The 72,089-nt window shown below is 32.4% G+C and overlaps 3 protein-coding genes and 1 pseudogene across 3 annotated transcripts; 3 read left to right on the top strand and 1 right to left on the bottom strand.

Moving 5' to 3' along the window:
* The first annotated feature begins 16,475 nt into the window (after positions 1–16,475).
* LOC139867099 (large ribosomal subunit protein eL34-like) lies at positions 16,476–19,351 on the top strand. The gene is made up of 4 exons (XM_071855432.1): positions 16,476–16,620; positions 16,735–16,814; positions 18,784–18,893; positions 19,027–19,351. Exons 1-4 carry the CDS (start codon positions 16,542–16,544, stop codon positions 19,118–19,120), a joined length of 363 nt encoding a protein of 120 aa, XP_071711533.1. The 5' UTR covers positions 16,476–16,541; the 3' UTR covers positions 19,121–19,351.
* A 14,264-nt stretch (positions 19,352–33,615) lies between these two features.
* Positions 33,616–37,197, top strand: LOC139869437 (probable methyltransferase PMT2). The gene is made up of 6 exons (XM_071857752.1): positions 33,616–34,508; positions 34,861–35,071; positions 35,456–35,744; positions 35,840–36,229; positions 36,582–36,659; positions 36,764–37,197. The coding sequence occupies exons 1-6, from the start codon at positions 33,885–33,887 to the stop codon at positions 36,996–36,998; spliced, it is 1,827 nt and encodes a 608-aa protein (XP_071713853.1). The 5' UTR covers positions 33,616–33,884; the 3' UTR covers positions 36,999–37,197.
* Positions 37,198–45,312: 8,115 nt separating this feature from the next.
* Positions 45,313–46,895, top strand: LOC139868086 (1-aminocyclopropane-1-carboxylate oxidase homolog; annotated as a pseudogene).
* A 480-nt stretch (positions 46,896–47,375) lies between these two features.
* On the bottom strand, positions 47,376–49,673 carry LOC139866944 (HVA22-like protein a). The gene is made up of 5 exons (XM_071855247.1): positions 49,578–49,673; positions 49,428–49,454; positions 49,210–49,332; positions 48,059–48,302; positions 47,376–47,614 (listed from the first exon to the last, which is right to left on the bottom strand). Exons 1-5 carry the CDS (start codon positions 49,649–49,651, stop codon positions 47,546–47,548), a joined length of 537 nt encoding a protein of 178 aa, XP_071711348.1. The 5' UTR covers positions 49,652–49,673; the 3' UTR covers positions 47,376–47,545.
* Positions 49,674–72,089: the final 22,416 nt, after the last annotated feature.

Raw genomic sequence — 72,089 nt, 5'->3', positions numbered from 1 at the left:
TGTAATATTTAATAATTATGTAATATGTATTGTAACATATACTGAATATTATATATTTATGCATTTTAATATAAATATATTATAATATTTATTTACATACTAATTATATTATACTTATGTATGTAATTATGAAAAATATAAATGTTTTATATATGTAAGTATTATATATATTTATTAAAATAGTACATTATTTCATCATAGATATATTATAAATTTCTACATATACATAATATAATAATTATGTATAAAATCATATATATATATATATATATATATATATATATATATATATATATATATAGTTATATTTATGTATATATGTATACTACCATATATATAAAATCATGTTTTAAATGTTGAGTAGATGATTAATTATGTATATTAAACAATTAACTACAAAGTATAACATTGTACATTTAATATTTTGATAACGTTGGTAAAATATGTTTGAATCATTTATATACAATATACTATATATATTCAAAATGAAAATCTTTAGTTATTAAATGTTATCTTTTATAATAACAAAATTACTTAATAGTTCATTAATACTAATATAATTAGTTTTATATATAATTATTTATATTTACATTCTTAGTTACAATTAAAGGTTCGTGAATCGTCGGAAATAGTTAAAGGTCAAATGTTATCATGAAATAGTTCAAACATAATGAGACTCGGTTTAATAGACTTTGCTTATCGAGTCGAATCATATAAGATTATGTTTAAATTTGGTCGGAAATTCCCGGGTCATCACATTCATGTTCCTTCATACTCTTCGAATAGATAAGTATGTCGTCAATGAACACAATCACCGACTTGTCCAACTTAGGTTGGCACACTTGGTTCATAAGATCCATGAATGCCGTCGGTGCATTCGTAAGACCAAAAGGCATAACTACAAACTCAAAATGCTCATAACGCATTCGAAAAGCCGTTTTCTTGATATCTTCCTCACGGAACCGCATTTGGTGATAGCCGAACCGTAGGTCAATCTTAGAAAAATAAGTTGCACCTTAGAGTTGGTCAAACAAATCGTCAATCCGAGGCAATGGATAACGATTCTTTATCATCACTTTATTCAACTCCCGATAATCGATGCACATCCGCATACTACCATCCTTCTCCTTCACGAATAAAACCGGAGCGCCCCATGGCGAAGCACTCGGTCGGATAAAACCCTTTTCAAGTAATTCTTGGGTTTGATTTAACAACTCTTGCATTTCCTTTGGTGCTAAACGATAAGGAGTTTTAGCAATGGGAGTAGCTCCCGGAACCAACTCAATGCGAAATTCAACTTGTCTTTCCACCGGAACACCCGGTAATTCATCCGAAAAAACGTCTTCGAATTCACTAACCACCAGAATTTCACGAATGGATGGTGGCTCTTCACGAGTATCAACCACATGGGCAAGAAAAGCCATGCCACCACTAACCAGAAAACGACGTGCCCGTGCATAAGTGCATAATGGCACAAGTCTTCTCCGTCTCTCGCCGTGAATAATTAACTCTCCCCCATTTGGGGTCTTCACACGAATAGATTTTTCATGGCATGCAACATCGACTCTATGACGATCGAGCCAATCCATGCCAACGACAATATCGAATTCACCCAAAGACATCGGGATAAGTTCAATTTTAAACGTTTCGGAACCAAACACAATATCATAATCATTACAAACATCAACCCCTAGCACCGTCTTACCATCCGCTATTTCAACTTCTACCGGATGACTTAACTTAGCTAGCGGTTTATTAAGCTTAGACACAAAACGCAGTGACACAAACGATAGGTTAGCACCGCTATCAAATAGTATCCTTGCAGGATTAGAATTAACCATGAAAGTACCTGAGACAACTTCATTGGATTGCTTGGGTTCGTCATTAGTCATCAAATAATTGCGACCCCTAGCCGTACCCGTCGCCTTCTCTAACTTCTTAACATGATCGGTGTTCAAATCGGGACACTCCGGCCTTCGGTGCCCTTCCTTACCACAATTATAACAAGTAAGCTTGCTCGACACCTTGGTACAATCACGGGCCATGTGCCCTCTTTGATTACAATTAAAACACGTGGGTACATAACTCAAAGAAACACCTTTCTTTACACTATTGACACTTTCGGAACCCTTCTTGCTCTTCTTGTTTGAAAAGTTTGAATGACTCGAACCTTTAAATTTTCTCTTAGAGAAAGAGAAATCGCTTTGCTTTGGAACCTCCGGTTCGAAGACCCGGGCTAACTCAAACAATTCTTTAAAAGACTTAGCCATTCCCCAACTAATCTTACGCTTTAACTCATCGCTTAAGGTACGATAAAAATCTAACATCAACTTGTCATCATCACCAACATATTCTGGACAAAAATGAGTCTTTGCCAAGAAAGCCGACTTGAGAGTAACCAAGTCCATCGAACCTTTTCGCAAATTGTGCAACTCGTCCCGGATTTTATCAAGGTCGGAAGGAGTTCGGTATTCTTTGAAAAATTCCTTTTTAAACTCTTCCCACGTTAAGCTCATGCATTGTGTCAGGACCCGTCCTAATCCACCTGGACGAAGTCATCAACATTTGGTCCCATTGTGAGGTACTGACCTAAATATGCCATGTACGACTCCAAGTAATATCTTTAGAATGAGTAAATGCATAGCGGAAGATTTCTTTCATACCTGAGAATAAACATGCTTAAAAGTGTCAACCAAAAGGTTGGTGAGTTCATAGGTTTATCATAACAATCATTTCAATATGTTAATAGACCACAAGATTTCCGTTTATAAATATATGTACACTCGCAAGTGTATAAAAGTATTCTATAAGTTGTTGAGCGCTTTGGTAACCATACTTAACTATTAATGTGGCATATTCCCTTTATTATGAAATCTACCTACACTGTACCAAGTGTAGTAAAAATGAAGTACTATGCAATCGTTTACGATACTAGAGCGACTAGCCCGGTTGAGGTGGTCAACCCCGATAGATCTATCAATAGGATTCGCGCTTACATGTTCTTCCAACATGTAAATATTAGTTACCAAGCTATTAGGGAAGATATGCAAGGTGGTACAACTCAACGTAGAATATATTTTAAGTACCTATGTCTATTTCGTCAAACATAAAAGCAGCGCATGTATTCTCAGCCCAAAAATATATATATTGCAAAAGCAATTAAAAAGGGAGCAAATGAAACTCACCATACTGTATTATGTAGTAAAAATACATATGACGATATTGAACAAGTGTATGGTTGGCCTCGAATTCACGAACCTGTATCAGTTATATATATTAAAACATATAATTAACATGTAATAATAATCAAACCAATTTATATATATTATTTATTTAATTTAGTAATATATTTGTTATTTTAAAGGTTATATATATATATAAATGAAAATGCTTTTAATATTAATAATAATGATAATACTACTAAAAATAAATAAAAATGTTATATGTTAATAATATTACTAATATTTGTGATAATAATAATGTTAATGATATTAATAATAATAATAATAGTAATAATAATATTATTAATAGTCATAAAAATATTCGTGTTTAGTTCCCAAAACTTATAATTATAAATTTCAAAAAATCCTAACTCATAATCACATACATAATCGTACATGTATTAATATAATTGTAATCTTTTTACGTAATCTTTACTATATCATCTTTTATTAATTTCTTAATATAAATGTTTTTATAGTATTAACATGTTCAAAAATAATAATAATAACAATAATAATAATAATAATAATAATAATAATAATAATAATAATAATAATAATAATAAATTTAATAATAATAATAATATTGATAATAATAAAAATATTAAGAATACTACCTTTAAAAGCGTTTCCAAAAACAAAATGCCTTAAACAGGATTCGAACCCGAGACCTCTCGATTAAACCCATCACCCTTAACCATCTCTCTATCTAATTCTTTCTTGAATTAATACTCCATTAAATTAATATAATTCGTTTTCGGTTTTAATATTATAATCACCATTATATTCATAACCGTAATATCCATCATTCGTCATTTAACAGGAAAGTGAAGCTGGATCTCAGCCCAACAGAAACAGAATTTACGGCCCAGCAGAAGAAGGATTGTGGCCAAATCTTGGAATCACATTATATTCGGCCCAACTAGTAATAAAAACTTCGGCCCAATCAACAAGATTAAATGGGATCTGTGACTTTATAACCGTAAACAAAAACCCACGTTTCATAAAAAAATTCGGTATATAACTTTTCAAAGGAGCTGTGGCCAACAGAAACAAGGATTATACAGCTGGTTTCAATTTACAGTTCATCAAGGAAGGTTTGCTTTTTCATAAAAAAAATTTATACGATCTTAATTATTATCAATTTTCATCATCATCAATCTAATCATCATCGATTTAATATCGTCGGTTCATCACCATCTTAATCTTCATGGTTTCAATCACTTCTAAATTATCATTATCCTTTCCATTTAACAACATAAATGGAAACGTGCAATAGCAGCTACCAGACTGTAGCGGTAGGCAGGAAGAAATTGAAACATTGATGTTTGGTTTTGGCTATATGAGCTCGATTATGGCAGCAGTTTAGGGTTTGAAAGGTGTTCGTATAGTTGCAGCAGGAGTAGTTAGCATAATATTGGCGATGGTGATTTGATCACGATGGGTGGGTGGCGTTCCACTGGAAAATAGAAAAATAAGAGAGGTAGAAGAGAGGGAGGTTGAGATTGGTGACGGTTTTATATGGGGATGAGTTCTCGGTTTGTAGGGTTTTGAATCCAGGATCCTTTGTACAGTAGTACTAGAAGAACGAGGTGCAAGTTGATATTAATAGGGTAATGGTGATGTTAATGATGGTTGTGACGGCTGGGGTGATTGGTGTTTGAAATCAAACGAAAACAGTATCGTGGTGGCGTTAAGGTGTAGGAGGTGATGTGATGATTTATCGAAAGCAGAAACAGTTTTAGTTGTAGTAACAAGAAAGTAGTGGGTTTGTTCTTGCTTGAATGAATAGAAACCGAAATAATTATTCGACTGTAGTAGCATTCTTGGTCTCGGACAACGTCAATTTAGCAACGTAGTAATAAGTTATAGATGGTGGAAATGACCAGTGGTGAGTCGTTGAAGAAGAAGGAGTCAATGGAGATGGTGAGTGATCGTTTGGAAAAGAAAGTGATTGATAGTGGTTCTCGTATGGTGGTTACCGGTTGTAGATGGTAGTGGCCAAGTGATGTTGGAGGATGATAACAGAGAAGAGTGGTGATTCAAAGGTGGTCATGAAGTGGAAGATGTTGATTCGGTTGTCCTTGTTCCTATGAACCGGCCAAAACATAAACATATAAATCGTAGCAGTGGTAAAGTAATATTAAGGTCGTGATGGTACTTAAATGGGTTTTGGTTTGTGGTGACGAATAAAGAGAATGGTGTTTTAGTGATTGTTATTATCTATCATATATGTATATGCTTACAAAGATATATGTATGTGAGTCACAAAAAGATAAAGAAATATAAACAGTAAGTTTGGTTGATAAATTCAAAAGTTGATTTATAAAATCAACTTTACGGATATGTTTTTAATTTGTGAAGTGAGCTGTCTAACATATAAGTCTTGTAGGGTAGTGAGAGTACGTAAATTAGAAATTTGATTGAGAAGTTTGTTAAAGTGGGGAATCAAAAATGTGACGTACAATCCAACTAGTGGTTAGTTAAATAATAGTGTTCCTATAACAATAATGTAGTAATAATTTTAATAGATAGATAGAATACATATAATATAAAAATAAAAGAAAACTAACGTGTCAATTAAATATATATTAGTCATCTTCTAGTCTTCACTCTACCGACAGGTTCACACGGAGTGATATTTCATGCCCCGTTGAAAATCAGTGGTGGATAAAAGTATTCATAAAATTCCCAAATTTTTAATTTAATTTCCTTTATTTATTTCAGTCATTATGGTATAAAATTCGATCATTAATTTATTAAATAAAAATTACATTAACTGTCCCGCTCGATTTTGAGTAAAATATAAAAAGTTCTAAAATTTAACAAACAGCTCCTAAATACATTTTTAATAATTCTATAATTTATAGAACACATTTTCGGATCATCGTTTATTTTAAAATCATATAAGTTCGTTTTTAACTTGTTTAATATCGATCGAAACATCAAACGAATTACAGTCATTTAATATTTATTTTTAATATACTTTATTTATATATAGATATATTTTAAATAGTAATTATTGTAATACCCTATTTTTATTTTATTTCACATAATTACTTATAACAACAACATATAATATTTCAAATTACATTTCCAATTATTATTTATATACATATATACACACGTACCCATTTACAAATAATTGTTCGTGAATCGTCGGGAACAGTCAAAGGTAAAATGATTTCATAACATAGTTCAAAAATCTTGAAATTCAATTTAAAAGACTTTGCTTATCGTGTCAAAACCATATAAAGTTTAGGTTTAAATTTGGTCGAAAATTTCCGGGTCGTCACACATTGCTCTTCACCATAAAACTTAATTTTATCGTCCCACCACAACTTGGCTTCTTCACGTAACATGCTAGAACCATACCTCGTCTTCTTCTCGAGAGGACACTCCGCGGTACGGAAAGCCCCCTCAATGTCAAAAATCCAACATGTGCTCTTCAATGGATCCCTCACCCCATTAAACATAGGAGGTTGAGCATCCTTGAAGTTTTTGTAGTGGAAGTCTCACCTTCCATAACCACCATTACCATCACCCCCTTCACCACGAGGATGAATGTTTCTAGCTTCTAATGCCTCCTCGATCACGGCATTCATTCGCTCATTGATCATTTCGGTTATTTGCCCATCAACCGATTCTTGGAAAACCTTTCGGACATCGTCAAGAAATTCCGTTTTTAGCTTTTTAAAGATGACCTCAACCTTGGCCGTAAGTTCAATGTCCTCGCTCGTGCCTCCTTCATTGGTATCATGTCCATTTCTCATCTTCATTCTATAAAACGAAGTAAATTAAATAACGAACGAAAAGACATGACACAATATACATGAACACCTCACCGCCCCATCTTGCTCAACAATCATCGTACATCGCTTGTTTGACACGATTTGAACCCGTAACAATGGTAGCTAATCATTGTTACGCAAGCACGTCGCATTAACTCGCTAGTACAACGTCTATTTCGCTCGATGATTGCAAAAACATAACACAAAACAATTAGCGCATAGTTAGTTCACCTAAAACTAGGCACTAACCAATCCTCAGCCCGACCCGTCTCCTACAAGTCCCGCATAACGTGCATACACAATAAAGTCTAAGCCTATGCACCTATCTCAAGTCGCCTAAATCCCTTAGACCATGCTCTGATACCACTTGTAACAACCCAACCCAATATCCAATTGAATACGCGAATTTTTTTTTATACAGTATAGTGCGCGGCACGCAGCACCATAGGGTGCGCGGCGCGCACAGGCTCTTTCAGCTTCTGTCCGAATCGGTCAATTTTCAAATAAAGATCACCCACTTCCCGACATATTTAGACAAAACGCTTTTCACAACATGTTCTTATATGTAAAACTAACACGATTCAATCATTAAACGAGTTTTACAAAACGGGGCCCACATCGGCCATTTTACGAGTTTAATACAAAACATGAGTTTCAACCACATTAGTTTCAATTCCAAACGACAACATAAGCATGGTGTTTAGGGGTTAAACTACCCAATTATCGGTCAAACTCCAAAAGCTATCACCCCAAAAGCGTCCCCTATCAAACAAAGCGGGATCTCTAGTCCAAACGAACGCCCTTACCCTTGTCTCCGCCGGAGCCTATAAAAAGATAAACAACGAGAGGGTAAGTAAGGCTTAGTGAGTGCAACAATTATATATACACATATATTACCCATCTATTTGCATTCGCACCCACCAAATACCTCATACGAAAATATAACTCAAATAGCATGTCGTCTTACTCATAATGCTAACAACTCGTACATTATCACAACATCACATTAGCATATACACAACACAATATATATATATCATGCTAAACAATATCCATCAACATAATATGGTTAACCATAACGCCATGGTGCTACTGGCTCGTGGTTCACACCATACGCATTTGAGTCTCACTCGTTTATAGTGCTACCGGCTCGTGGTTCACACTTGTTTATAGTGCTACCGGCTCGTGGTTCACACTTGTTTATAGTGCTACCGGCTCGTGGTCCACACTTGTTTATAGTGCTACCGGCTCGTGGTTCACACTTGTTTATAGTGCTACCGGCTCGTGGTTCACACTTGATGCTACCGGCTCGTGGTTCACATCATGATACATCACATACATGCTATGGTACTACCGGCTCGTGGTTCATACCATAACATTCACAAATAAGTACGCCATATACATATACATATAATTATTCCACTCACCTTAATGATTCGGTGACGATTTTAACTTCCGCAAGCCTCAAAGCAAAGTACCTAATACAATAAGTACTCGATTAACACACAAACTAGTTGGGCTAAAAGCCAACAACTTACGCATGTGCATTTAATGACTTAAATGCATTAAATGCCCCATTCACATCAAAACCGACCATTTAAGGTCAAGACCATCATAAATCACTAAAAGCTAGTGATTAAGGTCCAACCACACTAACTAATACACATTTAGGGTATTTCATACCCTTCTTTCCCCACTAGGTCAATCGTTACTCTTTTGACCATTTTAAAGCCAACACAACCACTTCGGGTCATCCACTAATCCACATAATACCCATTCATTTTATTAACTAGGTGTGCTAGTAATTAACTAACCAATTATGACTCATAAATTCATTTATCATTTCAAAACCCTAGGTTAGAAATTCTTGAGTCCTCATGACTCGATCTTACCCAAGAACACTCAAAATCACCAAATATGGGTTTTATGTTCTTCATTTACCCAAACCCTAACCCATACATAAATCAAAGTAAGGAAATCCAAGTTAGAACATACCACTACAACCAAAACATAGCTAGAGAGGAGATGAACAACTTTATAACTCGAGCTAAGACCCAAAATTAGCTCCTTCTTCCTTTGCTTGAGCTTTCTCACACAAGAATCTCACTCTCTCTCTCTAAAATTGAAGTGGATAGGATAAGGTTGGTGATAATGGAGTTATGACACTCCACAAACAGATCTGGTGGCCTTTAACTCTTTCCCAAGTGAATTTACCAAATAGCCCTTCCAAAATATCCCATTAAAAGAAACATAATCAGGCTACAGTAAGGGTGCGCGGCGCGCTCCCTTAAGTGTGCGTGGCGCGCACAACGTGCTGGACAGTTTCTAACTTCTGTTTAATTACACAATGTCACCCACACTTCATGTACCCTATTTACATCTCTGTACAATAAATATTAGGGTCTTACAATCATGGGGGTGAATTCGACAATAAATTAATTCATCAACTATTTCAATCAAATGGTATTCACGTACGCTTCTCCTGCCCTCAAACTACCCAACAAAATGGGAAATCCGAACGCATGATACCTTCGGATACCTTCAAATTTTGCATCGCGAATGTCGACAACGGGTTTATTTCTTCGTGAGTACTTTTTATATTTTGCTTCTTTAATTTCTTTTCCAAGTTGTTTGTTGTCGTTTTTGTTCTGATTTTTCTTTTTGTTGTCCGTGATTTAAATGGGACTGTTTATTGTTGTGTATATCTTGAATTTGTTGTTTGCGTTTGAAAAGGGGTTGATAATTCCGCCTAAAAAGAGATATTATATATCAGTCGAAGCCACTATGCCATATGTTTTTGATGGTTTAAGTGGTGTTGAACAATCTAATTATCTTAGAAAAAAGATAGTTAATCTATTCTCTTTTTTAAAAAATGTATGTTTATTTGCTTTTGCCTTTGACTTGCCCTACTGTTCTTATTGGAAATTCTGATCATCTGTTTTGATTGAGAAATCCTGCCAATATGATAGACTTGGTCATCACGATTTAGCTAATTTTTAGTTAAGATGTTCTGTTATTCTGCAGAAAGGAAAGAACTCATCAAGATTTTGATGATTAGATGCAAATCACCTTCTTCTTTTGCAATGATAAACCAAAATTATTTACGTTGCTCATAATGTTATATTTTCATACCCTTCATAGACTTATGATCTTGATTAGTTCACCTTAACTTCTACCTATGTCAACCAGTCATCAATTATCATTTACAAAGCATGATCAAATATAGTCGAAAGAGATGACAACTTTAAAAAAAAGGAGTAATACCACCTTATTAAATAATTTTGTTTTAGAGTAGTAGTAAATAACCAAAATTTCTTTTACTGGGATTTTATGTTTATGGTATGTCTCTTTTTTAGTGTTTATTACTTTATGGGTGTTTGTTAAATGTGGGGTTTGTTGATGGGGATTGTGGTTTTAAAGAATTGAGTGACATTTGTAAATATTGGGTATGACTTTGATTTTTGCATACGGTTAGTAACAAAAATATGATGGCAGGTACAAATAGGCTAAACAGTTTGAGTAACAAGCATTGTCTTTCTGGTATAAAAGATTATTGCGTATTATGCTTTAACGTAAACTTGCAGGCATATACTTGGATCATCCTGTATGTTTGCAGGTAAAGTTGCATTTTAGTTTCACGTAAGATATATTTTAATTCCCTATATTTAATGTGTTTCTTTTTTGTATGCCCGACTACTCATTTTTGGTAAAACCTCTATGGGTTATGGGTTTTCGAATGAAGTCCTCCTCAATTATGTCTTTTAAGTTCTTATTTAGCCTATAGGAAGTCTCTTTACTAAAGAGGCAATTTTGTTCTTCTCATGGCGTATGTGTAGAGGACGAAAACTGCTGATCAAGGAAAAAAATGATGGCAGTGACAGATGATACATAATAAGTCACCTTCAACGTCTTTACTATATGTTTTTAGTCCGTAGCATACTACTCTGTAGTAAGTAAGTAGCAAGTGTAGTAGAGGGAAAATCCGTGTAATGGTGTCAAAATGGGCTAGGTTGTCCAAAAATACCATTCGTCCAGTTATTACTCCATAAGCAATCAGTGTGCTAAGTATGTTTGAAAAAAATATGCGAGTAAGTATCATCATGCATTTCTTTATAAATAGGTTTAGTGATTAGAATGTTTCAAAAACCAAACTATGCTACTTTCGACTCACTTCCTTTCCATATAATTTTTTGTTTGGCAAAAGCCACCCGAATTGACCCATTCACATGTACATTGGTGGAAACTACTATTTGTTTATGTTTGAGCTAATAAGAACTTACCATAAAGATAAGATTTATGCTCTGCTAATGATCATAGTAGTAACATTGGTGCTGTTTTTATTGTGACGACCCGGAAATTTCCGACCAAATTTAAACTTAACCTTTATATGTTTCCGACACGATAAGCAGAATTTGTAATGTTGAATCTTAAAAAGTTTGGAACTACATTCATGTAATCAATTACCCTTTGACCGTGTTCGACGATTCACGAACAATTATGTGTATATAGATATGTATATATAATATATAATATTAACTGAAAACATTAACAAAGTATTAGATATATGATACTTTACATGAACATATTTGTTTCGATATATTTATCGACAGAATTAAGAGATAATATCAAATGATTGAATTATCAGATACATTATGATATGATTACGGGCCTATGTTATAAGGTCCACTGTGATTTAAGAAATCTATTCTTTTTGACAACTCATTACTTAACTAGTATGATAAAGATAACGATATTTATATTTTATTTTATTAAATATATATAACGATTTAAATTAATATTATATATTTTTATATGCGTATTATACGTACATAGTTTTATACTTTTACTATACTTTAACTTTACCTTTACTTTACTTTTACTTTACTTTAACTTTAATAATTCATACTTTAATAATTCACTTTAATAATTCATACTTTAATAATTCACTTTAATAATTCAAAAATCTATTATAAATAGAATTCAATAGGTTTCATTATTTCATAGAAACTTGAAAATATATTTCTCTAAACTCTCTCAATCGAATTACATATATATATATATATTTACTTAGTACTATTTCAAGATATTATTAGTATACATAAAATACTACGACGGAGTTATATTCAGACGATTTCAAAATAAGTTTTCAAATGGGATATAGCTAAGGAAATTATGGGTTATAGCTATGAAGGTTATGGGTATTGATCGAGGGTATTGCTCGTGAGGTCAACCTAACGTTTATCATTTTCGTTGCGTCTACGTACTTTCCTGCAATATTGAATCACAATATTGATACGTGAGCATTCATATCTTATCTTTTATATATTAATAGTGTATCCCTGACTAGTGCTCGAGTATATATGATTATGCATGTTTATATGCTTAGTTTCGTCGTTAAATAGTTTATGATAAATCACGAATTTGATACATATGCTACTGAGATAAGTTATATGATATGCATGTCGTTGAAAAGCTGAAGAAAAAAATTAATAACTTTTCATTTAGAAATCGTGTGGTTTCGATGAACGAATTAAAAGATATGGTCAACTGAATTATCATTAATTTTAATATTATTATTAAAACGATTATTATAACTGTTATCAGTTGATGTTATTACTAAAATTATCTTTATTACTAAAAATTAATATTTTTATTGAAACTGTCATTTTATTATTTTTATCATTATTATTATTATCAATATTATTTTATCAAATAAATATGCGTACAAAGATATTTTTACCACACGTAATGTAATTACATTAATAATACATACCACTATATTTTTATGATATTAAGTGAATTTTATAAATTTTATTACTTGAGATATATAAAAGTATATTTTTATCATATATGAATTTTAATATAAATTTTTATTTATTAATAAATGACTTGTATTATTTAGTATAATAAGATCTGATAAATACATTTAAATATATAAAACTACTATATATAAGTTATATAATAAACATGTATAGATTTTGAAAGTCATTTTGGGTCAAGTTGACTTTTGTTGACTTTTGCATGTCGGTCTCGAGCATTAGGATTGTGATACACTACGACTTGACCTAAATTGTTAGACATATATTGACCAACATATAAATATATATACTTAATATAGGTTCGTGAATCCGAGACAAACCCTGCACTTGTTCAGTGCCGTCATATACATAATTGCTACGAAATACAGTATTGTGAGTTTCATTTGCTCCCTTTTTATATATATTTTTGGGCTGAGAATACATGCGCTGATTTATAAATGTTTTAAGAAATAGGCACAAGTACTAAAACTAATTCTATGTGGGTTTAAACCAGAAATATACCCTTAGCTTGGTAACATTAAACTACTTGTCTATGTACGGTAGGCGCGAATCCTAAAGATAGATCTATTGGGTCTGACAAACCCCATCCTGACTATGGGATGCTTTAGTACTTCGAGGTTATTTTAAACACACCTGATCTGGTGTACTTCAGAGGGTAAAACATGAACGTTAAGGCTTGTTACCGGGTGCCTACAACTTATAGAATACTTTTATACACTTGCGAGTGTACGGATATTTATAGAAACTGAAATCTTGTGGTCTATTACTATTACGGAAATGATGGATTATGATAAACTAATGAACTCACCAACCTTTTGGTTGACACTTTAAAGCATGTTTATTCTCAGGTATTAAAGAAATCTTCCGCTGTGCATTAGCTCATTTTAAGGATATTACCTGGAGTCATTCATGACATACTTTGAAAGATGTTGCATTCGAGTCGTTGAGTTCATCAAGATTAATATTAAGTCAATTATAGTTGGATGTAATATGAAATGGTATGCATGCCGTCAATTTTTGATGTAAAGAAAGTTTGTCTTTTAAAAACGAATGCAATGTTTGTAAAACGTATCATATAGAGGTCAAATACCTCGCGATGTAATCAACTATTGTGAATCGTTTATAATGTATATGAACGGGTCCTTTCATTTATTCTATTTATATCGAAATATATGACATCGTTCTTTTTATATTTTAAGCAATAGTTGCTATTGTTTGTTATATGATCACTGGTTAAAGTTTTGTAACTAAGCTAATATATTTTAACAGTATTTATGTTATATGTGTTTTAGATTTGTACCAACCATGAAAGTTCAATGTGGAAACATAAAGATCGTTAGAAAAATCGGCGATTATAGCCGCGTCTCCCTGCTGGGCCAATAATTACGGAGGTATTACAACTCAAATTCCCATTATTCTTCATACTACTATAGAAGATGCACAATTGTTTGATCTCAAGTATAATTTTCCCCACTTTTACTACTCCTGCTACTAATGCGAATTGGGTGTTAGCTATGTCTAAAGCTATATATGGTTATTCAGTTATCCGGTCTATTATTATGTCAGTCATTGTGATCGTAATATTTATATTTGTACCTTATTCTCTTACATGACTACATAATATCATTCAATTTTGTCTCTACATTTATTCATATACATTTCGTTTAAAACTATATTCAAGCAAACATTAACTTATTATCTTTAAGTGCCGCGAAAGCGCGAGTTATAACCTTTACAACTTTAAGGTTGGGAGTTCGAGTCCTGTTCAGGACATTTTGTGGTGTATATATTCGTGTTAGTATTAGGGGTGTGTGTGTGTGTGTGTTAGTATTAGGTGCTTTGGTCCTACAACCCTTGGTTTCTAAAATCAGAGATAATTTTGAGGTTTGTCTTCAGGCGTGGTATTTGGATGATGGTACTATTATTGGGGACACTTTGGTGGTGGGGAAGGTTTTGCATTTGATTATGGAGGATGGGCCTCGTTTTGGGCTGCATCTCAACGTTGAAAAAACAGAAATTTTCTGGCCTACGGAGGACCCTCGCAGCAGGCAAGTAGGTGTCTTTCCTCCTAATATTGCTCGGCCTTTAAATGGTGTTAAGTTGCTTGGGGCCCCCGCAAGTTCCGATCCTGGTTTTAGTAGTGAACTGGTGATGCAAAGGGTGACCAAGTCCATTGCGCTTATGGATAAGGTTGCTAAGCTTGATGATCCTCAGTGTGAGTTGTTGTTGCTTAGGGCATGTACGGGAGTTTCTAAACTCTACTTTTCCTTGCGTACTTGTCCTCCTAGTATATTTGAGGCGGCTCAACGCGCTTTCGATGGAGCCCTTCGATCTTCCTTGGAGCGTATTGTTACTGTTTCAGGGCCTGGGTTTGGTGATTGGCAGTGGCGGCTTGCCACCTTGCCATTTACATTTGGAGGGCTTGGTGTTTATTCTGCGGGAGATGTTCGTCATTATGCTTTTCTGGCTTCTCGATTACAGTCTACTGGATTGCAGACCAAGCTACTTCGTCATGCGAGTATTGTTGGTCTTGGTCGTGCTTTTGAAGATGCATTGGGTCTGTTTAATAAAACAGTTGGGTTTGATATTTTAGGTAATCCGAGTGAGGTCGCTGCCCCAATACTCATGAAGAAATTGGCAGATGTTTATTTCACAAAGGTTACCGCTTCTGCAGAATCCACTTTTTCGTTATCTCCCCGACAATCGGCCTTATGGAAATCGCAGCAGGGTGATCACACCTCTGCTTGGCTAAGGGCAATCCCTATTTTGGGGTTGGGTCAGACGATGAACGCAAAGACTTACCGATGTGTGTTGTGCTACCGGTTGGGTGTTCCATTGTTCTCTATCTCGACGGCATGCTCTGCCTGTTCAAGGGTTTTTACTGGAGATATTTTCGGGGATCACGCGGTGTCTTGTGCTGGTATGGTGGGTATTAAGCATCGACATAATGTTGTTCGGGATTCCCTTGTTGATGTTTGTTATCGATCTGGGATTTCAGCGAGAAAGGAGGTTGACATTGGGTTGTCTGGAGGGAACGACAGGGCCCTCAGACCTGCAGATGTGTTACTTTATTCCTGGGATTGTGGTCGCGATGTTTGTGTTGACTTGACAGGGTCTTCTCCTTTGACACAGTCTGGGCTTTCTGACTTTGTCCCTGGACGTGCTGTGGTTGATGCGGCTCGTCGGAAGCGGGTCAAGTACGAATCTAGCTGTCAGACGATTGGTTATGGTTTCATTCCTTTCTCATTTTCTTCCCTTGGGGAATTAGAAAAGGATGCTGTTTCTTTGCTAAAGCGGGTTCAGAAGAGTTCGATGGCGCAAGATATTGGTGCCGGTGCTGCTGCTCATATTTTTACTAGGATAGGTTTTGCTATTGCTAGAGGTGTGGGGGCCCAGATTGTCTCTAGGCTTCCCACTAATTTTTTGTAAGTTTTAATACTTTTAAGTTTATTATTATAATAATAATAATAATAATAATAATAATAATAATAATAATAATAATAATAATAATAAAAACTTAATAAATAAATAAAAAATACAAAACAAAATGATAATGAAGTAGATGAATCTCAGCCGTTGATATAAATAAAAGTAACGTGAGCCGTCAGATGTAGGGTAATTGCTGATACGAAAAGGGGTTTAAGTTTCTCCCTCGTACCAAACCCAAAATCCCCGTTTCGGCAAAAAAGAAAGTTAGCTGCGATTCAAAAATGGTGCAGCGTCTGACGTACCGAAAACGTCACAGCTATGCTACCAAATCCAATCAACACAGGATCGTCAAAACCCCTGGTATCCTCCATTACCCATTTTTTTAATTATTTTATATGTATCATAGTCATATACGGAGTAATTAAATGTAATCTGTAAAATGTGTTTGATTCATTGTGTTACTGATAATGCTAGGTGGAAAGCTGGTTTATCAAACTTCAAAGAAGAGAGCTAGTGGCCCTAAGTGTCCTGTTACCGGCAAGAGAATTCAAGGGGTAATTACGTCATTTACTTAATTATTTGTGTATTACAGCTGCTTTAGTTTTATAAGTTTGATTACGATGAAAATTATGTAATAAACTTTGAAATGTTTGATTTAATTAGGTATTATAGAAGCTTCAAATCAAATAATTTATTATTTAAGTTATGATTAGTGTGCAACAGAAAATGGTGAAGTAGATATATGTTATTGGAGATACGGATTAATACTTAGGGTGCGTTTGATAAAACTGAATGATTTAGCGCTGAATTTTTCATAGATTCTCTGAATGAACTTGGTTGTGAATGAAAATAAGCTGTTTGATAATCATTTTGAATGAACGAAATGAAATGGGTAAAGTTACCTTATTAACGTGTTACCCGAATTAAAAATTTAATATACTTGTTTGTTAAGTGTTCTGAATATGATATGAGGATGATATTACATATAATTTATGTGCTTAATGGTTAAAAGAGTGTTTCAACTCTAAATGGTTCATCATTGAATGCTGAACCATTCAGCAATTCAGTGGTTAGAAACAAACAAACGCCCTGAATGTTCAACATTTTGAACCATTCAATTAAGAGGTAAACAAACGCACACTTAAAGTGCCTTGTGGAGATAATTTAGTTATATACTTTGGTCATAAAACATCCATTTTCTCCTATAGATATAGAAGCATAAACAATAAGGTTAGTATTTAATAGCAAGTAGTTCTACAAGGCTAGTTTGAAGATTGAATTAGATAAATGTAATATGATACCCCAATAATAATAATTATTATAAATTATTATTAGACATGTACGTCAATTATTGATAAAATGGGCAATGTATCAGCCGATTAGGACTTATTGTGGTAGATGTCACTGAATTGGATCCTATATACACAAATGGTGCATAATCGTAACTACTTAAAGTCAGAAGACTTTGAGTGTTGACCTGTAAAATGGATCTTAAAGGTGTGCTTCTCAATTGAAATTTTATTATGAAATTGAAGCTAGATGCGTATCATCATTCTTGTACTGACGGTGCTGTATGCTAAGATTAGTTCTTTATTTGAAACATATATGTGATATTGATTTACATATAAAATTGACTTATATCTTTAATATTGTATTATTTCAAGAATGCAGTTTTACACTTTGCATAGTTGACTAAAGTTTACCACTCTTCTTGATTAGGTTCTAAAATATCATTTTTTATGTACCGTGCATATAGACTAAGTTGTTGAAGTTTACCAAATTAAATTGTTGACGGCTAATTGGCTATGAACTCAAATTCGTCATTTGCAGTGTGTATATTTATCTCAATGTTAATATAGCTACTTAATACTTGTATTAGTTTATCATCTTAAATAAGCTTTTCAAATACTTTACTTTTGTTAAGAGTTTTGTGTACGTTAGATTAAAACAATAATTCCAAATTACTTAATATATGCCTGTTTAAATAGCATTTGTTTTGTTTTGTTCGTTCATGTTTTAGGAAAATTGCCGGCTTACTTTAGCTGTTCATGATCAAATTTGGGGTTGGGTCAGATGGGTTAGATTGATAAAAATAGAGGGTGAAACATGAGTTATCTAAGTAGTTGTTATTATAATATTCAAATTGTGAACGAGTCTTGCCTGTACAAATACACTAAAGATGTAATCCATTTACTTATGAACTTGGCTATACATGACACTCAAACCTAAAAGTACTGTTTAGGGATGAACAGATCAGCTCATCTTTTCCATTGATGATGTCATTTGGATAAATATATCATTTATGCTTGCAAGTTGCAAGCTTGTTTACTCGTTGTCGCAAATTGCTCTTAGATCATATACTATAAACATAAGCTTATTTTAGCACCGTACCAGAACTTTTGTTCCTTCAAATTTAAGTTGATATATTTGTTCCAAAGTGTTGCATTAGGGAAGGTTACTACTTGTTTTAGTTTCTAGTTGAGCATCTAAATAAAAAAAGTTTTTTTAATTTTTTATTTTCAGATTCCTCACTTGAGGCCGGCTGAATACAAAAGATCTAGGCTGTCTAGGAACAGGAGGACTGTTAACCGTGCATATGGTGGTGTATTGTCTGCTGGTGCTGTGAGGGAAAGGTTTGTGTAGTCTTTTGCTAAAAAGGCAGTTTTAGGTTAATAAGCACATGATTTACGCAAATTATATATGCCTATATGAATTTTTTTTTTATATTTGCGAACACTGGATTACTATTTATTAATTGCTGTTTAGGATCATCCGAGCGTTCTTGGTGGAAGAACAGAAGATTGTGAAGAAGGTTCTGAAAATCCAGAAGACAAAAGAAAAGCAAGCCGGAAAAAGTTGAAACACACAGGGTTTATTGTCAATCAATTTTTGATTACTTAGTGTGTTTAAGAAATGTAACATTAAAACAATGTTTACGAGTTGTGAACTTGCAGATTTTTGTGGTAGGGATGGATTAAATGTTTTATCCCAGTGAACTGGTTATTTTGAATGGGTTTAGACTTTAATTTTAAATATTTGAAACTTGCATTGTTCAATGATCTAATCCATCTTTTGTTTTGTTGGTCTTTGATCTTTTCTGTTGGAATCTCTAAGGCGACAGTTTATAACTCGTAATTTTAGTACCAAAATTAAGATTGGGTTGTCTAAAATTTCCAGCACACTCTAAATAATCACGTTGTAGTGTTATTTGTATTCCCCTCACATATGAAATTAAGAGATCGTATAATGTGTGCTTTAAGGACACAAACATCGTTATTTCATTTAAAATTCTTTTTTTTTAGAAATGCAATATCACACATTTTACATGATTTTTTACACGAATATATCCAAGGACTTGAATTCATAATCTTAAAGTCAAAAGAATAAAGGATCCTTTGATAACGTCGGACCAATAACCTTTTGGTATTTCATTATTGATTGCTAATTCATTGGTTATTACATTCATCTCTTCCAAATCTACCATTTATCTATCTATACTAAATTAATCTCTAACAAATCAAAATAAAAAAAAATAAAAAAATAAAATAAAAAAAAAATCAAACATAAAACAAAATAAATAAAACCATCATTTGAGATTATTATTTTTTGGGACAAAACACATAAATTAAATATAAGTAGATCATATCATTAAATAAAGTTACAAGTGACGCAAATTTAACGATCTGTTTGAGTAGATGCTACGATCTATTTAACCGAACCACATTTCCTTACAAACTGAATCAAATATACAAGCACGATCTAAAAAAAACACAATCATCAAGAAAACAAACAGGGGCGGAGCCAGGATTTGACAATAGAGGAGGCTTATTCGATAGTTAAAAGAGGCAAACCGCAAACCAAGTAAAACTAAAGAGGGGCTTAGTTAAAATAATTAAATATGGGCTATTAATATTTCATTGGAATTGAACCTATTGGATGAGGCTAACCACCCTCTGTCCGCTCCCTGTCTCCGCTACTGAAAACAAACGAATGCAACAACACACTAAATACTAATACAACAAACAGTTGAACAAACCACAACCTTGAACAACCATTTATGCATCAAAGAGAGACACAAATGAAAATGAAGCCGCCCCAAAACCTAGTTTCGCCAAAAAGTGCCCGTCTACTCCCTCGAGCTCCTTGTAACAACCGAAATAAAAGAGCCACATGATCGAACACACCACTGCAACCACTTAGCCCAGAAATGAAATCACCCACATACTCCCAATCATCGAGTCCACATCCACACACCACATGGTAACAAGAACAAGGGGAAATTCCCGGTCTGAATAGACCACCGAGAAAACATAACACACACCAAAGCGTCGGAAAATACACCCTTGAACTCCCGGTTCACCCAACGTAGCAAGGACAAAAACAATTTGAGATTATTCTCGAGTTTTAATCTCTAATGTAATGTAATAGCTGTTTTAATATATGCATTTATGACACATCAGATAATTCTTACTTTATGTACGAAAGGATCATTTTTTAATTTATAAAAGAAGGTGTTCAGTTATGATAGTGTTAAATTATACTTTCATCCGTCTCATTTCAATAGGGCACTATTCCATTTTAGATTGTCCCATTCTAATAGTCCACTTTCATAAATAGAAAGGAAAGAAGATATTTCATTAGTGGATCTGGAGAGAGAAGATATTTCATTGGTGGAGAAATGAAGTTAGTGAGATTTCTTAAAACTGCGTGTTTTTCATCTGTGGACTATTAGAATGAGACGGAGGGAGTAACATATAAGATAGTAATGAGTTACTAAAAGGAGGTGATGCTAATTATTTAATTTATTTGTCATGGAATACTTATTATTATTAACTCTTATTATAAAAGATAAAATGATGAATAGTATACTTCTATAATATAATTTTACATACCAACATATAAGTTTTAATTTTTACAAATTAAATACACATGTATACTTTTATATATTAACACAGATATATATACTTTTATAACATTACATATTAATACACAGATTTTAATTTTTTATAAATAAACACACGTTTTTTACAAATCAACCATAAGGTCACTCCCTATCGTAACTAAACTATTCATCCTCTTAACTTTCCACATCAGCGTCACCTCAACACCAATATCCTATAACTAACTCGTAACTAAACACTCACTATAATGGCTAAAACAATACTCCTCTTAATATACAATGTACAAGCAATAAAACATCAAGTCCAACAATAAAAAGCCACTGGGACCCACAATTCCTATAACTCTTCCGTTAAATCTATGGTGAAAGCGGGTAACTAAAGCGGGTAACTAATTGGTGCCTATGGTTAGTTACGGGTGGCTACGGATAAAGTGTGGGTAACGAACGGGTAATGAACCATAGGGTGTGGTCTAAAAGTGTACACATATTACAAGTCAACCAAGTAACTTTTATTAGAAATCAACTATTATAACTATTGTTGTTGTTATTATTAATATAACTGTTATAATTTTATTTTTTTTCCTTTATTTTGTTTTTGTAAACTTTGGATTATTTCAGCCATTTCAATTTATGTGTTATAATTCAGTAGGCTTATAACTACCTTTAATGGTTATGAACAAAGAGAGAAAAAGAGAGAAGAAGGAGAGAAGAAATATTGATATTGATATTTTAAGAGAAATGGTGCCCCTTAAATGGTTACCATACATGTCTATTTATAGTATAAAATATTACTATGCAAGAAATATAATAATAATAAAATTAACATCCAATCTAGATATTTTATAACACTCCCCCTTGGATGACAATTTTATTAGAGAATAACTAGTACTGCCTCGTTAAAAACCTTGCTAAAGAAAACTCATTGGGATAAAACTTTAGCTAAGGGAAAAAGAGTGCAGCATAAAGTTGACTCCCCCTCAAGTAGGCAACGCCTGAGTTGTTACATCTTCTGAACATGCCTCATGCCAATATTATGAACGTGTGTTCTGAAAATAGCAGTTAGCAGTGCTTTGGTATAAAGATCAGCAGAGTTGTTGATTGAACGTATCTCATTTTAATCTGATTGTCTTTTACGATATCTTGAGTATATGAGAAAAATCTGAGGTTTTCATCTGAAACTGTATCATCTAAATCTTTTATGTACAAGTTTGGCCCTCGTGATTTGTCTACAGTCTCCTTCATGGTTTGTTCAAACCGTTGTTTCAGTTCCTATTCCCTTTCAGTCTTTTTCTGAGCCTTACCAATATACCATTCTTTTCCATCAAACTTATGACCGTTAAGACCGTTTATAGCTTTAGCGCCTCGTCAGCATTTATTTTTGTTCTGTCATTTTTGATACTCTTCTTTCATTTGTATTATGTAAGCTGTATTATCTTCATAGATAGTTGTTACGCTTTTATAGCGTTCTAGTCCACAAGAATCAATAATGATTTGTATCATTGATCTTAACTAAAATCATTCCCGAGTAGCTTCATGTAATGCAATCACTTCGGCATGATTTGATGATGTTGCAACAAGTGTTTGTTTTGAGAACGTCATGATATTGCGGTGCCTCCATTTAGGAATACATATCCAGTTTGAGATTTAGCTTTATGTAGATCGGATAAATAATCTGCATCTGTATAACCAAACAAATCTTGTTTCGAGTTGTTAGAATAAAATAATTATAAATAGTAGTTCCCCGAAGGTATCAAACTATTTGTTTGATCCCATTCCAATGTCTTTTGGTAGGGGTTGAGCTGAACCTTGTCAACAAATTAACTGCAAAAGAAATGTCAGATCTTGTATAATCTATAAGATAAATAAGAACCTCAATTGCACTAAAATATAGAACTTCTGATCTGTTAAAATTTTCATGATCTTCGCAGGGATGAAATAGATCAGTGTCAATATTGAGTGATCTAACAACAATGAGTTTGTCTTTAAAAAAAAAAAATGTTTTAAAATCTTTTCGGTATAAGTTGTTTGATGTACAAGTAAACCATTAGGCATATGCTCAATTTGCAATCCAAGGTAATACTTGGTTTTTTCAAGATCTTTCATTTCAAAATAATTCTTTAGAAGTTGAATGATTTCATAGATCTCTTTATTTGTTCATATGATGTTAAGAACATTGACATAAATAACTACGATCTCATATCCGAACATTGTTTTTATAAAACATACGTGCAAAATAAGTTTATATTTATACCCTTTTTTTTTTATCAAGTAGTCATTTAATCGGTTATACCACATACGTCCCGTTTGTATAAATCCACTTAGAAATCTTTGTGATTTAATGGAATATATTCCCTTGAGTTTTACATTAGATGCTTATGATACCTTAACCCTTTAGGTATATTCATATATATCACTATTAAGTGATCCATACAGATAAGTAGTAACAACATTCATGAGATGCATTTAAATAACTACCAGGTTGATTAAGTATCTAATAAGTAATTGTATCCATTACAGGAGGATAATTTTTCCTCCTAATTCATTTCTGGTCTTTGTGGGAAATATTGAGTTACAAGTCTAGTTTTGCCTTGTAACTTCATTTGCACATTTCTTTTCGAATAAAAATTCATTTGTATCCCATACGTTTCACATCTTTAAAAGTGATAACGATTGATCCGAAAACTTTTCTTTTATCGAGCGATTCCAATTCAGCTCTTATTGCTCCTTTCCATTGAGCTCAATCATGTCCATTTTGTATATTCAATGACAGATTTTAGTTCCAGATCATCATCTTTATTCATGATGTCATTGTAACATTATATGAAAATATCTCATAGAGATTTTAGTTTCATTTCGGTTCCATAATATTGCATAATTTATCGCAATTTTAGTATTTACATTTATCAATATCCTCTGCAGAAGGAATATTGATTTGTGGTTCTTCTTGAACACTTTCTCTTACCTCATTATCAGCTGATTTTCTTTTTCGAGGATTTTTATCTTCGGAACCAATTGATCTTCCACGTTTGATGCGTGGCAAAGACTCAACAGTGATATTATTGCCAGCTTTTGGAATTTCAGTTCGAGCTGGAGCATTTATCGCTGGTATATATGATTTAGTCACTTTTTTATATCTGTAAATGCATAAAGTAATTAATTTGCAAGTTCTTGCATATGCATTATTTTTGAACTTTCGTTTCACATTCTTTTGTGCGAGTTCAATATACCTTAATTGATGTTCACATCATGAAGCATCATTTTATTTTTTATTTTTATTTCTCCCCCTAATCTAGGGAACAATGTTTTATTAAAATGACAATCAGCAAAACGTGCTGTAAAAACATCACCCATCATGGGTTCAATATATCTTATGATTGAAGATGTTTTATATCCAAAATATATTATCATCTTTCTTTGAAGAACCATTTTATTGTGTTGTGGTGATACAATTGGAACATACACTGCACAACCAATGTTTTAAGGTAGAAAATATTTGGCTCTTGGCCAAAATCAAGTATTAAGTGAAAATATTTACGACTTCCACATGGTATAATGCGAATTAATGTCGCAGCATGTAAATTTACATGTTCACATATAAATATTGAGAGATTTGTACTCATTATCAATTGTCTAGTTATTAGCTGTAAGCATTTATCTATTGATTCAGCTAAACCAATTTTGTGTATGCATATGAGCAACTGGATGTTCAACAACAATCCCTGTACATATATAATGATCATTAAATGCTTGAGATGTTAACTCACCAGCATTATCAAGTCTCATCCTTTTAATGGTGTAATCAGAATAATGTGTTCTCAATTTAATAATTTGTGCAAGAAACTTTGCAAATGCCATATTACGGCTTGATAACATACAAATATGAGACCATCCGCTAGATGCGTCTATTAGAACCATGAAATATCAAAATGGTTCACATGATGGATGAATTGGTTCATATATCTTACCTTGAATTCTTTCAAGAAACATTTGTGATTCTTTTTCACAATATACTTTTCATTAATCACCATATGTGCTTTCCATTAATCACCATATGTGTTTTTTTTTTTTTTTTTTTTTTTTTTTATAAATCACCATATGTGTTTTTTTTTTATATCATATATCCTTTTCACCATATACGCTTTTAATCATATGTGCTGTGTTTTTCACCATATGCGCTTTTAATCATATGCGATTTTCATCATATGCGTTGTGCTTTTCATCATATTCGCTTTTTATCATATGCGCTTATCATATGCGATGCGCTTTTTATTATATGCGCTTTTTTATGTGAATAGTAAATTAATTAATTTCGTTTTACTATTCATATGAATTAATTTAGATTTACTATTTTGTTAATTGAGTAATATATATATACATCATATACTTGTGACTCCGAAGGCTCAAATGAATTTGACCATATAGTTATACGTTGTACCTTGCACATTAATTTTCAGTAGAAGCTTTAGATGCATATTATTTTCAGTAGAAGCTTTAGATGCACTTTTTTTTTAATCACCAAATACCACAAACACTTTGTTTGCGTTTGTTCATAGTCATCAATGAAAACCATTTTCTTTAATTTTATTTTATACAATAAAATTAACGCATCATTATTCTTTTCAAAAACAATAATCTATTGTTATTGTTCACTTGTGCCATGTTTAACAACAAAAGTCAACAACCTCTGTCTTGTTTGTTGTGGCAACCAAAAACAACCTTTGCTTTTGTTACCGAGAATCCAAGACCAAAAAATAATTAATTTTTAATTAATCATTTATCAAAACCATAAATGATTTTATTGATCTACGTTGATATGGCCATAAAGAATTGACGGCTGACCTACTTTTGTAAGTGTATTTCGGCTATCATCCCGAAAACGTACAACGACCTTTTTTTTTTTTTATGAACTATTTGTTTCATATCTAGCTTAGGCAATTATTGTGAACATTTGGTCCCTATAAGAGCATTTATTTTTTAGACTTTTAGTTGATTTGTACTTGTCACAATTAGGGATAGCACCCGCGGGTCGTGGATGCGGATCCATTAGATCCATCACCCGTACCCGCGGATTTTTTTTAAGAGACATCCAATTGAACCCTTGTTCGTTGAAACAATTTGACTATATTTTTACTCCCCATTATTAAACGGGCCATTTTGATGCACACTCTTAAAAAAATAATTTGTTTTTTAAGTTTTATTATTCAACCTCCTTTTTTCAACGGTCACGTTTTTAACAAAACATTTGACAAGTTTGGAAAAAAGTTTTTTATTGATTATCATCAAAAGTTTTCTATTGTCACTCTACTGGATGGAATTATGGCATACAACCAAAATTGCAACCCAACACTACATAAGAACAAAAAGGTTGTTTTTAATTAACATATGTATATGTGTTAAACTCGGAATAATAATAACTTATTTTAGAAAATTAACATAAGACATGTTGAAACATTTTTGTCACATTTAGCTCATCAAGTCTAATACTTATCATTGATAGATTTTATCACGTCTAGGAAATGTTTACTTTTTTCTTGTATTAAGTCCTACTTTCATTTACCTTTGTTTGGAAAAAAGTTTTTTTTTACTTTGCTTTCCCCCTTTCTGTAAAACTCATTTAAACACTTTCTTTGTTTTTTTTTTTAAAAAACTTCCTTTTTTTTACGTTACCCGTAAATTATAAATATATAAAAAAAACTTTTTGTTTAAATTTTTTTTCTAGTTTTTAAAAGGCCACTTGACCAATTTTTTAATTCTTTCACAACACCTGATATCGTGATCGTGACCTTTCACCAAAGCAAGAGATATTCTTGATAAACTAAACACGGACTCGTGTTTGAAATTGTCGGCCACAAAAAAATTCATTTGATAAAAGTATATATATTTTTTTTAGTTATAGAAGGAGACCACTTCATTTTCAATACTTCATTTTTGACAAAAAACTATTCCATTTTACCATCCTTTTTTTTCTTACTTTAACTTTTAAGATATACTTTTAATAAAAATACAAACTACTTTTTCTTATTTTAACTTTTAAGATTTACTTTTAATAAAAATACAAACTACTTTTTGTATTTTAACTTTTAAGATTTACTTTTAATAAAAGTACAAACTACTTTTTCTTATTTTAACTTTTAAGATTTACTTTTAATAAAAATACAAACTATTTTTTTATTTTAACTTTTAAAATTATAAATTTAAGAATAAACATTAGTATGCATGAAATAAATAATGATTAATTGCATAAGTAATCATAAATGTTAGATAACATATAAAGACCCCGTCGTATTCGTATTGATCGGAATTAATCTCGACCCATGGTACCGTGTTGTCAAATGACGTGTTGCGTACATAAAGTACCGTGTTGTCAAATGACGTGTTGCGTACAATCATGAGGTCTTATTAACATAAATATAAATGTTAGTGAAGTTAATAAGAGTTAGATTACAGAAAATATAATTCAGGTGGTATAACCGACCATATATAACTTAAATAACATAAATATAAATGTTAGTGAAGTTAGTAAAAGTTAGATTACAGAAATATAATTCAGGTGGTATAACCGACCATATATAACTTAAATAACATAAATATAAATGTTAGTGAAGTTAGTAAAAGTTAGATTACAGAAATATAATTCAGGTGGTATAACCGACCATATATAACTTAAATAACATAAATATAAATGTTAGTGAAGTTAGTAAAAGTTAGATTACAGAAATATAATTCAGGTGGTATAACCGACCATATATAACTTAAATAACATAAATATAAATGTTAGTAGTCCAAAATTTGATATATTCGAGTCTGAAAATTATTAATAATTTCATACCTTGATTAGTGATTCGTGATCGTTTGAGATATCTTTTAATTACACTAAGCTTTTCGTGCTGATAACGTGTTATAATTCAGTAGGCTTATAACTACCTTTAATGGTTATAAGAACAAAGAGAGAAAAAGAGAGAAGAAGGAGAGAAGAAATATTGATATTGATATTTTAAGAGAAATGGTGCCCCTTAAATGGTTACCATACATGTCTATTTATAGTATAAAATATTACTATGCAAGAAATATAATAATAATAAAATTAACATCCAATCTAGATATTTTATAACATTATGTATTTTATTTCTATTTTTTTCTCGTTTTTTTAATCGAATTTAGCTAACGTTTCTCGGACGCAACGCGAGGGCATCACAACTCGTTAAGACTAATATATAAGAGAGGAAGAGGGATATGTTTAGCAAAACAAATTATAGCTTCGTTCATCACGCTGGTTCCCAAAAACGATAACCCCACAAGCTTGAGTGAGTACCGACCAATAAGTCTCATTAGTAGTCTTTACAAGATATTGTCCAAAGTGCTCTCCAAAAGGTTATCCTCTATAATCCATAAGGTGATCGGCATTGAGCAAAGCGCTTTCATGAAAGACAGGTATATATTAGATGGGGTACTCACTGCGAACGTAATCATAGATGTGATGATCCGTCCAAATCCCTTTGGACGAATACATCATTAATCGATTTCATAGTTGACTAAAGTTTACCACTCTTCTTGATTAGGTTCTAAAATATCATTTTTTATGTACCGTGCATATAGATTAAGTTGTTGAAGTTTACCAAATTGAATTGTTGATGGCTAATTGGCTATGAACTCAAATTCGTCATTTGCAGTGTGTATATTTATCTCAATGTTAATATAGCTACTTAATACTTGTATTAGTTTATCATCATAAATAACCTTTTCAAATACTTTACTTTTGTTAAGAGTTTTGTGTACGTTAGATTAAAACAATAATTCCAAATTACTTAATATATGCCTGTTTAAATAGCATTTGTTTTGTTTTGTTCGTTCATGTTTTAGGAAAATTGCCGGCTTACTTTAGCTGTTCATGATCAAATTTGGGGTTGGGTCAGATGGGTTAGATTGATAAAAATAGAGGGTGAAACATGAGTTATCTAAGTAGTTGTTATTATAATATTCAAATTGTGAACGAGTCTTGCCTGTACAAATACAATAAAGATGTAATCCATTTACTTATGAACTTGGCTATACATGACACTCAAACCTAAAAGTACTGTTTAGGGATGAACAGATCAGCTCATCTTTTCCATTGATGATGTCATTTGGATAAATATATCATTTATGCTTGCAAGTTGCAAGCTTGTTTACTCGTTGTCGCAAATTGCTCTTAGATCATATACTATAAACATAAGCTTATTTTAGCACCGTACCAGAACTTTTGTTCCTTCAAATTTAAGTTGATATATTTGTTCCATAGTGTTGCATTAGGGAAGGTTACTACTTGTTTTATTTTCTAGTTGAGCATCTAAATAAAAAAAGTTTTTTTATTTTTTATTTTCAGATTCCTCACTTGAGGCCGGCTGAATACAAAAGATCTAGGCTGTCTAGGAACAGGAGGACCGTTAACCGTGCGTATGGTGGTGTATTGTCTGCTGGTGCTGTGAGGGAAAGGTTTGTGTAGTCTTTTGCTAAAAAGGCAGTTTTAGGTTAATAAGCACATGATTTATGCAAATTATATATGCCTATATGATTTTTTTTTTATATTTGCGAACACTGGATTACTATTTATTAATTGCTGTTTAGGATCATCCGAGCGTTCTTGGTGGAAGAACAGAAGATTGTGAAGAAAGTTCTGAAAATCCAGAAGACAAAAGAAAAGCAAGCCGGAAAAAGTTGAAACACACAGGGTTTATTGTCAATCAATTTTTGATTACTTAGTGTGTTTAAGAAATGTGACATTAAAAACAATGCTTCCGAGTTTTGAACTTGCAAATTTATGTGGTAGTGATGGATATAATGTTTCTATGCCAAGTGAATTGGTTATTTTGAATGGGTTTAGACTTTAATTTTAAATATTTGAAACTTGCATTGTTCAATGATCTAATCCATCTTTTGTTTTGTTGTTGTTGTTTGATCTTTTCTGTTGGAATGTTTAATAATAAAATGATCTCTAAGGCGACAGTTTACAACTCATAATTTTAGTACCAAATTAAGATTGGGTAGTCTAAAATTTCCAGCAACATTTAAATGATCACGTTGTAGTGTTATTTGTATTCCCCTCACATATGAATTTAAGAGATTGTATAATGTGTGCTCTAAGTACACGAACATCGTTATTTCATAGAAATGCATAGTACACGCCCTACATGATATAATGTTCACACTAAAATTTGAACCCATAACCTCAAGATCAGAAGAGTCCTTCGGTACTGTGATGCCATTGACCTTTTGGTATTTCATTATTGATGCTATTTCATCGATTATCACATACAGTTCTTCCAAATCAACCATTTATCTATCTATACTAAATTAATCTTTAACAATTGAAAATAAAAGGTAAACAAGAAAAATCAAACATAAAATAAAATACATAAAACCATCATTTGAGATTATTATTTTTTTGTGGAAGACACATAAATTAAATATAAGTAGATCAAATGATTAAATAAAGTTACAGTGACAAAGATCTAACGATCTGTTTGAGTAAATCCTACGATCTACTTAACCGAACCACATTGCCATACAAACTGAATCAAATATACAAGCATGATCTAAAAAAACACGATCATCAAGAATACACACGAATGCAAGAATACACTAAACACTAATACAACAAATACTTGAACAAACCCCAACCTTGAACAACCATTCTTTTTTTGAAAAGCAAATAATATTAATAAGAACACGAAGATTACAACAACATGGGGATAATTACAAAATTTGTATCGCCCATGAAACACGAACACGAAATTACATATGGAGAGGGGCAGTGGCGGTACCAGGATTCCAAGTCACCGGGGGCAAAAAAAATTATAAAACCGTGGCAATTTTTTGGGCAAAATATGGAGATTTTGGGGCAAAAAATGGAGGTTTTTAAGCAAATTATGGAGGTTTTTGGGCAAAATTTTAACATTTGTGGACAAAATTTGAAGATTTTGAGGTAAAATTTGGAGATTTATGGGCAAAATTTAAAGGTTTTGGGGCAAAATATGTAGGTTTTGGGGCAAAAAAAAAATCCATTGGGGCAAAGTCGAAAAATCCAAAAATTTTACACTGAAAATTGCAAATCCACTGGGGGCGGCTGCCCCCGCCTGTCCCCATTAAAAACCGCCCCTGGAGAGGGGTGCAAAGAAAGCAACCCAATACTATACAATCACGAAAAGACAACCAAGTGAGCCAATCGAAACTTCTACCCCTTGACCTCGAAGAAATCCACTCGAACGACTTAACTTGTATATCGTTTATTATCACCGGAGCGCACAAACTCTTATTTTTGAACACTTTATTGTTACGAACATTCCATATTAAGTAAGAACCAATCCATAATGTGGCTTGTAGCAATTTCTTACCAAACTTTGACATTGAATTGGAGCCAATGTCAATTAGAAGCTCGTTAAGATTGCTACAAGAAACATTAACTAAGTTCCACCAAGAGAATACACGACACCAAACCTCGAAAGAATTCTTGCAAAATAGTATCGTGTGGTCAACAGATTCAAGATTATCGTCACAAAGCGGGCATCGAACATTGTCTAAAACAACCTTGAACAATCATTTACGCATCAAAGAGAGACATAAACCAAAATGAAGCCGCCCAAAAGCTAGTTCCCCAATAAACACCAGTCAACTCCCTCGAGGTCCTTGTAATAACCGAAACAAAAGAACCACGTGATCGAACACACCACCGCAACCCACATCATTGAGTCCACATCCACACACCACATGATAACCATAACAAGGGGAAATTCCCGGTCAGAACAAAACACCGGGAAAACATAACACACACCAAGAGGCGTCGAAAAATACACACCCTTGAACTCCACGTTTACCCACCACGATCATCACCCAACGTAGCAAGGACTAAAAACAATCTGAGATTATTGTTGAGTTTTGAATCTCAAATGTAATAGCTGTCTTAATATATGCATTTATGATAATTCTTTACTGTATGTATGAAAGGGTCATTTTTTAAATTTTAAAAGAAGGTGTTTATTTATGATAGTTAGTGTTAAGTTATAACTTATAAGATAGTACAGTAATGAGTTAGTGAAAGAAGGTTATGCTAATTTCTTAATTTATTTGTTTTTTATTTTAACCAAAACCAAAAGTAAAGAAAGTTAAGCCTAGGAAAATTCATGGTGAGGAGTTGAGAAATTTCAATGTTGAAGACATGTGAAGCGTTCATATCGGTTTTTGTTGTTAGATGTGTGTTTGACTTGTTAGTTTCCGTATGTTAGGATTTCTTGTTTATGTTGCTAGGTTCGAGCAGAGGTTGGCGGCTCCTTTTGTGGGTTGGTTTTCATTTATTCGTTACTTTACTTTTGTTCGTTCGCTCATTTGTTGTTTTTGGACTTTGGTAGCTGGTTTGGTTTGTATCATGTTTTAAATTTCATCTTTTTGATGAAAGTCTTTCATTAATTATATATAAAGTTCTTGTTTTTTTTTTTTTTTTTTTTTTAGAAAAATAAAAAGAAAACAAAGAAAGAAGTTCAAAATCTTAAATTAGTGTGTGAAAGATGAAATACTGTGACCAATAAATAAGTCTGCTAAGATTAGAAATGGTAGACCAGACCATATCAGATCAAACAAACTACTACCAGACCCCACCCAAATATCTCTTCATTTACTAAACGCTCTTCAAACTGTAACAATCAAAACTCACAAAACCACCCTCAATGATTAAATGATATTTCCTTTTTTGGATAGATGCACCATTTATTGCAATACATTCATTTATGCAATAATATTGAATTTGAATAGTGTCGGCCAAAAATTTAGTACAATTATCACACAGTGACCATAAACTAACTAAAAATGTTTTGATCCAAACACAAAACATCATCAACATCCTCTTAATTCACAGCTTCAATATCCGTAAGATTTTTCATCACTCTGATCTGCTTTTTATTTATTATCTATATATACCCTAATAACTGGATTTAACTTTGTATTTAAGCTCAACTGAATCTGAACATGTACCTTATATCTAAATTAAGATCGTATATGGATTGTTTAGATTTTGCCTTTTGAATCCCCTCTTTGTTTTGACATGCTTATAAGGTGTTCGATGAAATGCTTAGTATTAGATTGCTTATCAATTTACTCTATTGAGATATAGACACCGTTTGGTATGTATATGTAAATGATTTATGAAACATATGAATACATGAAATGGTTAAATTCTATTTTCTGTATCAAACTAGAAAAATTTCAATTGTAGTACTGAAATCAAAATTGTAATTATTGCATTGTTGTTGAACCGGTTTTGATGTCATAGCAGATTATGTGGAAACTTAGAGAGGGTAAAAGGGTAAAAGGTAGAAGGTTTTCCCTGTTCGGGCTACCCGGGAGGGCGAGTAATTCGACACCATACTCTGATGTACGCAACCCAACCCAACAGGATTACTCCCTGGCTGTTTCCAACCCATCCCTGGCCACCACTAAATATTCGGCCTAGGCAGGATTCGAACCTGAGACCTCTTGCAAGAACTTAGAGAGTTGCCACATTATCAAAATAGAACAATTTTACCATAAGTTAGTTGATTGATAACTCATCAGATGCATATAATAACTATAACAGAAAGTTTATTACATAAAATAGAATTTCGGTAAAGTTTGACTCATTTTGAGACGATTAGCTCCACATAAAACTGTAACCAACTACATTTTGATTCTTTCATCTAATATTTCAGGTTAAATATTTATGGCAACTAAAGGGAATCCAGGAGATAATAGAACCAGGAGATCTTTTTCAATATTTATAGTCATTGGTTTATGTAGTTTCTTTTATTTACTCGGTGCATGGCAAAAGAGCGGGTTTGGAAAAGGAGACAGTATAGCTCAAGAGGTAACAAAGAGTGCCGATTGTAGCGTTCTTTCAAATCTAAACGTCGAGACCCGCCATGGTGATGAAATGAAAAAGATTAAAGTTTTTAAACCTTGTGAAGATAAATTTGTTGATTATACGCCGTGTCATGATCAAATGCGTGCAATGACATTTCCTAGAGAAGACATGAATTATAGGGAAAGACATTGTCCTAGTGAAAACGAGAAGTTGCATTGTCTTATACCTGCACCGAAAGGGTACGTGACCCCGTTTCTGTGGCCTAAAAGTCGGGATTTTGTACCGTTTGCTAATGCACCGTATAAGAGTTTGACGGTTGAAAAGGCGATTCAGAATTGGATACAATATGAAGGCGATGTTTTTCGGTTTCCTGGTGGTGGTACACAGTTTCCTCATGGTGCTGATGCGTATATTGATCAATTGGCTTCTGTTATCCCTATAGCCAATGGCGTGGTTAGAACTGCATTAGACACCGGCTGTGGTGTAAGTAGAACCTTTATTTTCAGATCCATATTCAATCTGCATTTATTTTTGTAATTTCCCCCTTTATGATTAAGGATTTTCTAACGACAACCGTAAGGGTTATCGTCAAGGTGCATAAAAAACTTGTACGTAGTGGTTAGGTTAACTTTTAGATGGCGGTTATTGATAATTTACACGTATTTTAAGCATCTTAACCACAACCCTAAGGACTGTCGTTAGAAAAATCCTTTAATTAGTTATTTTATATATATATATATATATATATATATATATATATATATATATATATATATATATATATATATATATATATATATATATTCTTTTCCTAATATGGTGGTTGGAATGTAAGGTTGCAAGTTGGGGAGCGTATTTATTCAAAAGAAATGTGATAGCGATGTCGTTTGCACCACGAGACTCGCATGAAGCACAAGTTCAGTTTGCTCTTGAAAGAGGTGTTCCTGCAATCATCGGTGTTCTTGGAACTATTAAGCTTCCGTATCCGTCGAGATCCTTTGACATGGCTCATTGTTCGCGGTGCTTGATTCCATGGGGCGGAAATAGTAACTTCATAACTCTAATCTTTATTTAGGATGGCACACGCGGGTGACGGACGCAAATCTTTTAGATCCGCGACCCCCGCCAATAATTTTTTTTACCCATCGGGACCCGCGTACCCGTCAACGGGTAATACTTTTCACCGATGTCTCTGACACGCGGATACCCATGAATTGTGACGAATAGTACATACCCGTGACCCACCTATGACTTGTGGGCGGATCATTTTTTTTACCACTAACCATGCCCACGAGCAAAATTTCATGGTTTTACCTGCCCATCAAGGGGTGCATACCCGCAAGTCACAACTTTTTTTCTCGCCCATTGCCATTCCTATCTTTAGGTATAGATAATTCAATTAATCGAAAGTTATCATAAATTCGTGTTAGGTAGAAAGTACATGATGGAAGTTGATCGAGTCTTACGCCCCGGTGGCTATTGGGTTCTTTCCGGTCCACCGATAAGTTGGAAAATCAACTTTAGATCATGGAAGCGTCCTAGAGAAGATCTTGAAAAAGAACAAAAAAATATTGAGGATACGGCTAAACTTCTTTGTTGGGAGAAGAAGTATGAAAAAGGCGAAACTGCAATTTGGAGGAAAAGAGTCAATAAATCATATTGTCAAGAACGAAACTCTCGTGTTACCATGTGTCAATCCGCTAATCCAGATGATGTCTGGTATCATATTTGAAAAAATTCTCTTGCGTCAGCTTTCGATTAAACAAAAAAGAAATATGATTTTAATGATTAGATGCTCATGTTCACTTGTGCAGGTACAAGGAGATGGAGGAGTGTGTAACTGCTTATCCCGAGACAAACGATACAGACGATGTTTCGGGTGGTGAATTGAAACCGTTTCCCGAGAGGCTTAATGATGTTCCTCCACGAATAACTAGCGGTTCGGTTCCTGGAGTTTCTGTTGAGAAATTTCAAGAGGACAACAAATTGTGGCAGAAGCATTTGAAAGCTTACAAGAGGGTGAATAAGATTATTGATTCGGGACGGTATCGTAATATTATGGATATGAATACGGGTCTTGGTAGTTTTGCTGCTGCAATTGAGTCTCCTAAGTCATGGGTTATGAACGTGATGCCAACGGTTGCTCAGAAAGACACTCTCGGTGTGGTTTTTGAGCGAGGTCTTATCGGCATTTACCATGACTGGTAAGTTTTGCAATCTCCATGCCTTTATTTACTTAAGCAAATTGCATAAAAAGGTATCCTCCGTCCCAAAATAACTGTCCTGTTTGACTTTTCAAAGTATTTCAAACTAAATTTTTGACTTTTTGTGCCATATAAAATTTGATGATATGAATGGATTAAGTTTTAAAATGTGTTTTTGTTGGTATAACTTTTATAAATATTATATAACACAAACAAAAATATTTAAAGTCAAAGTGGGACAATAATATTTGCACGGAAGAGAGTAATAGATTAAAAGTATGTATAAGAAATTACTCTTCATTTTGTATATGTAGTTTTCCTCATTACACGATATTCTGTACGCCCTTTTTAGGTGTGAAGCGTTTTCAACTTACCCAAGGACGTACGACCTAATTCATGCGAATGGTCTTTTCAACTTGTACAAAAACAAGTAAGTTGTTCACACATCAAGATTCAGTAACTCACTCTCATTCATTATAAAAATCCAATCTTTTTGCAATCTAAACAATTTTTTCCTGGTGGGCATGTTTATAGGTGTAGTTACGAGGACATTCTTCTAGAAATGGACAGAATTTTACGGCCTGAAGGTACTGTAATAATACGTGACAGCGAAAAAGAAGTGTTAAAGGTGAAAAATATAGTTTCTGGGATGAGATGGAACACAAAAGTGGTGGATCATGAAGATGGGCCTCTTGTTTCAGAGAAGATACTGTTTGCTGTTAAACAGTATTGGGTTGTAGGTGAAAACAACTCAACATTTTCCAGATGATGCATGAATAATTGAAGATGATGTAGGATTCAAGGTTTATAAGATATCATTTGTTTATGTTATTGAAACTAGCAACCACAAGTTTCAATCTTTAAATAGTTTGTAACATGAATTTTTTTTTGTTTACAGTTAATTTAATATTGTTTGGAAATTGTTGGCTGCCTCTTGTATTTTATTCTCGTATATGTATACTAGGAAAGATTTAGCCGTGCATACGCACGGCCCAAGTCAACGAAAAACTAACATTTTTGAACTTCTCGTATAAAGATGTGTATCCGATTCCTCCATTAACTATTCAAAAAACACTAAAACTTACACCCTTTGTAAACACACTCTCATCACCAACGAATTGCAAAAAAGAAACAAACGATAAATCAATGTTGGTTAACATGATGGGGCTGTAGGCACGGATCAACACAATCATAGCAGTGCTCATTATTTTATAGATGTACTAAAACAAAATATTATTTTAAATATTATTTTAGGAGGTTTTCCGAGTGACCCCAGTCGTTCACTGGCTCACTCCTACATACGCTTTTTCCCTAGCTGCCAAGCGAATTAGCCTCCCGATTTCACGTTCAGCGTGAGAGTAAAATTTCACTAATATTACCAAATTGATATCCTCTCGATAAGACAAACTTAAATCAATTGCTAATGGCTCTAAAATTCAAATGTTCCATCCAGTTCGAAAAGTAGCAGTTCGGGTGGATAAATTTCGGTGAAAGATGCGTTTGTTGGCCTCAAGTTTGACATGACTATCTACCTGATCCAATATCCTTGCTGTAGTTATCTTCTCATAATTGACAAGCTAAAGATGACATGGGTTTAATTTATGTTACCTCGTCAAACTCTAGCCATCAAGCTTCATATCAATGTGGTAAGATCTTATAAGTAATTTAAAGGTTAAACATGTAATCAAGCACTGAATAGTTACAACTTCAGATGAACGAACGCACTGACAACGTCACTGCAAAACCCGAGGGCGTATTGTTCCGTTTATGTTGGTTACCGATTCTGCATATTAAAACATCACATATAAAGATTACTCCAATAACTTTAGCACCTAATTCTGTCACCAAAGCTAACTCAAATCTATTAACGATGATTTATTATTATTTTAAACCTCATATACTAATCCGAATAACTGAATAACATGAGATTAAAACTCATACTAATCCCAACATCAAGTAAACATCAAGTAACTGCAAACTAAAACCTATATTCAAAATTAAACAAATCCCTAATTCAAAAACGTGAAACCCATATGCAAAATATTAGTCAATACATCCATACATCCATATCAACATACCAAAATTATTTCTTTTATGATATTTCTTCTAATTATTTTTCATTACGGTAACCCTAACCACCACTATCATCAATTTTAGGGTTGAGGATCTGCGATGCATCATTAAAAGCTAAACAGAAATTAAAAGCTGATTCATCAATTGCTCTCCTAACGCCTTCATAACTGATGGCTCCTCAAGCGATGAACAACCAGTTGTCCCTTCGAAAATTGTTGTTATTAATAATAATTAATATATTAATAACAACAATACAAATAATAATAAGAATTGTATTAATAATAATACTAATATTACCAATTAATAATAAATGATAATAATATCAATAATAAAAATGATATAGCAATTTTTACATATCAACTTTGATATCTATATGTCAGGTATTGTTATAATTCAGTAGGCTTATAACTATCTTTAATGGTTATAAGAACAAAGAGAGAAAAAGAGAGAAGAAGGAGAGAAGAAATATTGATATTGATATTTCAAGAGAAAATGGTGCACCTTAAATGACTACCATACATGTCTATTTATAGCATAAAATATTACTATGCAAGAAATATAATAATAATAAAATTAACATCCAATCTAGATATTTTATAACACTCCCCCTTGGATGACAATTTTATTAGAGAATAACTAGTACTGCCTCGTTAAAAACCTTGCTAAAGAAAACCCATTGGGATAAAACTTTAGCTAAGGGAAAAAGAGTGCAGCATAGAGTTGACTCCCCCTCAAGTAGGCAACGTCTGAGTTGTTACATCTTCTGAACATGCCTCATGTCAATATTATGAACGTGTGTTCTGAAAATAGCAGTTGGCAGTGCTTTGGTATAAAGATCAGCAGAGTTGTTGATTGAACGTATCTCATTTTAATCTGGTTGTCTTTTACGAGATCTTGAGTATATGAGAAGAATCTGAGGTTTTCATCTGAAACTGTATCATCTAAATCTTTTATGTACAAGTTTAGCCCCTGTGATTTGTCTACAGTCTCCTTCATGGTTTGCTCAAACCCTTGTTTCAATTCCTATTCTCTTGTAGTCTTTTCTGAGCCTTACCAACATACCATTCTTTTCCATCAAACTTATGACCGTTAAGACCGTTTATAGCTTTAGCGCCTCGTCAGCATTTATGTTTTGTTCTGTCATTTTTGATACTCTTCTTTCATTTGTATTATGTAAGCTGTATTATCTTCATAGATAGTTGTTACGCTTTTATAGCGTTCTAGTCCACAAGAATCAATAATGATTTGTATCATTGATCTTAACTAAAATCATTCCCGAGTAGCTTCATGTAATGCAATCACTTCGGCATGATTTGATGATGTTGCAACAAGTGTTTGTTTTGAGAACGTCATGATATTGCGGTGCCTCCATTTAGGAATACATATCCAGTTTGAGATTTAGCTTTATGTAGATCGGATAAATAATCTGCATCTGTATAACCAAACAAATCTTGTTTCGAGTTGTTAGAATAAAATAATTATAAATCAGTAGTTCCCCGAAGGTATCAAACTATTTGTTTGATCCCATTCCAATGTCTTTTGGTAGGGGCTGAGCTGAACCTTGTCAACAAATTAACTGCAAAAGAAATGTCAGATCTTGTATAATCTATAAGATACATAAGAACCTCAATTGCACTAAAATATAGAACTTCCGATCTGTTAAAATTTTCATGATCTTCGCAGGGATGAAATAGATCAGTGTCAATATTGAGTGATCTAACAACAATGAGTTTGTCTTTAAAAAAAATGTTTTAAAATCTTTTCGGTATAAGTTGTTTGATGTACAAGTAAACCATTAGGCATATGCTCAATTTGCAATCCAAGGTAATACTTGGTTTTTTCAAGATCTTTCATTTCAAAATAATTCTTTAGAAGTTGAATGATTTCATAGATCTCTTTATTTGTTCATATGATGTTAAGAACATTGACATAAACAACTACGATCTCATATCCGAACATTGTTTTTATAAAACATACGTGCAAAATAAGTTTATATTTATACCCTTTTTTTTTATCAAGTAGTCATTTAATCGGTTATACCACATACGTCCCGTTTGTATAAACCCACTTAGAAATCTTTGTGATTTAATGGAATATATTCCCTTGGGTTTTACATTAGATGCTTATGATACCTTAACCCTTTAGGTATATTCATATATATCACTATTAAGTGATCCATACAGATAAGTAGTAACAACATTCATGAGATGCATTTAAATAACTACCAGGTTGATTAAGTATCTAATAAGTAATTGTATCCATTACAGGAGGATAATTTTTCCTCCTAATTCATTTCTGGTCTTTGTGGGAAATATTGAGTTACAAGTCTAGTTTTGCCTTGTAACTTCATTTGCACATTTCTTTTCGGATAAAAATTCATTTGTATCCCATACGTTTCACATCTTTAAAAGTGATAACGATTGATCCGAAAACTTTTCTTTTATCGAGCGATTCTAATTCAGCTCTTATTGCTCCTTTCCATTGAGCTCAATCATGTCCATTTTGTATATTCAATGACAGATTTTAGTTCCAGATCATCATCTTTATTCATGATGTCATTGTAACATTATATGAAAATATCTCATAGAGATTTTAGTTTCATTTCGGTTCCATAATATTGCATAATTTATCGCAATTTTAGTATTTACATTTATCAATATCCTCTGCAGAAGGAATATTGATTTGTGGTTCTTCTTGAACACTTTCTCTTACCTCATTATCAGCTGATTTTCTTTTTCGAGGATTTTTATCTTCGGAACCAATTGATCTTCCACGTTTGATGCGTGGCAAAGACTCAACAGTGACATTATTACCAGCTTTTGGAATTTCAGTTCGAGCTGGAGCATTTATCGCCGGTATATATGATTTAGTCACTTTTTTTATATCTGTAAATGCATAAAGTAATTAATTTGCAAGTTCTTGCATATGCATTATTTTTGAACTTTCGTTTCACATTCTTTTGTGCGAGTTCAATATACCTTAATTGATGTTCACATCATGAAGCATCATTTTATTTTTTATTTTTATTTCTCCCCCTAATCTAGGGAACAATGTTTTATTAAAATGACAATCAGCAAAACGTGCTGTAAAAACATCACCCATCATGGGTTCAATATATCTTATGATTGAAGATGTTTATATCCAAAATATATTATCATCTTTCTTTGAAGAACCATTTTATTGTGTTGTGGTGATACAATTGGAACATACACTGCACAACCAATGTTTTAAGGTAGAAAATATTTGGTTCTTAGCCAAAATCAAGTATTAAGTGAAAATATTTACGACTTCCACATGGTATAATGCGAATTAATGTCGCAGCATGTAAATTTACATGTCCACATATAAATATTGAGAGATTTGTACTCATTATCAATTGTCTAGTTATTAGCTGTAAGCGTTTATCTATTGATTCAGCTAAACCAATTTTGTGTATGCACATGAGCAACTGGATGTTCAACAACAATCCCTGTAGATATATAATGATCATTAAATGCTTGAGATGTTAACTCACCGGCATTATCAAGTCTCATCCTTTTAATGGTGTAATCAGAATAATGTGTTCTCAATTTAATAATTTGTGCAAGAAACTTTGCAAATGCCATATTACGGCTTGATAACATACAAATATGAGACCATCCGCTAGATGCGTCTATTAGAACCATGAAATATCAAAATGGTTCACATGATGGATGAATTGGTTCATATATCTTACCTTGAATTCTTTCAAGAAACATTTGTGATTCTTTTTCACAATATACTTTTCATTAATCACCATATGTGCTTTCCATTAATCACCATATGTGTTTTTTTTTTTTTTTTATAAATCACCATATGTGTTTTTTTTTTATCATATATCCTTTTCACCATATACGCTTTTAATCATATGCGCTGTGTTTTTCACCATATGCGCTTTTAATCATATGCGATTTTCATCATATGCGTTGTGCTTTTCATCATATTCGCTTTTTATCATATGCGCTTATCATATGCGATGCGCTTTTTATCATATGCGCTTTTTTATGTGAATAGTAAATTAATTAATTTAGTTTTACTATTCATATGAATTAATTTAGATTTACTATTTTGTTAATTGAGTAATATATATATACATCATATACTTGTGACTCCGAAGGCTCAAATGAATTTGACCATATAGTTATACGTTGTACCTTGCACATTAATTTTCAGTAAAAGCTTTAGATGCATATTATTTTCAGTAGAAGCTTTAGATGCACTTTTTTTTAATCACCAAATACCACAAACACTTTGTTTGCGTTTGTTCATAGTCATCAATGAAAACCATTTTCTTTAATTTTATTTTATACAATAAAATTAACGCATCATTATTCTTTTCAAAAACAATAATCTATTGTTATTGTTCACTTGTGCCATGTTTAACAACAAAAGTCAACAACCTCTCTCTTGTTTGTTGTGGCAACCAAAAACAACCTTTGCTTTTGTTACCGAGAATCCAAGACCAAAAAACAATTAATTTTTAATTAATCTTTTATCAAAACCATAAATGATTTTATTGATCTACGTTGATATGGCCATAAAGAATTGACGGCTGACCTACTTTTGTAAGTGTATTTCGGCTATCATCCCGAAAACGCACAACGACTTTTTTTTTTTTTATGAACTATTTGTTTCATATCTAGCTTAGGCAATTATTGTGAACATTTGGTCCCTATAAGAGCATTTATTTTTTAGACTTTTAGTTGATTTGTACTTGTCACAATTAGGGATAGCACCCGCGGGTCGTGGATGCGGATCCATTGGATCCATCACCCGTACCCGCGGATTTTTTTTAAGAGACATCCAATTGAACCCTTGTTCGTTGAAACAATTTGACTATATTTTTACTCCTCATTATTAAACGGGCCATTTTGATGCACACTCTTAAAAAAATAATTTGTTTTTTAAGTTTTATTATTCAACCTCCTTTTTTCAACGGTCACGTTTTTAACAAAACATTTGACAAGTTTGGAAAAAAGTTTTTTATTGATTATCATCAAAAGTTTTCTATTGTCACTCTACTGGATGGAATTATGGCATACAACCAAAATTGCAACCCAACACTACATAAGAACAAAAAGGTTGTTTTTAATTAACATATGTATATGTGTTAAACTCGGAATAATAATAACTTATTTTAGAAAATTAACATAAGACATGTTGAAACATTTTTGTCACATTTAGCTCATCAAGTCTAATACTTATCATTGATAGATTTTATCACGTCTAGGAGATGTTTACTTTTTTCTTGTATTAAGTCCTACTTTCATTTACCTTTGTTTGGAAAAAAGTTTTTTTTTACTTTGCTTTCCCCCTTTCTGTAAAACTCATTTAAACACTTTCTTTATTTTTTTTTTAAAAAAAAACTTCCTTTTTTTTACGTTACCCGTAAATTATAAATATATAAAAAAAACTTTTTGTTTAAATTTTTTTTTCTAGTTTTTAAAAAGGCCACTTGACCAATTTTTTAATTCTTTCACAACGCCTGATATCGTGATCGTGACCTTTCACCAAAGCAAGAGATATTCTTGATAAACTAAACACGGACTCGTGTTTGAAATTGTCGGCCACAAAAAAATTCATTTGATAAAAGTATATATTTTTTTTAGTTATAGAAGGAGACCACTTCATTTTCAATACTTCATTTTTGACAAAAAACTATTCCATTTTACCATCCCTTTTTTTTTCTTACTTTAACTTTTAAGATATACTTTTAATAAAAATACAAACTACTTTTTCTTATTTTAACTTTTAAGATTTACTTTTAATAAAAATACAAACTACTTTTTGTATTTTAACTTTTAAGATTTACTTTTAATAAAAGTACAAACTACTTTTTCTTATTTTAACTTTTAAGATTTACTTTTAATAAAAATACAAACTATTTTTTTTATTTTAACTTTTAAAATTATAAATTTAAGAATAAACATTAGTATGCATGAAATAAATAATGATTAATTGCATAAGTAATCATAAATGTTAGATAACATATAAAGACCCCGTCGTATTCGTATTGATCGGAATTAATCTCGACCCATGGTACCGTGTTGTCAAATGACGTGTTGCGTACATAAAGTACCGTGTTGTCAAATGACGTGTTGCGTACAATCATGAGGTCTTATTAACATAAATATAAATGTTAGTGAAGTTAATAAGAGTTAGATTACAGAAAATATAATTCAGGTGGTATAACCGACCATATATAACTTAAATAACATAAATATAAATGTTAGTGAAGTTAGTAAAAGTTAGATTACAGAAATATAATTCAGGTGGTATAACCGACCATATATAACTTAAATAACATAAATATAAATGTTAGTAGTCCAAAATTTGATATATTCGAGTCTGAAAATTATTAATAATTTCATACCTTGATTAGTGATTCGTGATCGTTTGAGATATCTTTTAATTACACTAAGCTTTTCGTGCTGATAACGTGTTATAATTCAGTAGGCTTATAACTACCTTTAATGGTTATAAGAACAAAGAGAGAAAAAGAGAGAAGAAGGAGAGAAGAAATATTGATATTGATATTTCAAGAGAAAATGGTGCACCTTAAATGGCTACCATACATGTCTATTTATAGCATAAAATATTACTATACAAGAAATATAATAATAATAAAATTAACATCCAATCTAGATATTTTATAACAGGTATAATAATATTATCAATACAGATATTACTATTAATTTTGAAAGTAATATAGTAATTGTGTTTTTATTTGCAACTAAGTTTAATATATTGATATTATATCTTATTAGCTATGTAATATCTTAATAATTATATTATATATCCTATGATAACATTTATTGGATATTGAATCATAAATATACATATAGATAATGATATCATATATAAGTTTGTGTATATTCTTTTTAATTGTACTTAAATTTTGTTTATTATTTTACATTTTTATTTCTAATTAATTAAAGTGTATCCTATTTATTCCAAATACCATATGTATTCTTATATTCATATTTACATAAATGTATTTACATATTCATTTACTCGAAATGTTCGTGAATCGTCGGGAATAGTCGAAGGTCAATTGAATATATGAAATAGTTCAAAAATTTTGAAATTCAATTTAATAGACTTTGCTTATCATGTCGGAAATATATAAAGATTATGTTTAAATTTGATCGGAAATTCCCGGGTCATCACATCTTAATCTCTTAATGACAACCCTTCACATATTTTATTTAATTAAATTTTAAATTCTCTTTAATAAGTATCAATTTACCCTTATATTCAAGGTATATTTGACTAAATCTCAAGATTATATTTAAGGAAACCTATTCGAATAGTAAATAAAAAGGATGATGATTCGTACAAAATTAAATTTTATTCATACACAATTAAACATGTTCTTTAAGTGTTCTACTATACAACATAAAACATACTCCGTAAATATCTCTGTTTTATTAACTATTGAAATTACACAACTTGATTATACAACTTTAGACAGCTTGTATAAGTTTATTTTTATTTTTATTTTTTTTATTTAATATGAAGGAAAACGTTAGAAGAGATATTCAAGTATTTTGTGAAGACTGGACATATATATTAGAGGACATAATAAATGAGTGTCTAGGTCTCCCTCTCAATTTCCTCAAAGAATACAACGATCGAAGTTGGGATTTCATGCTTGCAATGCGGTATCTTCCTACTACCGAAATCGAGAATGTAGGCATCATTGAACACGAAGACGCAAATATGTTCACAATGGTGCTCCAAAAAGACATTGGAGGTTTAGAAGTGTGCAAAAATGGTGAATAAATTCCAGTTATTCCTTCCAAAGGCACATTAGTTGTCAACTTAAGTGATGTTATTCAGGTAACATATTTAAAACACTTTAACGACAAGTACGCATTATATGATCTAGAAATGAAATTTAGACCTAAAAAAACGTCACGTGACAATCATTTTATAATATCTCCATTTTCAGTCAATTTTGACTGGCTAGTGTAATCATCTCAAAATAACATAGCGGTTAAAGTCTTGATGTTCTCACGGGAGATCTTAGGTTCAAATATCTATAACAGAAATATAACCCAGATCCAAACCTCACTAGCCCCATATATTGGGTTGATCAGGGAAAGGGTTAGAAACGAACACGAGATAACCAGTTATGTCACTTACATTAGTGAAAAAATACTCGCTCTTTATGGGTAGCTTGAACATGAAAAACTTTACTATTTATCCGTTTTAATTGATTGGTGTGTGACGTTAGGTCAACTTTTTAGGCCTAGTGCTAACATTGAAGATATCATGTTATGATTACAATGGTGATCGAAATCTGTAGGTGTTGAGCAACAAGAAGTTTAAAAGCACGACACATAGGGTTGTGAGACCGAAGGAAAGAAGCCGGCATTCATTCGTGTTCTTGTATACTTTGCAAGGAGATGAGTGGGTTGAACCATTGCCATTTTTCACTAGTGAAATCAGAATCTAACCTAAGTACAAAGGATTCTACTACAAAGACTGTCAGGCTTTGAGGTTGAAAAACAAAACTCACCCACCATCAACACCCGAAGAAATCATTCGAATCACAAACTGCGAAATTTAGTAATCCACGAAGCAAAGTAATCAAGTTTGCTTGTTTCTGATACTTGAATTTGTCTATTACATTCTAAAGTTAGCTATTATAACAAGTATGAACAAGACATTTGGTTTGTTTTTGGGAAACAAAATTTTTATGATTGAGACTATGATCATCATTAATCTTATATTGGAATAAGAGTGTTATATTTTAGACATATATATCATTACTTATTAGTACTCAATATATGCAATAACAGATCGAAATCCCAATCGGTAGCATGGTAGGCATGTGCCCCCAGTGGACCGGCAAATTTTAAGCCTAAAATTTTAGATTATTTTATTTTCTCCCCACCACAAAAGCCTAAAATTTTGGATTATTTTATTTTGCCCTCGATGTCACAGATTCCTGGATCCGCCACCGAGCATGGTCGTTAAAAAAGTATATAATATAATTTAAAGTACGAAAAATAAAGTATAAATAGATATATAGATAACAATCAACCCACTGTAAATCTATTTGCTTGCTAGTTGTTATTAAGAGATATATATAATATATATACGCAAAAGACAACCTGATTTACACGAAGCAAATAGTGTTTAGATCACATTTAGAAACCTACAACATGGATAATATCCGAATTTAAAGGCGATACACGAAAACAAGCACCACAAACCTCAATATCTGTAGTCATCTTCGGAGAAGATGCTGCTGCTGCTACCTCTGTACCTGATATCCCTATCAGACTGCATGAAACAAAGAGATTGTCAATTTGATGGTGGCAATTTTGACCCATTTACATCTACTTTGTAAATCGGTCAACTTGGGTTGTATTTTTTTCTCTCAAACGGGTCAAATAGCCAACTCTACGAATTTAGCTACAAGGGAAGCGTGTTGAAAGACGTAGTGAAGTTGATATTTCTTGCATACACCCGATCACGTAAAAAGTTCTGTTTTAATATTTAGATTATCGTTGTAAGAATATTCATTACAGGTATGACAATGGGCGAAAAAACCCGTGACTCGCAGACCGCAGTATCCGTGCCGCGATGGGCGGGTAATTTAAAAAAAATCACCCGTGGGTGCAGCTCGGGTAAAATATTGAACCCGTAAACAGGTCGCAGGCGGGTCATGGATATATCTTAGCCCTAAGGGCCAGTATATGAGAATAAAAGGGGGAGATGGCATACACGATGAATGATTTCTTGAAAAGCATCTGGTCCATGTTCCTGAATATATTTCTCGGCAGCAATTAAGATGTCATCTGGTTTACTGAATACGTCTTTCTTTCTAGGGACATACCAAATGTTAATAGTCTGTTTTCCAGTGTAAAATGGTCTAACGTATTGCTCGTAAACATACGCAGCACCACTAAAATACGGTATAACCAACCAGCAGGTTACGAGCAGCTTCGCATATGACCAGAACGGAATCCTAATAAGTAAAGACAAAAAACTCCCATCAAACTCTAAAAAAATAATTCTTTCGAGCTTGCAAAAAAAAACTAGTACACATCTTTTGACTTTCCAACTTTCAAGTAAAGTTTACATCTTTTCAAGTAATAATTTGTGTATAAACAACAGTGTTATAAAACTCGGCCAACTCGGGGAGTTCTCAGTTAGAGCACCAGCCGAGTTCACGGTGCCCAACTCGGTCAATTACTCAGTCAACGGCTGAGTTTCTCGGTCAACTCGGCCAACTTGGTAACTCGGGAACTTAGTCAAAAACTCGGCAACTCGGTCAAAAATTCTGAAATTCAGTCAAAAACTCGGCAAATTGGTCAAAGTCTATTATAATTTATATTAGAACATATATTATTTATATTAAAAACTAAAAAGTCAACGTAAGTCAACATCCGAGTTCTCCATAAGTTGCCGAGAACCCCCAAAAATTTCCGACCGAGTTCTCCCGAGTTCCGAGTTCTCCAACCTTGATAAACAGTCACCATAAAACTAATTGGAAATATAGATTTGTCACTAAAGTGCGATTGACCCAATGTGCCCTTCTAACCATAAGCTATCGGTTCGAGTCCCAGGGACAACAATATTTATACAATTGCAAAAAAAAAAATTCGTGTCCAGGTGTGTGAGTTGCCTTTCTAAAATTTTTTAATTTTTTCATCATAATAAGATTCACTTTATTGCAAGTTTCACTAATAAAACCTTCGAATAAAAAATTTCTTACCCAATGACCCCTCCAAACACACATAATTAGGTTAACACCAAAACTCAGGGGAATATAGCATATGGATAGATAGATAGATAGATAGATATGATATATTTTGAGTTTATTCAAAACAATAAATTGAATATAAATCAAACAGCATTATAAATATAATTACCATTCAATGAGCTTAGCAAAGGTCAGCTCAAATAGAGTAATCATAGAATACAAAACCCAATAAGTAAGCCATTGTTGATCATCAATTGGAGATTTAGTCTCAATCGCCCTGATCGACGCATATCTATTATTTAAACCAAAAAACGAAACAAATAATTTAATGATGAAACCATAAAGCTGAATTATATGGAAAAACAGATTGTTAAAAATCAAACTTACAGAGGATAAGCTAAGCTAACCACTGGGCTGCAACACAAATTACACAAACTAAATCAGTTTACTTACAATGAATTAGCATATGCAAAGAAAACACAGTAAAGATAAAATTATTATAAACCCTAATTTAAGAGAAAGGAAAAAGAATAAAACCCGGCAAGAATGTCGAAATTTTGTGCAATGAGTTTGAGTAAATTTCCAGCTCCAGATCCAGATCCAGATCCCATCGTTTTAATCTCAAAAAAGAAAAAACACGAAGCAACCGATTGATTTGTTGGTGTTTATAGAAAGAAAGAAAGAAAGAAAGAAAGAAAGAAAAAAAAAAAAAAAAATAGGAGTGAGGTTCTGTTAGTGGAGGTGGGGATGTAAAAGAGACAAAGAGGGTTTGGTTAGGTTTGATGATTGTTAAAAGAAGCCCACATAAAACATAAAAGGGAACTTTCTACGAAGGGGTGTTGTCTTAAAATTAGGGTGTGATAGATTCTATACCACCAAAATTATTCATACACAATTACATACATATACATAGGCAGTATTATATCAAAGGAATATTTAGTGGTGTATGGATATTTTCTTATTTTTTTTTTAATTTTTTTGTCCCTTTTTTATCTAATTTTTTTTATCTTTTAATTAATTGAAGGGCTACTCTAATTTTTTTTACGTATATTATGTTAAATGATTCAACATTGTTAAATTATTTAGGGTTAAAACAATCTCTTAACTATTCAACACACCTAAATTTTATGTTATATCATACTTAAATCATATTCAGTACACTTAACATACAATTATATTGAATCTTTTATTCATGTAACACGTTAATAAATTTTTTTTATATTGAATTTTTTTATTCATGTAACACGTTAATAAAGTGTTTTTACTCAAATTATATCGTTCATTCAAAATAATTAACAAACAACGTATTTTTGGAACCAAGTTTAATCAGAGACTTTGAATCATTCGAAATATGAATCATTCAGTACTAAATTATTCAGTTTTATCAAACGCAGCCATAAAGCACATAAATATACATAAATATGGAGTATATCATTGTACAATTAAATAAGTAAATTAAACTTAATTATCAAATAAAGTACAATGAAAAAGTGAGGGATGAGTTGAAAACGGCCAGACATTAATCCTGTTGGGCTATGTACATTAGAATATGAGGTCGAATTATTTGTCATCTTAAATAGCTCGAACAAGAAAAGTCCTCTACCTTTTACCTTTTACTTTCCTAGTACCATGAAAAAGTCATTATTTTACCTTTTACTTTTCTTAATACAATAAAAAAGTCATTATAGATTAACTATACTCGGACCAATTGAACACCAATTGAACCAACTGAACACCAATAATTGTGGTATATATTGACCCTATAAGGAGGTTTTACCGGATTCGTTCACGGACCTATACCCGGACCACTGTCCGAATGGATGTGTTCCCCGGGTACCGTCGATCGGGTTCGGGTTTCCGCCCAAACGTGTGTAACGTGCACATGATGAGGGTCGTTGAAATAAATGATCTACTGATGCAAAAAAATCGACGCTAAAAAAAATAAAAAATAAATTAACTATACTACATGTTAACGAAAGTCCATGTTAACGAAAATCCTTTGTAGCGTCGTTAGAAACTTCATTGAAAAGCTTGAGTTATTAGTTGTACAATACAAGTGGGACGTACGTATAAGACTATTCATAACTCTGCTTGTGACGTCACTAGACAAATAGTGTACTTTTTGGTCAAAAAGTGAAAACTGTCTGTGACGTGGCAATGTAGAGTTTGACCTTCATTAATTCAAAACGTAATACTTTTGTGTCAAATAATTGTATGGTCCACATATTTTTTATTTTTTTATTTTTATTATATAAAATTAATACATTGTTTAAATAAAGTTATAAAACTAATAATTTGATGTTCAATAGAATAAAAATAAATAAAAAAATCTAAAACTAACAAATTCTTAAAAAAAAACACTTAAAAAGATAATACAATAATTAAACTACTAGATTCGATAAAAAGTACTTAAAAATAAAAAATACAATAATTAAACCACTAAGCTGGTCGTAATTTTCGGATGAATCGTCGGTTTGTTGTGGCTGGTTATCGACCAAATGCTTGAAAATTTCGAGGTACATTTTTTGAAGTTTTTCAAGATAATCTTTGTGCTCCGAGTTCATGAGATCTTCAGTATTCAAGGTTAAAACGCTAACACCCGCTAAAGTGGTTCGGAGGTCCTCGTGTTTATCTAATTTTTTTAAGACTTTTTGTTCTTGTCGTCTTATGCTTTGAAATAGCTTCCAAAGCCTCCTCCGCTTTTGATGAACGAGTCGAACGAATTGTCTTAGTAGATAGGAGGATCGGGCCTCCTTTTTTGCCTTATCTCGGCACATTAGCCTCTTAAATGGATCGTGCTCAAATAGCTCGGGTTGGGAAAGGGGAATTGAAATCTCATCATCGTATATATAACATAAAAATAAATATGAAATCGAATTTAAACAAAAACATAATTCTAATCAACGTTGTGCTATTTATATTTTCTTTTTGACGTTTTTGAGATTCCGGGACAGTTTGAATTTGAATTTCCAGCACTGTTTGTTGTTGAGTCATCGGAGTCATTGGGGTTGAAAAGTTGCGATTTTGCAGATTTCTTTGAGCTTCTTCCCAAGCTCGTTGTTGCTCCATCCATATTTGATGTTGTTGTTCAGGTAAGGAGAAGAAATTGATGCATAACGAGTGAAATTTGTTTTAGATTATTTGTATTTGATGAACTGCCACCTAAATAACTTTCGTATGTCATATAGTGTTAAAATCGTTTGAATTTGGTGATCTTTTATTCGGGTTAGACATGGTTAATTTTGAAGTGTTTGGATGATAAAGATGAAGTTTAAAGTTTTTTTAGAGATAAAGATGAATGTGAGATGATAAAGATGGAGTATGTGCAAGGTTGTGAAACTCACGACTTAGGGAAAACTCGGCAGGAGGTTTTTGAGGAGTTCTCGACGACTCGTGGAGAACTCAGATGTTGAATTTCGTTGACTTTTTAGTTTTTTAAAATATTTCATATATATTTAAGCTTATAGTAATAATTTATTAACTTATTGAGCCAAAATATGGTAGTCTCACCCTATTCATTTATATTTTTAACTTTTTCTTCCTTAACTTTTCTTCCTTAACTCAAATTCCGGCCACTCACTTTCAATTTCAGCCATCAAATATTATTTTCCAGTCCCCAAGAATATGAAAAGGTGAGAAACAAAAAAAATAAATATTTCGCAGGTTTGACCGGCGTTGACCAAGGTTGACCGAGCTTTGACCGAGTTTGTGGCCGATTTCTAGTTTTCTCCATTCTGTTGATTTCTTCGCGAGTACTCTCGACCGAGTTTTGAAACCATGAGTATGTGTGTGTGTGTGTGTGTGTATATATATATATATATATATATATATATATATATATATATATATTAGAGTTAATATTGTAAATATTTGAATCGGATTTAATAAATAATAATAACAATAATTAAAAGGGTAACAATACCGTTGGAATCAGACAAAAGCGCCATCCAATCAAAATTCGACACGTGGCCTGGCGAACTTTTTATTCATGTTAGATTTTTGACGCCTAGTTACCAGCGTCAGGGGGCGAACTTTTTTTTCCGTTAGATTATTGATGCCCCTGGCGCGTCAGACTGGACGCCTAGTTACAGGCGTCAGAAGGTGACAACATGGGCGAAATATTGAATTTAACGTTTGGTTACAAACAATCTAAACTTCGCTCCGTTAATCTTATTTTGGAAATTGCGCCTATTTTTCAATTTGATAAATGCGCGTATTTTTAATTTGATAACAAGTATCACTAGTTTACCTAAAAGTATTTTCATAGCGAACTTCACTTTAAGAAGAAGGCTGACATGGACGGTAACGTAAATACTTTTAAGGCTCGGTTGGTGGCAAAAGGTTATACTCAAACTCAAGGAATTGATTATGAGGAAACTTTTTCACCAGTCGCGAGCATTAAATCTATTAGGATACTTATTGCCATAGCTGCTTTTCATGATTATGAAATATGGCAAATGGATGTCAAAACCGCTTTCCTAAATGGCGACCTAAGCGAGGACGTATATATGGTTCAGCCGGAAGGGTTTGTGAATCCTAAGCATCCTACTAAAGTATGCAAGCTTCTAAAATCCATTTATGGATTAAAGCAAGCATCCAGGAGCTGGAATCTTAAGTTTGATCAGAAAATCAAAGAGTTTGATTTTTCTCAAAACCAAGATGAGCCTTGTGTTTACATTAGAGCTAGTGAGAGCAAAGTTGTCTTCTTGATCTTGTATGTTGTGACGATCGCTCCAAATCCATATGGAGGAACACGTCATTCATCGATTTCATTGCGAGGTATTTGACCTCTATATGATACGTTTTGTAAACATTGCATTCTTTTGAAAAGGCACACCATCAATGAATATTTAAATCAAAGGTTCTCGACATCTGATGATTTCTATATATAGACAATCACCGTAAATAATAGTTTACAATAGTAATTCCGTTGACAATGCAGTCAAAATAAGATACATGGTGATGATTTTGTGAATGCAACGTTTTCTTAAATAAAGCATGCAAGACTCCATGCACATAGCTTGTATAACATGTAAGCAAACAGCGGAAGACTTCTAGGGAACCTGAGAATAAACATGCTAACAAGTGTCAACACAAAGGTTTGTGAGTTCATAGTTTTAGTGTTTTGCATAATCTGTATATAAAAGTGGATCACAAGATTTCAGTTGTTTCATCCAGAAACGTTTATCAAAATATTCTACAAGATTGAGCACCCTGATAACTAAACTTAACGTATATATAATTTGTACCCTTTGTATAATCATCTTAATAATACACGCAAACCAACGTGTACGCTTCTCAAATAGCATACGTCCGTTAAAAGGCTAGTGCTCTAGCTCGGACGGGGATATCAAGCCCTATGGATCCATATACAACTACTCGCGCCCACCAGTTCTTATAACCGGCAGTTACTAGTTACCAAAGCTAAGGGATTTTCGGTTCAAACTCGGTGTAGAATTTAGTATATACTTGTATCCATTGCGTTTAAAATAAAGTGCATGTATTCTCAGCCCAAAAATATAGATTGCAAAAGCAATTAAAAAGGGAGCAAATGAAACTCACCTTAGCAGCATATAAAGTTGTTCACCAAAATGTGACCGAAACTCGGATTACCAATTAATCGTAGATCTCAACGTATCAGTATTGAGATTCAATATTGTAGGAAAGTACGTAGACGTAACGGAGATGATAAACACTAGGTTTAATTCATAAATATACCCCCGAACATTACCCATAACCTCCTTGGCAATAACCCATAATTTCCTTAGCTCTATCTCGCTTGAAAACCATTTTGAAAATAACCCACTCATGACCTCGTCGTAGTATTTTATGTATAATACATAATTAATAATACTAATAATAATAAGATTAATAATAATATTAATCTTAATAATATAAATAATAATAATAATTATAATAATAATAATAATAATAATAATAATAATAATAATAATAATAATAATAAAATAAATTAAATAAATATTACGGAGTAATAATACTAGAGAAAGAGATATATATTCAATTGAGCCAAAAACTGCGCAAATTATAGAACTTTTTCTGAAAAAGTACCCCATGCGATCGCATGGGATTTGTGCTTCAAGGCTATGCGATCGCATGGCCCTCTGATCCAGCTCACAAACTTTTAACTTTTTGTTTGTCGACATAATTTTATATAATATATATAATATATTTAATTTATATAATTAATTATATATTATATTAAATTCACATGCATAGTTGACTTGTAATTTTTGTTCCGATAAGTCGTACGTCATCACTCGACTTATGTCCAGGTTTCGGTTTTTCAAATGTCCTTTCGTACGCTGAGAAAACTTGTATTTTACATTTCGTGTCACGTACCTTTGTCAAAATATAGCCTTAAATTCTCCCTAAACTATACCACTCAAAGTATATCTTAAACTTTTGAGTATTTTGATCATTTACTTCTATAAATCATCGTCTCGCTATTTGTTAATATATATATAATAACAATTCGTTTTTATGACCAAGTTAATATTATATTTTATCGTATTGTTAAATATATATTTTCAATATTAATAAACACGTTTTAAAATACATATCGCAAGTTATTCATATATCTAATTCCAACAGTTGATATTCCTTATTATTGTATGTGTCCAAATTACGTTATTTAAACAAACACTTTACGATTTATTCCGAATACCGTTAAGAATGAATGATTTCCCAAATCAACGTGGACCTTACAACAGAGACCCGTAATAATATCATAATCCTTAAGGGACTCAATAATTATCTTTTAATTCAATCGTTTGGCATAATCTTTTAACTCTGTATCTAAATATATCAATCAGATAATCAAACCAATAAGTTTAATGCACAGTATCATATACTCAACACTTTGTTACGTTTTCAAGTTATGGTATATATATGTATCTACTTACATATAATTGTTCGTGAATCGTTGAGAACAATCGAAAGGTAATTGAATAGTTCAAAAATTTTGAGATTCAACATTACAGACTTTGCTTATCGTGTCGGAAACGTTAAAGATTAAGTTTAAATTTGGTCAGAAATTTCTGGGTCATCACAGTACCTACCCGTTAAAGAAATTTCGTCCCGAAATTTGAGTGAGGTCGTCATGGCTGACAATAAAAATGTTTTCATGACGAATATGAGTTGGTAAATAGAATTTTATCACCATTGAATAATACGGATAAAACAATCCGATTACTCGAAGCGTATGAGAGAAGTTATCGTAATAGAGTGAAATGGAGAATAGAGATTCGTCTTATCTCTTGATGTAGTAACGATTGATTTCCGGAATTTAAGGAATAGAAAATCTTCATAATTTAAATAAGATTTGATTCTTCGGAATTTAAGGAAATTAGGATTTCCTTTGATTAAATGCGTAATCTGCCTCGATTGCTATGGCTAATATTTTGCTATAAATTAACCTCTTCCGTTTCATTTATTTTCACCACTTCTATTATCTTCTTTCTTATTTCATACTTACAAAAGATTTGTAAAAATGCTTCATCCAGTTCTGATTCTTGATATTTTCTTGGCTATCATATCATTCATTCTTCTTTTTCATCTGCCACCAGAGGAGGTTATTTTCTTCTACTATTACCTTGGGGTTATATTGTTTTTCATTCTCCCGTGTATTTATATTGCTATACGCATTGATATACACGGTTTGTAATTTCAGGGTTGTTTTCGGGCTTTATATTTTCCATTATATTTCGGAGCTTCGTGCTTTCGTTTTCTCTTCCCGACTTTAAGTCAAGCAAATAATGGTCCAAAATTCGTAGGTATGGATTTTGAAATGAACATAATTAATGTTCTAAGAAAGAAACGGTAATGGCACAATCTGACTTGTCAAATTACCTGAATACCTCGAAAAAGACCGAATCATCAAGAAAAATATTTTCTTGATATGTTTAGAGGTTAAATAGAATGAAAGAGTTATGTAACATGGTTCATGATGAGGGTATGATCTGTGAACCTTTATCACGTTCCATTAGAAACTCAGCATGACTTACTGTAATATAATCACGTTGATCAAGTGTCATTATATTATACTAACTCATGCTTCAATTCCCAACACTACTTCAAAAACATCCATTTTTCGAAATTTTCAGAAATTAGAAACTAAAATAGTTTCTTTTATGATGTAACACAGATAGCGTGAAGAGATAAATGATTTTAGATAAGAATAGTTATGAAAATATCTTCAGAAATATGGAGGATATTTATAATGGAAGATACGATGATATCTTAGAATTTCTAATATTAGAGGATGATGCGAAAAATTTGTCTGTGAAGGTTTAGAATAAGAAGTAAGGTTCTTACTAATGGTTTCAGTAGACACTAAATCATTTGGATTCTTTGAAGGTAGATTTCGTCCTTGTGATTTGTCTACAGCTTCCTTCATACTTTGCTCAACCCGTTTTCCAGTTCCAAACCTTCTCTTTTTCTGTGCTTTTCCAACACACTACTCTTTATCATCAAACTTTCGACTGTTAAAGTCGTTTACAGTTTTTGCTATTTCATCAGCATTTTTTCAAAATTCGGAGAACTAGTTTCGTAGTTTGAGGTTTTTTTCATAAACTTCACATTCGAAGTATGTAAGTCTAGAAGATAGATGTTATATATATACATATATATATATATATATATATATATATATATATATATATATATATATATATATATATATATATATATGTATAACTGTTGTCGTAGAAAATGCTGCGAGATTCAAAATACTGATTGCTAATTCCCGGTGGTTGGTATGGAAATTATTGTTACAAGATATGGATGAGTACATGATAGGATTTCAATGAGTATAAGGATTTTTCGAAAGGTCAAGGATTAATAAAGTTGTTTGGTAAATTTACTGCTAATGTGGTGGAACATGAAAGGTTCCCCAGTAACAAAACGTATATATCAAGGTTACAATAAGGCTTAATCTGAAAAGTTGAAGTTGACTGGTTGGAAGTGTGATAAAACTGGATACTTTGAAAAGAAATTGCAAGATTATTTTCGGTAATAACAATGCTAAAGGATCTTTCACCGTTTTGAAGTCAAAGTATAGCTTTGAAAGATGTAGAGATCTAAGAATGATGTCACTTGTTAAATCTTGACTTGGATTCTACTATGTCAATATCAGAATATGTAATTGAATTTGTATGGAAACGATTGTATATCGCTGTGAGCATAGTTAATAATTTTTGAATCAAAGTTGAAGAATGTACAGTGTAACATATTAATTGCGAACTTATATATTTCCCGGGTATCACCTACCCGTTAAAGATTTCACAATTAATACTTTGTACAAAAGAATTTTTATTACCGTCTTTATGAAAATATATGTATGTATATTTTCTTCAGATGTAACACAAATTTAATGAATTAATATCATATTAAGCTCATTTAATTTTCGGCTTGACTTAGAAATGATTAATCTCTAAAACATTAAAGATTACATAATCTTTGCGGAGTATTTCGCTAATGTAATCGATACTTCATTATTTATTCTTATTGATATTCCTCAGTGAAGGATGTTGGTGCTCGTGGAATTTTTGTGAACCTTACAAGGCACAGATGATGTTTTCTGAAAAGTTTCGAGTATATCGAAATTGAAAATGTAAAATCAATTATGTAATTGATTAATACACTTGGTTTATTATGAAATGGAATTCATTGGGTTGAAACAGAGATTGTAGTTAATAATGGTTAAGTTGTTAAGGAAGGATGTACGTCATTGCATATTAGTAATATGAACTAACCGAGTAGTACCTACCAGTTAAGATTCACACGTAATAGCTTAGTACGAAAAGATTTATTTTGATTTCAAAATTCATATATATTAAATATACATAAAATTTCTTCAGGGAAAAATGAGTTAATACTTCATTGGTTATTGTTGCTGGTATTTCTTGGTAACTATGGTGCGTATGACGTTGATGCTCGTGGAACAGATTGTGAAGTTGAGGTTTGCGATGCGGATGTTGTTGGTGGTGGTAATGGTACTGTTGGTGTTGTTGTCGGTGGTACTGTTGATGCCGGTGATGCTGCTGGTGCTTGTAACCTTTGCACCATATTCTCCAAAGCCACTACCCGAGCGCGAAGCTCGTTGACTGCTTCTACTACACCGGGATGATTGGCGGTTCGGACGAGCGGATGAATAAGATCCAGAATTTGAGATAGTATATTATCGTGACGAGATACTCTGGAAATGAGAGAGAAAATAGTGTCTCGAACAGGTTCGCCGGTAAGTGCTTCAGGTTCTTCGCCAAGAGGGCAATGTGGTGGATGGAAGGGATCGCATTCTTCTTGTCTCCAATAATTAAGTAAGCTACGAACCCATCCCCAATTCATCCAGAATAGATGATGGCTAATTGGTTGATCCATTCCAGTTACACTGTCTTCGGAATTCAGGTGAATATCCATATCGGAATAGCTGTCAGAGTTTAAGGAATTTGAACTAGATACGGGATACATCTTGTATAATTAGGGATATGATTTTTGATATGAATTAGATTATAGAATTTAGTTTGGTACTCTTCAATACATAATTTACATATGTATATATAATACCAAATTCCATAAATCACGGAGAAATTTTCAGAAGATGTCAAGAAAAGTTTACAGTAACAGATACGCTAAAATATGAATTTTGTTTATCTACTATTCATGCAATCAATGCAGTAAAACGTGTCTAGACTAGGAATGATAAGCAGGTAATTTCCGACAAGAAATGATAAGCAAAACTTCTAACATGAAGACACGGTCGAAGTCCAGACTTACTAATGCATCCTAACAACTATCAGTCAGACACACTCATGCAAGACCTGGTTCACTAGGACCAACGGTCTGATACCAACTGTAACGATTGCTCTAAATCCATATGGAGGAACACGTCATTCATCGATTTCATTGTGAGGTATTTGACCTCTATATGATACGTTTTGTAAACATTGCATTCTTTTGAAAAGGCACACCATTAATGAATATTTAAATCAAAGGTTCTCGACATCTGATGATTTCTATATATAGACAATCACCGTAAATAATAGTTTACAATAGTAATTCCGTTGACAATGCAGTCAAAATAAGATACATGGTGATGATTTTGTGAATGCAACGTTTTCTTAAATAAAGCATGCAAGACTCCATGCACATAGCTTGTATAACATGTAAGCAAACAGCGGAAGACTTCTAGGGAACCTGAGAATAAACATGCTAACAAGTGTCAACACAAAGGTTTGTGAGTTCATAGTTTTAGTGTTTTGCATAATCTGTATATAAAAGTGGATCACAAGATTTCAGTTGTTTCATCCAGAAACGTTTATCAAAATATTCTACAAGATTGAGCACCCTGATAACTAAACTTAACGTATATATAATTTGTACCCTTTGTATAATCATCTTAATAATACACGCAAACCAACGTGTACGCTTCTCAAATAGCATACGTCCGTTAAAAGGCTAGTGCTCTAGCTCGGACGGGGATATCAAGCCCTATGGATCCATATACAACTACTCGCGCCCACCAGTTCTTATAACCGGCAGTTACTAGTTACCAAAGCTAAGGGATTTTCGGTTCAAACTCGGTGTAGAATTTAGTATATACTTGTATCCATTGCGTTTAAAATAAAGTGCATGTATTCTCAGCCCAAAAATATAGATTGCAAAAGCAATTAAAAAGGGAGCAAATGAAACTCACCTTAGCAGCATATAAAGTTGTTCACCAAAATGTGACCGAAACTCGGATTACCAATTAATCGTAGATCTCAACGTATCAGTATTGAGATTCAATATTGTAGGAAAGTACGTAGACGTAACGGAGATGATAAACACTAGGTTTAATTCATAAATAGAACTTTTTCTGAAAAAGTACCCCATGCGATCGCATGGGATTTGTGCTTCAAGGCCATGCGATCGCATGGCCCTCTGATCCAGCTCACAAACTTTTAACTTTTTGTTTGTCGACATAATTTTATATAATATATATAATATATTTAATTTATATAATTAATTATATATTATATTAAATTCACATGCATAGTTGACTTGTAATTTTTGTTCCGATAAGTCGTACGTCATCACTCGACTTATGTCCCGGTTTCGGTTTTTCAAATGTCCTTTCGTACGCTGAGAAAACTTGTATTTTACATTTCGTGTCACGTACCTTTGTCAAAATATAGCCTTAAATTATCACTAAACTATACCACTCGAAGTATATCTTAAACTTTTGAGTATTTTGATCATTTACTTCTATAAATCATCTTCTCGCTATTTGTGAATATATATAATAACAATTCGTTTTTATGACCAAGTTAATATTATATTTTATCGTATTGTTAAATATATATTTTCAATATTAATAAACACGTTTTAAAATACATATCGCAAGTTATTCATATATCTAATTCCAACAGTTGATATTCCTTATTATTGTATGTGTCCAAATTACGTTATTTAAACAAACACTTTACGATTTATTCCGAATACCGTTAAGAATGAATGATTTCCCAAATCAACGTGGACCTTACAACAGAGACCCGTAATAATATCATAATCCTTAAGGGACTCAATAATTATCTTTTAATTCAATCGTTTGGCATAATCTTTTAACTCTGTATCTAAATATATTAATCAGATAATCAAACCAATAAGTTTAATGCACAGTATCATATACTCAACACTTTGTTACGTTTTCAAGTTATGGTATATATATGTATCTACTTACATATAATTGTTCGTGAATCGTTGAGAACAATCGAAAGGTAATTGAATAGTTCAAAAATTTTGAGATTCAACTTTACAGACTTTGCTTATCGTGTCGGAAACGTTAAAGATTAAGTTTAAATTTGGTCAGAAATTTCTGGGTCATCACATATGTTGATGACATACTACTTATTGGAAATGACATTTCAACTATGCAAGATGTCAAATCTTGGCTTGGAAAATGTTTTGCCATGAAAGATCTTGGAGAAGCTAAGTGTATTCTAGGAATCAGGATCTATAGAAATAGATCCAAAAGGCTTATTGGTTTGAGTCAAAGTACATACATTGACAAAATCTTGCGAAGATTTAACATGCAAAACTTCAAGCGCGGAGCATTGCCCATGCAAAAGGGCATAACCTTGAGCATGTCTCAAAGTCCTATCACACATGATGATATAAGACGAATGAAATGTGTTCCGTATGCTTCGGCTATAGGATCCATTATGTATGCCATGTTATGTACTAGACCTGATGTCTCGTTAGCTTTGAGTTTGATGAGTCGTTATCAACAGAGTCCAGGTGAAGAACATTGGATTGCTGTTAAGAGCATTCTTAAATATTTGCGGAGAACTAAAGATATGTTCTTGGTTTACGGTGGTTTGGAAGAAGAGTTGAGTATTAGATGTTATACAGATGCTAGTTTCCAAACTGATTGAAATGATTCTCGATCCCAGTCAGGGTATGTCTTTGTCATGAATGACGGAGCAGTTGATTGGAAAAGCTCAAAGCAGAGCACAGTTGCACAGTCTACAACGGAAGCAAAATACATTGCTGCCTCAGAAGCTGCTCAAGAAGCTGTCTGGATTAGGAAGTTTATTGCTGAACTCGGAGTAGTTTCCAGCATTGAATCCCCTATGGAAATGTACTGTGATAATTCAAGTGCTATTATACTTGCAAAAGAATCACTTGTACGTAAAGGTAGCAGACACATTCTTCGAAAGTTTGACTACATTCAAGAAGTCGTTGAGAGGAATGATATTAGTATTCTTAAGATTCATACAGATGATAATGTGGCTGACCCGTTCACGAAACCCATGACACACAACAAGCATGATGATCATGCTAGTAGTATTGGACTTCGTTATGCTGCTGATCTTTTTAATTTGTAATTTAGTATTTGGATATTTTTGGAACATTAAGCAGTTTTATCTTAATGAATTGATATATAGTTGGTATGATCAGTTTCATTTATATCACTGTGTTCTATATTAGCATGTTTAATCCATGAATAATTGTTGATTATTCAAAATCTCCATAATCGGTTATGTTATGGGCATAACATGAATTAAGATTAATATGAAGTTTTGGTTATATTTATTGATGATAAGTAGTTAACTTGTTGAGACCAAAATTCATATGTATCCATTGATGATGAATGTTGGAATGACCCATCCGAGATGTCACTACATGGATCATTGTCAGTAGTGAATCTTTTAGTGATTATGTGTTTATGTCCTTAGACTTGAGATGCACGCCAGTTTTGATGTGTGAAACATTGTACTTTGATATGGTAAAACGATGTCCTGAATAAGGCTGTTATAAAGGCCATTATTGGGTATAATGTAAAGCTCCTGATAGACACGTGTATGTAATATAGGATTTGTTCCTCTAAAATGTTTGGAGTTAGATACTTTTGAGCTCCTCGACGAATGAATAAGATATTTGTGTGGTCGCACCCAAATGTAATTAAGATGATACTTAATTAGTTTGGTGATCTAATTCAGTTCTAAGATTGAGAAACAAAATTGTTAAACAAATGAGAATGACCGATGATCCATATCTCAAGTTTAACTAAAGTATCTGAAACAAAAAGACGAATGACATTTAAAACTTACCATAAATAGTTTCGAGAAACTACCCTCACATGAATTTGGGGACAATGACGTGTTGCTAGACGCTTACCATTGTTTGTATAGTTACTTGGTGTTGTGCCATGGACAAGTGGGAGTCTGTAGGATTAATGTGCAAGGTACAACATATAACTATATGACCAACATCATTTGAGCCTTCGGGGTCACACACATATACACCGAGACGTCAAATAAAATATATATATGATGTATATATATTACTCAAGTAACAAAATAGTAAATCGAAATTAATTCATTTACTATTCATATGAATAGTAAATGAATCGAAATTAATTAATTTACTATTCACATGAAAGCGACATGATAGAAATTATTAATTATAAGTTACATAACATACCCCTGAAGTATTTGAGAAATACGACTAATTTGAATTCACGGGTTCTTTTAAAAGGTTCACGGGCGAAATATTAAAATAAAATATCTATATATATTGTACTATATTACGGAGTAATTGGTCTCTCATTCTTCTTTCGATGAACTAAAAATTTTGATTTCATAATATTAACCAAAGGTTGATTAATATTACTTAGGTTTGGACTAGCATCCATTGACGGTCGTTTGAAGTGTAGTGTGGACTATCCAAAGAGACGGTCATACTTTTGATCGTAAGTTTCTCTCCGTCTCATCAATTTCTCCAAGAAAGATATATCGTCAACTCCTCCTTTGTTGTTTTATATTCATGACAATTATTATGGTGTAACTGGATCATTGGGAAAGATTAATCGTGTGCATGTTTCATTAAATAAGTGAAAATTTAATCTTGTTAAATTTTGTTCATAAAATAATAAAAGATTATTATTTTAACTATCCGCTGCGTTAATCTGTTTTGGTAAAAGTACACACGATTTTCCATCAGTGGTATCCGAGCCGCTTTTACATCATCTTAATTGTCTTGTGACTATTCTTTAGATTTAGCTTTGTGGTATATTGGTGAAAGTCGAAACCTTTTTGGTTTTTAAAGTCAACTCGGTTGATCTAAACTTAACCTCATGACGCACAAATATGATTGAAAGAATATCACTTTTTTAAATTGTAGATTTAATTGTTATGGATTGAATATTTATTATAATTGTTGATTGTTTTATTCCATGGTTATACACATGCATTGTAACCATGGACAAACCATATTTAAGTATTAATAATGTAGTTATTAAAACTGTGATTGCACTCATAGCCCATAATGCCCCGACCTATGTATGATTGTTGTGATTGTTAATTACGGAAATATTATGTCATGTTGATTATTTGTATTATTAGAAAGACCAATTTTGAAGCCAAAGTTGTATTATATTTATTTTTCATTTTCATAGTATTGTATTTAAGTTTATTTCAATTTGTAAAAGTACTAGTTTAGTTGTATTTTCAAATTTAAATAAATGTAATAAGATGAAGATTGAAGATAAAATACAACGTGCTTTTGGCTTAGAAGATGGCGAACAGGTCAAGTTGACAACGATGACATTTGTCAAGTTTTCACTTGATTCTTGAATCAAGTGGGAGCTACGATATTACCCTTAGTTTGACCTCTTGATCCCATGTCGGCTCATGGGATCAAGCATAGAATTTTTTGGGCTAGGCTATGTGTGTGTGATGCATGGTATGGTTGTATTTTATTTTTACGCATTTATATATAATTGTTGATTATATTATATGCTAAATGTTTTTGACGAAAACATCAAATAAAACTAGTAACGAGTTTCAAAGGTTAAAATTGATGATTTGAAAAAAAGTTAAACTCTAACGAGTTTAAAGTTAAATTTTTTTTTTTTTTTAAACTCAAATAATATATATGAGCGACATCTTTTAAAAATGTTTTAAAATGATACACAATGTGTATTTGTTATTTTTTTATATAAAATAAAATAACAAACTAGACGCATAAACACGGTCGACATATATAAAATTGGTTAAAATAATTTTTAACAAATAGTGTAGCGAATCTTGTGTGCATGCATTATTCGTTAACACAAACATTTTCAAAATACCCGTCAAATTTAAGTCATGCCATCCAATGAGCTTGCAAACACTCCTCGTTATGTTTTTATTACGGTGAGACCTAATCGAATTATAGCCACGAGGTGGATTTTTAGTTACGAGTGAGACTAGGCTGAATTTTCACTGTTTCCAAATTGGACGACTTAATCGTATTCACGATGAGACCTGAGTTCGAGGCAAGGATGGGACAAACATGCCAATAGATAATAGTGGTTTGTTAGACTACACATATCTCAAGGTCCCATAAAGATCTAAGAGTTGCATCTGTGATGCAATTGGTACTCGCTACCTACCAGTAGACTCTATAACTGCTAGCTGATCAACAGATGTAGTTATGGAACCTCTATGTGGATCTTAGGCTTTCGTAAATTAATTATTTTTAAATATATTAAAACTTGGGTGATTAATTTATTAAAGTATTATATCGAAAATACTAAAATTGAACCTTGTTCTTTTGTAGATGTCAAACAATCAAAACGTAAACCAAAACACCCTCCGTTCTTTGTTGGAGAAGGAGAAACTCAATGGTTCAAACTTCCTCGATTGGTACTGCAACCTGAGAATTGTTCTCAAATATGAAGGGAAGTTGAACAAAATTGAAGAATCCTTACCCGAAGCTCCTCCTGAGACAGCTACTGCTGCTCAAAAGAATGCTTATCAGAAGTTGTTTGATGAGCAAGAGAAGATAGCGTTAATCATGCTTGCTAGTATGACTTCTGACCTCCAAAAGAAAATGGAAGATCGTACAGCATATGATATGATGACTGAGCTGAAAAATATGTTTCAAAAACAGGCTAGTCAAGAGTTATATGAAACTTATAAGCTTCTTCAAACATACAAAATGGAGGAGGGTCAATCAGTGAGCTCTCATGTCTTGAAAATGAAAAGCTACATTGACCGATTAGAAAAACTTGGAACTACCTTGCCGCCTAACTTGGCTGTGAACACGGTTTTGGTTTCACTACCAAAATCGTATCACCAATTTGTAATGAATTACAATATGCAAGGTTGGGAGAAATCTCTGGCAGAGGTGCACTCGATGCTCAAAACTGCTGAACAGGATATTCCATATAAGGTTTCCAATCCAGGTGTCCTGATGATTAGGGATGGTAAGGTGAGAAAGAATAAGCCGAAAACTTGGGGAAAAGGAAAAGGCAAGTCAATTGCTAAGAAAAATATTCCACCACCTCCCAAGAAAGAAAACCCAGCAAAAGACGCCGAATGTGTCCACTGTGGAAAATTTGGCCACTGGAGGAGGAACTGTCCTTCCTACCTATTTGAGTTGAGAAAAGGAAAAGCTGGCCAGACCAGCAAATCAGGTATATTTCATATACAGTTATATACTTTTTCTAGTGATTCCTGGATTTTTGATACTGGTTGTGGTACTCACGTCTGTAACAATATGCAGGGAATGAGAAGAAGTAAGAGACTGAAGAACGACACACTAGACTTAAGAGTGGGGAATGGGGCTCGAGCTGCTGTCGAAGCTATTGGCACCTATGCGCTTACTCTACCTAGTGGTCTTATTGTTTTGTTGGAACAATGTCATTATGCTCCTAGTATTACGAGCAATGTAATTTTAGTTTTTCTTTTGAAAGATGTTGGTTTTGAACTTACTTTTACGCACCTTGGTATTTCATTTTCTAAGAATAATGTATTTTATTTTAATGCTATTCCACATGATGGTATTTTTGAAATTGATATGCATGGTGTGATTTCAAATAATAATTCTGTATATACCTGTACTGCCAAACGAGTCAAGAAAGACTTGAATAATACCTATCTATGGCATTGTCGTCTTGGTCATATAAACAAACAACGCATTTCAAAACTCCAATCTGATGGGCTTTTGGAATCAACTGGCTCTGAGTCATTTGATGTATGCGAGTCATGTTTATGTGAAAAGATGACAAAGGCTCATTTCTCCGGTTTAGGGGAAAGAGCTAAAGATCTTTTAGGACTAATACATACTGATGTATGTGGCCCTTTTAGAACTATGTCTAGAAATGGTGAATCATACTTCATTACATTTACTGATGATTATAGTAGATATGGTTATGTTTACTTGCTGAAACATAAAAGGTTCACGGGCGAAATATTAAAATAAAATATCTATATATATTGTACCATATTACGGAGTAATTGATCTCTCATTCTTCTTTCGATGTACTAAAAATTTTGATTTCATAATATTAACCAAAGGTTGATTAATATTACTTGGGTTTGGACTAGCATCCATTGACGGTCGTTTGAAGTGTAGTGTGGACTATCCAAAGAGACGGTCATACTTTTGATCGTAAGTTTCTCTCCGTCTCATCAATTTCTCCAAGAAAGGTATATCGTCAACTCCTTCTTTGTTGTTTTATATTCATGACAATTATTATGGTGTAACTGGATCATTGGGAAATATTAATCGTGTGCATGTTTCATTAAATAAGTGAAAATTTAATCTTGTTAAATTTTGTTCATAAAATAATAAAAGATTATTATTTTAACTATCCGCTGCGTTAATCTGTTTTGGTAAAAGTACACACGATTTTCCATCAATTAACACATCTATATGCTAAATATTCATTGTGATAACTTAGTAAGATACTTATAGGTATCACAATTTTACAATTTCATGCAATATTTATATAAATTTCGGAAATGATTGCGGTAAATCTTTTTCAGGATTTAAATATAATTCAGTTATGAACTAGTGATCTCTTACTCTAGTGGTAAGATCCGAGATGGTCTTGGACTCTTGTCTACCGTATCTTAAAACCACATTATTAGCATATGGGCTATCTAGGTGTGGTTTAATTTGCTCCCTTAATTTGCTCAAATTTTGTGTGGGCTTATTCTCACAACCCACACCAGAGTTGTATCCGGGTCAGAGTATCAATATTAATGTAGTGCCTACAAGGCTACAATGATGATATTATATACGTACTACTCCGTATATAATAATAAAATTCTTACATGCACTCAAATACTTTAAGATTCACTTATAACCACATTATTTTAACCCAAGTCATCTTGAGCTATTGTAAAATCATAGTACATTCTTACGGACCTTTAACTGCAGACTACAGGAATTAAAACAAAACTAGCTATAATATGAATGGCCTAGCTCAAATACTATACTATAGATTTTTTTTTTTTAAATAGTAATTTTTTTGAACCTTCTTGCGAAAATGGAAAAATCGTTTTTTTTTTATTATTATTTTTTTAATGGTAAAACCGAAGTTTGGAACTTCGGTTTTGCCAAATCCGAAGTTTCAAACTTCGGTTTATATATATTTTAATTATTTAATTTTGAATTAAATACAAAATCTACGATGAGATACAAAATATTAAGCTTGATTTTACAATGAGAAAAGCCAATTAAATTTAATGTTTACTCCTCATCCCGATTTAACTACAGACGTTCTCATATCCGGTTCAAGTTACAAAATTCGTTCGAACTTTCCATTATGTCAACCGTCAATATCAACCAATAGAATCATAAATCAATAATACTTATTCTCGAGATAAATTTTGACAGTGGTCATTTGCTTCATCTAGCTTCCTTCTAATTCTTCATGCTTTAAATTTTTAACATTTTAATAGTTAAGATAATAACTACAACACGGTAATACTTTGCATTTCATCTATTCAATATCTATCTACGGTTTTTATATATAGTACAATACTTTGCTTTAATTATATAGGTATAGGGTAAAAAAAAAAAATCCGAAGTTCCAAACTTCGGATTTGGAAAAACCGAACTTTGGAACTTCGATTTTACCATTTTCGAAATGATTTTGATAAAATTTCCATTTTTGCAAGTCTGTTTAAAAAAGTTACCATTTTAAAAAAAAATCCTATACTATAAGTCTAAAAGTAATGATTATTGTATAATGTAACTTGTTTTTGACCAAAGGAATTGAAGCATGCGGTATTCCAGTAGTACTCTTAAACCAAAGAGGTTGGGGTTCAAGCCCCTTCGTGAGGATATCTGTGGATACTTTGGTGTAGAGTGTATTAGTTTCCGTTTAGGAAAAAAGAGTAACTGGTTTTTGTGATCATATTCGACATTTCATTGTTCAATTAATTATATAGAAGAAAAATGGAATACAACATTACTTTGCAAATCAACCCAAACGTGACCCGATTCGACATTTCAACCAAACCCATTACGACCTTATACCTGACCCGCCCATTTATTCACCCCTACTCGAGGTTATGTCGGAAAAGAAATAAACATGGCTAGTTTTTTCTTCTTTTTTAACCTTCAAAACCCATCATATACTTGCGCGAACTTTTATTTTGCGTTTCATACCCTCTACGAACAAAGCTCATTACTTTGATCTCCCATATTTTCAGCCGAAAAAAACTTTGACATGTATCATTATCTTCAAATTGTGTGATATTTATGTTAGTTAGCTTAATATTTTGTGTGCTTTGAGTTTTCTTCTGGCAGTCTATAATAACTTTTGAATCTAAGTCCCACCTTCAACTTTTCAGAGCATTATATCAAAGTTACACCATTTCTCCCCTTTTTACAAGTCGAACACTCGAACCTATATCTTCATTGTCCGACATAGTTTCTACATTGCCATTAACTTTTATCCGACTTTTTTTAGACGACAAAAAGAAAAACTAAACCACACAAACATTGATGTTAATCTAACGGAGTATTACAGTATTATGAACCAGTAATATGTTGATTGTATATATGATGCAACTGCAATGCTTACTAAACATACATGTATTGGCGAATCTAGAATCGAAATTCAATGGGTCGTAATTTTTTTTTTTTTTTTTTTTTTTTTTTATAAAAAATATTTATATTTGAAATTAAATGGTATTTTAGTGTTTGTTTTCCTTAAAAATCATATATCCTAAATATACATGGGGTCCTATAATTAAATTTACTGGTGTCATGTACAAATTGTAAGTTACTTTGTATTAAAAGTTTTCAATCTAGCAGTGTCCCGTGACCTCACATCTATACAAATAGAATCACCCCTGTATGCATATGCATGGTGTTTAGATTTGCTTCTAAAGTGTTTTTACAAAATGAAATATGAAACAAACACACAACTCTACAGAAGAAACTAGTAATCAAGAAGTCTAAAAGGAACAAAGATCTACATGACATTTATAAGCGATTGAAATGACATATAGTAACCATCTCAAATAGTGGTTAGGATCTTAATATTCTCATATAGCTTATGTTTAAACATCATTGACATAATATTTTGGGTAGCCATGTCTAAAATGATCACAGATAATTATCCAGTCAAACATTATATATCTTAGTAAATATTTACATTATCCATTTATTGAAATGAAATTAAAAAAACTTGGGTTAATTGAAGATTAATATAGAATTATCCAAGAACACAAAAAGTCAGACAAACATATACCAATAATTGACAGTAAATCAAAACTTATAATATATCAAATGATTTGTAGTTTTGTATGAAGTTAACTTCAATTCTAAAATATTGATCATTATAAACAAATATGAAATGATTTCTCCATGAAACATGTCTCACCCTTAACTATCATTCCGTATATTAACATTAACATAGAAATATAATTACACATGTCAATTTCATTATAATCATATGAGAAAGCAATTGATCAAATCATTAAATAAAATTAATTTTTTTTTGGATTAAATAAAATACAGCACATGATAAATGAACTAAACGTGCATTGAAATCTTACTATATACGTAGATCATTGCAAACCGTTTTCCTTAAATTCGAATATATAGGTAGAAATTGGTGAATTGAAGGGACCATTTGAGGCAATGTTGAAAATTTGCAGTATCCAACTGTACTTAATGCAAATAATTGTACTACGTACTATTCTCTCTTTCTTTCTGCGTCGTCATCACACAGATGTAGTTAATAGGAGAGATAGAAAATGCACATGCATTGTCCACAACATTCATCAGCACTGGACTTGCAGTATAAAGAAACAAAACTCACTGTCTGACAAATGTAACAACCAAAAGCCTGTTAGGTCGATAAAAAAAACGCATTACCAGTGGAAAAAGAGTAGCAAACACTAAGTGGAACATCAAGTCCATATCGAATTGAAATTGAAATTGAGATTGAAAATTCCTTTAAGTTTAATTTTAAAGGGCGATGGACTCTTTACATTTGAGAGACACACTACTCGTGCATATGTCTTAGAGAAGGGTGTTTTAGTCACGAAATAACTTAATTAGTTAAGCCCCGTACATTTAAGTAAAATTATTTCCCCTTCTTTGACAATCAAGAAAAATATCTTATTCGATAATCCGATATCACTAAGGGTAAGGGTGTATAATGTAAAAGCCAAATACTTAAAAAGATGTTCTAAACAACTACTCTCTCCGGGTGTATTTGGATGAAGCTTACTGGAGCTATAACTTATAGCTGGA

Source organism: Rutidosis leptorrhynchoides, chromosome 9, assembly GCF_046630445.1.
Source record: "Rutidosis leptorrhynchoides isolate AG116_Rl617_1_P2 chromosome 9, CSIRO_AGI_Rlap_v1, whole genome shotgun sequence".
In the NCBI taxonomy this organism is placed as follows: Eukaryota; Viridiplantae; Streptophyta; class Magnoliopsida; order Asterales; family Asteraceae; genus Rutidosis; species Rutidosis leptorrhynchoides.
Note: the sequence above shows the minus strand (reverse complement) of the source record. Positions and strands in the feature narration are given on the sequence as shown.

Coding starts and splice junctions, on each gene's coding strand:
- LOC139867099 (XM_071855432.1), top strand. CDS start 16,542: ATGGTGCAGCGTCTGACGTACCGAAAACGTCACAGCTATGCTACCAAA. Junction 16,621..16,734: donor CAGGATCGTCAAAACCCCTG/GTATCCTCCATT, acceptor TGATAATGCTAG/GTGGAAAGCTGGTTTATCAA. Junction 18,894..19,026: donor GCTGGTGCTGTGAGGGAAAG/GTTTGTGTAGTC, acceptor ATTGCTGTTTAG/GATCATCCGAGCGTTCTTGG.
- LOC139869437 (XM_071857752.1), top strand. CDS start 33,885: ATGGCAACTAAAGGGAATCCAGGAGATAATAGAACCAGGAGATCTTTT. Junction 34,509..34,860: donor CATTAGACACCGGCTGTGGT/GTAAGTAGAACC, acceptor TTGGAATGTAAG/GTTGCAAGTTGGGGAGCGTA. Junction 35,072..35,455: donor GATTCCATGGGGCGGAAATA/GTAACTTCATAA, acceptor AATTCGTGTTAG/GTAGAAAGTACATGATGGAA.
- LOC139866944 (XM_071855247.1), bottom strand. CDS start 49,651: ATGGGATCTGGATCTGGATCTGGAGCTGGAAATTTACTCAAACTCATT. Junction 49,333..49,427: donor GTTAGCTTAGCTTATCCTCT/GTAAGTTTGATT, acceptor TTTAAATAATAG/ATATGCGTCGATCAGGGCGA. Junction 47,615..48,058: donor TTCAAGAAATCATTCATCGT/GTATGCCATCTC, acceptor TGTTTCATGCAG/TCTGATAGGGATATCAGGTA.